The 71,470-nt window shown below is 40.4% G+C and overlaps 4 protein-coding genes across 4 annotated transcripts; 1 reads left to right on the forward strand and 3 right to left on the reverse strand.

Moving 5' to 3' along the window:
• Positions 1-19,536: 19,536 nt before the first annotated feature.
• Positions 19,537-29,967, reverse strand: fem1c (fem-1 homolog c). The gene is made up of 6 exons (XM_014995996.2): positions 28,613-29,967; positions 24,804-24,973; positions 24,505-24,693; positions 23,813-24,324; positions 23,400-23,576; positions 19,537-21,417 (listed from the first exon to the last, which is right to left on the reverse strand). Exons 1-6 carry the CDS (start codon positions 29,154-29,156, stop codon positions 21,153-21,155), a joined length of 1,857 nt encoding a protein of 618 aa, XP_014851482.2. The 5' UTR covers positions 29,157-29,967; the 3' UTR covers positions 19,537-21,152.
• Positions 29,968-31,628: 1,661 nt separating this feature from the next.
• Positions 31,629-36,631, reverse strand: tmed7 (transmembrane p24 trafficking protein 7). Its single transcript, XM_014995995.2, has 4 exons — positions 36,530-36,631; positions 36,028-36,215; positions 34,420-34,665; positions 31,629-33,523 (listed from the first exon to the last, which is right to left on the reverse strand). The coding sequence occupies exons 2-4, from the start codon at positions 36,184-36,186 to the stop codon at positions 33,287-33,289; spliced, it is 642 nt and encodes a 213-aa protein (XP_014851481.1). The 5' UTR covers positions 36,187-36,215; positions 36,530-36,631; the 3' UTR covers positions 31,629-33,286.
• A 1,201-nt stretch (positions 36,632-37,832) lies between these two features.
• Positions 37,833-51,270, forward strand: LOC106923106 (RNA-binding protein MEX3B-like). The gene is made up of 5 exons (XM_014995993.2): positions 37,833-38,779; positions 43,404-43,642; positions 43,763-43,808; positions 45,518-46,254; positions 46,842-51,270. The coding sequence occupies exons 1-5, from the start codon at positions 38,170-38,172 to the stop codon at positions 47,247-47,249; spliced, it is 2,040 nt and encodes a 679-aa protein (XP_014851479.2). The 5' UTR covers positions 37,833-38,169; the 3' UTR covers positions 47,250-51,270.
• A 1,919-nt stretch (positions 51,271-53,189) lies between these two features.
• Positions 53,190-62,716, reverse strand: LOC106923107 (SMAD family member 4-like). Its single transcript, XM_088008812.1, has 10 exons — positions 62,408-62,716; positions 59,968-60,281; positions 59,650-59,824; positions 58,450-58,704; positions 58,254-58,361; positions 58,103-58,153; positions 57,825-58,008; positions 57,255-57,423; positions 57,031-57,169; positions 53,190-56,728 (listed from the first exon to the last, which is right to left on the reverse strand). Exons 2-10 carry the CDS (start codon positions 60,205-60,207, stop codon positions 56,517-56,519), a joined length of 1,533 nt encoding a protein of 510 aa, XP_087864938.1. The 5' UTR covers positions 60,208-60,281; positions 62,408-62,716; the 3' UTR covers positions 53,190-56,516.
• Positions 62,717-71,470: the final 8,754 nt, after the last annotated feature.

Genomic DNA, 71,470 nt, shown 5'->3' on the forward strand with positions numbered 1-71,470 from the left:
GTAATAAAGCAACTGTAAACGAAAATATAATTATTTCTCCTGAGCAGGAATGTTATTTTTTGACTTCTGGTGCAGTGGCAAAAATCCAGCTATTACAGAACCTCACAGCTCACCTGTCAGTTTATTTAGTTAACACTTGACATAAAATGGACAGGTGGCTGCATGGCTTTTGTCACATACAAGCTGTGCAAAAATCTTCACATCCCGAAATCTTTTACGATAATGTTAAAGCTACGCATCTCAATATATTTTAGGGGATTGTGCAAAGTGAACTTTTAGTGTCTGCATAATTGCATTTGTAAATTACTTCTCGGATGCAATATGATGTAATACTTCAGGAGCCGTGCAACAAATCTTTGTGCACCAATAAAATACTTGGTAATTTGGAAGGACTTTAATTGTACTTCATGCCAACAGCTGCTACACAGTTAGTCTTTAAAGTCTTTAAAGATCAAAAGGTTCCAGAAGAGAAATTGGTGTGATGATGGAAAAGACAGCAAGTAGTGAAGATAATGGTAGTTAATATTAATGATTATTGTCATGGCAATATTCAACACACACACACACACACACACACACACAAAAAAAATCACATAAATGATGAAAGAAGTTACAGAGCACGAAGGGAAAACACGCAGGAGTCAGATCATGGGCGTTTCAGAAAAATGCAAGAATTCAGCAGGGAGTGAATGAGATCAAGGTGATGTGATTGTGGCATGGAGACCAGGTGAGTACGTTCAACAGAGTGCAATGGGAGGAGAATCTATGCAGAGGACTGAAGGCAGACTTATTATCAGAGAAAACACATAAGAAATCTATATACAAATTAACAGGGAAAGGTTAAGAATAATGAACACAGAAAAATACACCCAAGAGAACCGCATGGGAAAATAACTAATACAAAAAAAAGGTAAATCTAAAAAGACCTAACCAAACTCAAATGAGAACCAAACCACAAATACCCAAAGAGCGCGACAAAGACAGCCATTTTAAGACTGGATGAGGTGCAGAGGTCAATATCTCTGGTGGAAGAATCTGTGGTACAGTCCACACAACCGGCTTATATAGATGAGTAACCAGAAAAAAAAGCAGAAATTGGGAACAAAGAGGCGAGTCAGATTTAATGGGACCAAAAGATCTGGGACTTGGGCAGAGATTCACCTTCCGAAAGGAGTGCAAGCATCTGTAATTATAAAAATAAAGCAGCATTTTGTATCATGAAAACACATCCACTCACACAAACAAAAATATCCCTAGTGCTAAGGGATAATAAAGGATATTTCTATTCAATTCCAATCTACTCCTATGAATAAAATGTACCTATAGCAATAAGTGAAATACTTTCCAACTTTTTGATACTTTCTTTCAGTGTGTCTTTCACCTCCTGAACCTTCTGCTAAAGTAAAGAAACTTGTCTCACAACTTGTCTCAAACCTAATTTTTCAGTTTGGAAGCGTTGCTCATATGCGACATCCTGAACAATCTCTGAAAAGCCCTGAAGTGGCTGAAAAGGAAGGTGACAGCAGCTAAATGTGAAGGAAGAAAGAAAAAAAAAGCGAGATTATATGGAAGACTCGACCTTTGATCTCCTCTCAGCAGCTAATGGATTGGTTGGAAATGTTATGAGACACGATCCCTGTAAACTGAGAGGTTGGTTTTCCGTGCAGGGATGTCAGGAGCAGAAGCTGGTACATGGTTATTTATGCCACCATGTTTGTGTGCAAGCATGTGAGTTTTTGTGCTCTAAAACCAACAGCAGTCAGATGTGTTTACATGTTCAACTCCTCATCTGTAGCGGCTTCTATCCTGTCCCTAAACGGGAGTCATGTCCGTCAGCATGTTTGTTTAGCATCTGCAAATAAGTAGACGTCCTGCACCGACAAACATATTTAGTGAGTGAAAATTCACACACACTTGACTAATAATCCTTGAACTGAATACTAACTGTTGAATTTAGCCAAGTTCAAATGTTGAGCCTTGAAAACTGTCAGGATGCTAAATGTTGACCATATTTGACTGCTTTACTTTGTAAAAACTTTCAAAATCTATCAGAATGTGAAGTTATGTCTAGTCATCTTCAGGTGATGCTGCAGATTTTCTGTCAGCCTTAGTTTGGTTACATTATTCAAAAGATTTATTTTTCCCGGTCATGAAATCGTTGTTTTGTTATTTTTGACGGATGCTTTGACTCAAAGTGACTTTGAAATCCCTTTTTTGTCTCCTAACAGAGATATGTTGAAGGATGTGGGTCAAAACTGACCGATACTTAGAAACATTTATGAATTTATCCAACTTGAAAAACTAAGTAACTCCATATCATAATCCTGGCATTACATATGCTAGATATGAGTATTATGTGTGTCAAATTTACAGTTTGGGATTATGGCCAAAAGTGTAATTTTGTTTCATCCAATCACAATCCACTTTCCCTCAATGTGTTGAAAGGTAATGTTCACACTTTCACAAGGTTTTTTTTTTTGCAGCAAAAAATACTTTTTTGTTTCAATGTTACCTTTTAGTCCAGACATATGGAGGATCTAAGAGGCTGTTGTCAGATGTAGCACAGAAAGTAGATGGCACAGATTCCTGCAGCGCAGTTCCTCTCAGACCATTGAACCAGTTTTCACATTTTCTTTTTATTAACTCTTCGGAAATACACGGTTGTCACCGTTGTTGCTCTTTGTTACCTCGCTGCAAAGTATAGCTGTAGATAAAGAAAAAAAAATACACAACCTCTAAATAAAGCTAGACTTTATTTACACTCAACTGAAGTTCTCTAACCTGAAACAGGTGAAAATTTAAGATCAAATGCAGGAAAGTTAATCAAAAGATGCTTAAACAAATTTGTCTGGTTATTGCAGCATCTTACTATTAAAGTAGATTGTTCAAAAGATTGTTCATAATATTTTTTTCATTAAAAAAAATCCTGTCGTTTGTGTATTTTTATGCACTGTAGATAAATTTTATATACCATATCATATAATAAATTTGATAATTATCTATGACACCTAGTTTATTTACACCTAGTATGCTTTGATACGTGTTTCTTAGTTTTCATTTCCTGTTTTCAAATTCTGAAAACATTTCCAGTTAATGCTTGATCATTATCTTGAACCAATTTCCCATCAAGTTACGACGCTCTCCCTTATCAGAACTGACCTTTGGTCCCTTTGAGGCCTGCTGGTCCCTCAGCCGTTGGTGACAAGCCTAAAATCTGTCTTCACGAGGCATCAAAAACAAGAATGCACACACACGATGCTCTGAAGGATCAGGAAGACACAAAGTGCAAAAGTGGCTACAAGTTGATTAATCAACAATGAAGTGATAATTTGATTAGATATTTGAGCCACTCAAGTGTATCATTACTGTGGAGAAGCAGCGTGTGATCTGGAGCCTTTCCACCCAGCAAGTTACTTTAATCCCAAGCATGCGAAGTTTAGTTCAGCACAGAAGATTGACTGGGTCAGCTGGTTAAGAACAAACATTTTGCCTTGAGGCTCCTTAACAGGTTAATGAGGCCATGCACACGCATACACACACGCAAACACACGCATGCACAGCTCTCTGTGACACCTGCTGTAATCGTATATGGAACTATAACGCAACATGATCTGACCGCATCCTGCGCAACATGTTGAGCATGTTAAGACTAAGGGGGACTGCTAGCCGGTGGGGACTCATGCATTTTAGGCTGTGTGTGTGTGTGTGTGTGTGTGTGTGTGTGTGTGTAGGTGTGTGTGTGTGTGTGTGTGTGTGTGTGTGTGTGTGTGTGTGTGTGTGTGTGTGTGTGTGTGTGTGTGTGTGTGTGTGTGTGTGTGTGCATATCACTGAATGATTTGGATGCTGAGAAGCTTGGTTTGGAAAACAGGGAAAGTGATCAGGTTAATTGCTTTTCCTGCCGAGCCTCAATCTCTCTGCGACGTGAACGTACGAGCAAAACCGTTAGAGCTGCTTTTAGTTCACTAGAGCGTGGTATTTCATGGACTGACGTATTAATGTGTAGGCTTTCAGTGGTGTCTTTACTCATAATTTCACTGCTTGACACCCAGTTTCCCATATTGCAGACCTACATGTGACCCCGTCACAGCTGAGATTCGTCCGATCGCTTTCTTACATGTGAGAGGGGAGCATGGAAAGCAGTTTAGACTGGTGTGGAGGTTGCCAACACGAGGTTTGGGTCCCGTTTCAGGGATCAGGCGAGACACCTGAGCAGACAGGATACATCCTTGCATTTATTTCCTTATGAAATACTAGACAGTTCTAAATTTGAGTGACTTAAAGTTCGACTTATCACGCTTTGGTGGACTGGTCGAAAGACTTCTGACTTCATTGATGCTTTCCTTTGACCTTTCACTCAACACCATGACCACCCAGTGTCCACATTGCCACATCCGCCCAGCTCAGCATCGCCTGGAAGTGTTGCGAGATTTCTGTCCTCATACTGTCGTGATTAGAAATGGTATTGTTATACATGATCAAATTATACAAATTATACTCTAATTTCTAATCGTGACGATAGTTTTATATATGCTGGCAGTATGAACAATGAAGCATTGGAGCAACTCTTTTTCTATCTATAAAAGTTGGGAAGCACTGAACCCAATTTGACTTTTAAAGTGTTATGACAGTCCTACGCCTCTCTTACTGATGGTGACTCAGACAAAATTGAGTAGAAAAACATGCAATTTGGAAATGTTTAATCTGCAGCAGTGACAGGATCTCATATTTCTGTTTCTGAGGACCGATTAAACTCTGTGTCTGCCATAAGGAACTATCCCCCAGCTATGAACTATAAGCTTGAGACAATCAGAACATATTCAGCTGTAGGTCTCACTCACACCAAGACGTCTTATTATACTGAGCTACAGTGATTTGGGCCAAATCATTTGGCCTAAAATATGAATTTGACAAGAGTTTAGAGGGCCGAAAGAGCTCAGAGGGCTCTGTGTTTTCTTCCCATCACTGCTACATTCAAGCCTTTCTTCCGTGGACCCTCCAACTCCCAGTCAAAGAGAGGCATTGTCTTCCCTCACAAGTTCACAAACAGAATGATAGTTAATGTCATTTCTCTTCTTTGAAATCTTTCAGACGTGCTGTGTGAGGTGGAGCTCCTAGATTCACATTAGAAATAGTCTTGCATGAAGATGAAAAAGGATAAACCTCTCTATTAGTAGTCAAATACATAAAAAAAGACAAGTATCAACTTCAGAAAATGTTGAAATGGTCAGACGACATTAACACTAGCATGAACTTTTGTTTTGTTGAATGTCATTTGGAAAACAACGAGAAGACCATCCATTGAAATAATCGGATTTCACTTATTCAAATTTCAAGTCAAACTTCGGGAGACACTTTAGCTGATTTTTCCATCTTGATGATAAATTTCAGCTTCCAAGAGCTTCCAGAGCCCACTGTCAGTGGTCCTGAGTTTCACTCTGCATAGGGGGAGTAAGACAGAAAGCTGATCACACTTCCAGCCATGTGATGTTTACTCGTCTGATTCGCCTTGAACATTTCCCTGTTTGTACCAGTCGCTGTTAAAGTTATGCTCACAACCAAACAGATTCCCGTGAAAAGACGACGACACGGGTCCTTGTCTCACTGGCAGTGAGGCAACGTGTTTTCCTCACACAACATGTGCAAACTTTGTTTTTGTTTTGCTGCTTTATTTAGATCCAAGGGGCACAGAAATGCTCTCAAAATAAACATTGATATGCTGCACTTTATACCAGCATGAGGACAAAACACAGACCCGTCCAATAGATTTGAATGTTGTTGAAGTCCATTTATTTCAGGAGCACCAAGTGAAACACATTATGTAAATCATTTACACACAGATGAATGTTTGAAAGGCTTTATTATAGTTAATTTTCAATACAATAGCTTTAATGTAAAGAAGTACTCTTAATCTGATAAATAAACCTCACCTGAACGCTTATTCTAATTTATTGAATATCACTGTAGATGTACGCACAGGTTAAAGAGTTGAACTTCTCTAAACTTTTATTCAGATTAGCTCGATAATAATGTGTATGTTTGTCCATGGGTCAGCAGCTACATCCGAGCTTTCTATCTCCAGGCACAATGCAAAGCACCAGAGGAAATGGTGCAAAGCGTTATTATTTGGTCTTTTTAAATAATGTCCGCTAAAATATGTCTTAACTTTTTGCGTCGAGTAAAAACTCTCATGCCTTTACTTTGACACAGCTGTAAAACGAGACATGAAATTGAAAATAAGTGGGTCAGCCTCACCATCAGAAAAGTGAGCAACCTAAAATGATTATTTGCCATCATGGGATTCACAAAATCTGATCAGCAGCGGCGTCACATGCAGTTTATTCCAAAACCTGCTGACCACATTAAAAACTAGCAGTTGAAGAGGCGACTAAATGCTGATAGTTTCATTTTCAAACATGTTCTCAGTAATCCTGCGTCCACTGTCCCACACAGACAGAGGGTGAGGAGAAACAAAGTCAACCCTTGACTTGTTTAGAGCTAGATGGACTTGTTAACTGAGCTGAGGATAATGAGTAGCAACACGGGTCGAAAGCCAGCCAGTCTGCGTCTAAAGGTAAGAAAATCTCCCGTCTGACACCTCTGAGCTCAATAATTAACACATATTCACCTGCATTGAGAGGTGGACGACTGTTTGATCAGATAAACTGCTCTTCACACGCAAATAGTGGAAACATTTTTTCATGTTTTCCTTCGTCTTTTACTCTCTGTTTAAGCTTATTTATCAGCCTTTCTCTGTGTGCCGCAAGTCTGACAGGACAAACTCAGACAGCAAAGCAGCGCCATGTGATCATGATCATCATCATCATCATCATCATCCTCGCTGGCTGTTACAGCCAGTCACATTTCAGCAAAATGTTCTGAGCAGCTGTTGAACAACGAGCAGCAGCTGGCCTGCCCTCCTCTCATCTCTGGGTTTCCTGCGAGTTGATTAGGCTTCAGCTGGAGGAAAGTGAATGGAGGTTCATGTGGAGCCTGGGGGCTGTTTCACAAAGCAGCTAAACTTGTGCTGCTGTTGGTGTTTCCCTCTGAGTGTGTGTGTCGCAGGCAGAAAAGGAGACGAGTGTTAAACCGACAGAGATGGCCTGCTGAGCTTAGACGAATTGGTTGCAGACATGCCACTCAGGGCTCACACTGGACTTGTGTGTGTGTGTGTGTGTGTGTGCGTGTGTGTGTGTGTGGATTTAATGAGCAACCTGGGTGCTTTAAAGTCCAAGGCTGCTGGTGCCGCTTCCCCTCCGGTGTGAGGATCGAGTCAAACCAAGGGTCTTTCTTATGAAGAAAGCAATTATTCAAAGGAACTAAACTTATTTTTTCGATTATGATCTTTATCTTTTATTTTCCATAAGATACTACATTAAAAAAAAAAAAAAACAGATTTAACAGACTCCACAAAAGACTTTTATTCACAGTGAAGTCGTGTGATTGCGGCATTTCAAAGGTCAAACTGTTGGTGCAAACTGTTCTCAGATACTTTTCTTGTTCTCCTCCCCTTTTGCCACACCTTAACTTCCAGATTTTCTAATGAGGAAGCAGCGGACAGCAGACATGATCAAAGAAACGTGCTGCACAGGCGAAGCAGCGCACGTCAGAGGTGCAGTTCAGTTCAGTTCCAGACTTAATTACCTCAACTTCTCAGACACGCCCTGGTTGAGACGGCAAAAGGCAGAGTGTGAGGCAGAGACTCTGACGTCAGCACCGTGGGGCTGGTGAGAGGTGAACAGAATCTTATCCACGTTTTGGAAGACAAGACCCGTTGAATTCCTCTTCTGGACTTTAGGTGTAACCTTTTTATGGGGAACAGTGCATTGCTCTGTGCACACTGTCACCACTGTGAAACTTGGTGGTGGCAGCATCATGCTGTGGGGCAGAGAGAGAGCAGCTGGTCTTTGTTCACTTCAAGATGGGAAGAGCGAATATGAGGCGTGCAATGGAAAATTTTATAATGTGCTCCTCACCCCTCTTCTGCTTTAGGTATAGTCTTATCATGAGATTGGTCAAGCTGCTCTCAAGACTTATGCAGCGTCGTTTAACAGCAGAGGAGAGCTCCTTGATCCTGGAGACTATCTAAGTGTTACTTCCCCATTGTAGAACTCATCTGCCCTCTTTAACATGAAAGAACAACCCCCCTATCCTTAACAATAGACAAATGGCCAGACCACCTGTGTTGGGCTCCACAGAATCCCATGTACATAACAATCAGGGATTCACACCTCTCGTCCAATCAAGTCTCTCTTCTCTGACCAGAACCTGTAAAAGGAAGCCAGACTTGACGGACTCCTTTGACTCTGCATTCTGGTCTCATCTCGCAAGGTTTAAATAAATTTCTTATTTCCTCTCATCCAGACTCTTGTTAAAGTAATTTCTTCCATGACAGCTCCTGAAAAAAAAGAAAAAAAAAATGTAAATGGTGAATTTTCTGCTTCCAGTAGAATCCCAAATATTGTAATGTATAGTAATGGTTTACATCAAAGCGTATTCGTATGTTAGAATAGTTCTGTCCATGTCAAGATCCGTGTTTTTGTGTGTTTATTTTTGAGTTTTCTGTGTTCAGTCCTGTTTCCCTGTGAGTCTCTGTCCTGTCCTCCCCGTTGATTGCTCCCCAGGTGTGTCTCATTCCCTTAATTACCCCGTGTGTATTTAAACCCACCTGTTGTCTGTGTTCTTTGTCGGATCCTCGTCGTATGTGTCGTGTTCAGTGTCTAAGTCACGTCTTGTGTTCGCTCCAGTAGAACTGTGAAGTCCTGGAAAGCGTTAGCTCTCGTTTCAGTCCGGTGTTTCAGTTGCTACCGGTATTTGGCTGTGTGCCTGTTTTTCTGCCGTGCTGCCTGTTTTGGACTGTGAGCATCATCATTAAATTCTTCATCTTCACCATAACCTGGGTCTCAGCGTCTCTCCTCACCACCAACACCCACACCCTATGACAGTCCAAGTCTTAACTCTATAAGTCCTGTTAAAACAAATATGGTCCTTGGGTTTCCTATGTGTCATTTTCCTGTCCTTACACAGTTATTCACTGCTTTATGTTGACGCATCATCATCAAATCCCAACGAAACACATCAATGTTTGTGGTTGTGAGATGACAGAATGTGGAAAAGGTCAACAGCTGTTAATGCTTCTCACATACATTATAAAAAAAAACAGGGAATGGGCAAAAGTTAAGGTTAAAATTGCCTCTACATCACATCAAATATTTGGAAGTCCCTTCTTTGACTAAAAGAAAAGAGATCTGACACAGGACCTGAGAGATGCAGCATCCGTGTTGATGCTACTATTCTATTTTATATGATGGTTTGACAGCTGTTCAACTTTTTTTATTTTAGTGTGTGTTTTACAGACAAGAAAAATAAAATTGTTGGCAACCGGATTAAAAATAAGAAAAAAAAAAATCTGACTGAAACCTGCAGAAAAATTAATCGAAACCAACGTACCGCTCTAAAATCATGACTCTCGCACTGCATTGTTGAACAAAAGGAGACAATAAGGACAAAGTGATAATATGGAATCAGATGTAGAGGTGAAGAGCGGTATCGGTGCGACATGTGATCATGTGACTCCAGGAGGCAGGAGCATCCAGTTCACTGTCTGGACACTGGATCTGTCCCTGCCTGCACCAGAACAAACACTGTTGTCACTCATTGTGTCAATTATCAACTTCTGATAGGTGGCAGGACACACAGAGAGAGAGAGAGAGAGAGAGAGAGAGAGAGAGTGTGTGTGTGTGTGTGTGTGTGTGTGTGTGTGTGTGTGTGTGTGCGTGCGTGCGTGCGTGTGTGCATTTTCACACATGCAAGTATTGTGTGTGCCGACAAGAATAGAGAAGAACAGAAAACAAACAGCAAAACCTGCGCATTCACAGCTGAGGTTGTGATAATGGCAGCTCTTTTATCTGCAGCACATGGCGCCCACATACTCAGGTCTGTGATTGATTCACGGCGCAGCCACACAGAAACACTGGGGAGGGTGCAGTAAGTGGTGATTAGAAAGAGCAGGAGGCACCTTGTGGAAATTATGGATCCTCAAAAGGAGCGTAGGCTGCCCCGATGAGTCACGGCGGCTTTGTGGCAGATGGTTTGGCAACAAATGTGGGCATAGCCGAGCATTTAGGCCAATCAAAGAGGAACTGTCACCGTACAAAGCTCCACTTGAAGAATGAAAGTGAATAGATTCGATATAAAACTGAATAATTTCCTGCAATGCAACTGGAAAGAGAATGGAACTAAATGTTTTGAGATAGAGAAAAGATAAAGGCAGAAGATGATAAAACCAAACTCCCACGCCAATGTTTTCAAACTGTGAGAAACGAAAACAATTCTGAAGAGCTTTCATATGTCGTGTCCTGATTCTGAGCTGTTCTCTCGCCCATAAACAACCAAAAAGCATACGCTCCTTTTATTTTTGATCAAAAAACGGGTGAACAGAACAGCCCATTCATGCCCCGAAGCTCTCCATCATTTGCATTTCATTATCATCTTCATTTAGCTTACTGTGCAGTTAGAAAATGTGTGCCAGGAGCTCAGTAGGTGAAGCACTGGGTTTAAAGTGGTTTGGATGAGTGATAATTACCAAAGTGTGTTGAACAGACATGTTAGAAGTGTGACTCAGTTCAATTATTTGTTGGTGTAGCTTTATCCCCTCATCTTAAATGCTTAACTAAGAGAAAACTGGATTTTTTTTTTTTTCCTTTTGGACTTTGAAGACGTTTTATTCCTCGGCTAAAAAGTTTCTCCAGCTCTGATCATGTTGGAAACAGTTGGAGCTGGTTGAAGGAGCGTACCATTAAGGCCCGTTAAGGCCAGATGAGTCACTGAACAAGGCTCCATCCTGCGAGCGCTTTGGGTGACTCGAGTGACTCGAAGGACGCTTCCTAACATGTCGAGTTTTGGTCACATGCGTGGCTCAAGGTGTGACTGGTTGTGTAAACACCTGGGGAAAAGAATCAAAGCTGCACACAAAGTATTATAAAACTGGAGTTGCCACCCCCTTTGTTTCCTAGGTGTTTTATCTTAAATGAGTCTATCTTGGTTTTTGAAGAATCTGTACATTTGTCTGGATGATTAAAAGTTAATTAAATGAGTTAATATTTTGTGTGTATTATCATGTTAATAATTGGAATTCATAAAAAAAAAGACAGATTGTGTTTAAATAACAAGTGTCTTGTGTCCAAAGAGGACAGGAGGAGGGATTTATTGTTGTTGCCAATTGTTTTAGCACTCCCAGGCTTTTATTATACCTTCCAAAAAAACTCCAAAACTCAGATGGAGAAAAAGTACGTTTAAGAAAACTGGGGAACAAAATACAGTTAAGCACTTTGAATAGTTTTCTTATTAACCTAAGCAATAAGTCCCTATGTGACCCTCAGTGTGGTCATGTGAAAGATGTGTATTTTAAAGGATGTACATTTTTAACAATCTGAAAAACTCTAGTAGAATAACAAACACCAAATTTGAATTCGATGAAATAATTGGGAATATTCTTTCAAAGAATTTACACAAAAATGGAAATTCATCACGGAGGCGACTATAGAGCGCTGACGATGATAAAGCTGTCTGACTAGGTTGTGCCTGCAGAGATGCACAGCTAAGGATTGCAAGAAGACTGAAGTTTAGGACTAAGACAAACTAATTTAAAAAAAAAAAAATGACAAAGCCTCCACACGTCATGTTGCGCTCACAAGCTAGATTTTTTTCATCTGGCAACATTAGGTCCTCAGTTAGGTCACGTTGAATAAGTCTCACCTGGTCTCTATGTCACTGACCACCTTCCCAGTATTTATAAGGATTATTAGTTTCAGTCATTCCTCGTGCAGCAGTCATCCTTCTGAAGAAATCTACCAATAGGGGTCAAACTAATAAGACGGCATGGCCTTTCAGACTTGGTCCTGTAGCTTCAGTTTGCTGATTCTGTGGATGCAATTAAAGACCTGTTAAAAACCGTCTTGTTACATCTCCTCCTTTTATGTTATGGTGTTATTGTTTTTCTTTATATTATGTAAGCTTCAGTGTAAATTATGTTCCACAGAGTTTTATGACTTGGAGTCTGTGAAAGGTGCATTATAAATAAACTTTACCTACTAGATCCCTGTTTTGCCTTCTTCACCCTTCACCACTTGTTCCCTCTAAGGTTTTTCTTGCTTCCTTCATTTGAAAGTGTGAACTTTCGCTGATTAAATATTCACTTATTACCCAACACTGCCCGCCAACCACCTGCCGCCTCAGTGCATTTCACTAATCAAATCATGATACATACATGGTCGGGATCAACTTTTTCACCATCTGGTTGAAACTGCAGTGTACATATCTCTGTCAAAATACGTATAATATGCATATAAAATTTTAATATGCATTAAGTTTTATTTTATAGTGTTGCTTTGCATTTGTGTTCTAGTACAAAAACAGAGAAGAACTCTTTCAATAAGAATTAAGTGCGGCCCTTTGGTTACCACGCTTTGCCTTTTCCTGTTTTTCATGACTAAACATTTCCGAACATCCACACTTGTTCTTGTCTTGGCGAGTTCATTCATCACAGGGCATGACCATGAGGGATTCATGTATAAGTGGCGGTTTTTGATGTGAACCATTTGACCCTCCCCCTGATAGCCCACCTCTGTAAGCAAAAGGTCTCCGATGAAACTTCCACATGGAGAGAGTTTGTTTGTCTGCTGCAGTTTATGTGCCAGTTACTTCTGAAAACGATTCCTCAAGGGCATAATAATATCTTCGAAGACTCATCGCCGCATAGCAATTAGCTCCAGCTGCTGCTGAAGCCTCTGTCAAAAGAGGATATGATTGCATGTGTTGCTCCCCATGTGTGCTGATTGTGTGTATTTGTTGTTTCAGTCACTGCGATGGCAGCTAATTCTCCCTCTATTTTTATGAGTGTTGCTTTGGCAGCTGGCTGGAGGTGGAAAGTCCTGCTGCCAGCGTGCTGGGAGAGCAGACACCACTCTCACACATCGCACACACATGATAATCTTTTACTGTCTCACAAACACACAGTTAGCACAGGCTCCTGCTCCAATCGGTGTGTGTGTGTGTACGTGTGTGTGTGTGCGTGGGGGTGTGTGTGTGTGTGCGTGTGCGTGTGTGTGTGAGACAGAGATAGACAGATCGAGGAGGAGATGAGTGGTTCCAGTGCAGACCAGTATCAGGTTCAGACCAGTGATCCCTGTGCTAATACCCAGCTTTTCTGTTTTAGCTGCAGGGTGTCTTATGTAATCATAGACTTTTTTTTTTTTCCGGACCACTTTCACTGCCACCACCTTTTTTTTTGTTTGTTTTGCCATCAAATTCAAAGTGATAGGCTGTGAGGGCATCAAAGTAAATAAGAACACAAAGTGCAGCACTCACGACACATCTGTCTTTGTTGCACTTTGTGTCAAAGGGGACGGCGATGATAGACGTGCAGCGTTCCAGCTCGAATGTTTAAAAGAGTCAGAGAGAGACGGGCTTTTGAGAGGCTTATCAAACCGATCTGACTCTAAAATATGTTTGAACACACGAGCATGCAAACGGAGAAGCATCCCGACTGGCTTCAGTGTTTACACCTTGAGTATTGGCCAGTTTCTTTGACTTTCCAGTGAACTGACAGTGTTTTGCATAAAAAAGATAAACGTTATACAGTCAACAAAATAAAATACCTGATTTCAGTCATAGAAAGCAGAACATTTCTCTATGTTCATATGCTATACACTGTGTTACACAAGACTCTTACACACTTTTATTTAAAAAATTTTTTTTACATTAATTGTAAACTGTATGTGAAAAATCTAAGTAACTTTAGAGCAGCATAAAACTGAGACATGCCAATGGATGTAGGTACTGGGAAGAGTTTTCTTGCTGGTCACAGTTTGGTTTATTAAAGAACTGAAAGGACTGTGTGAAAGGGTTTATCGCACTTCTGCAGAACAACTGAGTCACTGTCCACACAAAATTCACAAAAAAAAAAAAAAAAAAAGAGAAAAAATTTGTTGCACTCACAAGTCCTAAATGCTAAAGTTCCTGACGTGTTTGTTGATCTCCACATAAAATAGAAACTATGAGAGAAGTATGCTGGGGGGAACGGCACGATTTAAGAAATAAAGACCTAAAAGTGATATTTGTTATTACTTTGTGTGATTTTCATACATCTTGTATAATTCTTCCTACATATTGAAAAAAAGCCCAACAAAGAGAAGTAATGGTTTATGAAACCCACATGACCCGGAGCCAGAAACCCTCACAGTTTCTGAGCAAAGAGACTTTTGGTTTTTCTTTGCCTTTTCACCAACAGTCCCAGTCCAACTATTCCACCTTTTAGCTACTGCTACATTTATGGTGGCTTCTAATATCACTCTTTTAATTTGCTCTCTTACATTTATATTAATACTAATCTACATTATTTATTCTAATCAATTACTTTTCAATCCAGCCTCCATGAAATCTCTCTTCTCGACATCCTCTGTTGTTTGTTGCATTTGCACCTTTTGCAAAAAAAAATTCCAAACAAAAAACACGATTCTTGTTGTCTTAACTTGCAGAAGTGACGTATTTCCTCATCACCTGTCAAATGTTACCTGAGCTGCTCACTACTTCAGAAATATGTGGTTTCAAAAGCTTAAAGGCCCTCTGCATCAAACTAAACAAAAAAAAAAATGTTTCTTTAATGTATACATATGTTCTTAGAGATGCTTTTTTATATGATTAATATCTCATGGAGCCATACGCAAGGAAAATCCAAAAGCACTCCACCAATAGAAACATTAAATGTTGTGTGTCAGCTGTGCCCCTAAGCCTTTTCAGCACGTCTAGTCCAACAGGCTTCCCTATTGTTGTGCTCAGGGTACCTTCTGTCTACTGTAAGCTGCTTATTACAGTAGAGATCCAAGGTACAATGTTGTCTAATTAAAGAGCTATTTCTGTTTCCTCTGGAGTCTGGATGTCATGTGGTAAACTCAATGTTTACCACATAACATATCATAACATATCATAACATATCAATGTTATGATATCCTTTTCATAAAGCAAGAAATATGAAGCTCAGCGTATGCTTATTTTTAGGACACAGAAGGAGTGGATCCTCCATCCACGCAAGATCCAGCTCAGGATATTAGCCATGGAAACAAAGAAGTTAGATATTCTTTAAGTTCATAAGGTATACATTTATCCACGCCAATCAAGGTTAAAACAGCAGAAAAGAGAAAAACGTTTCACTCAAACAATAATAGATTTAATTGGATCAGAGCAGCTTCTGCTGCTTTTGTCGTCTGCCGTTCGGCAAACTGGCTCGCTGACTGACTGAAGCTGACTGAGAGACACGTGAGAGCAGACTGAGACACGGGGAAATCAAAAAGTGTGTCTGGTGTCTGAGGCGTGTTCACCTGCAGGTACAGAGAGACGCCTTATGTAGGACAGCTTTCCAACTGGGCTTTACTCAGACCTAAATATAGACGGGACAGAAGTAGGCCGAGCGGATAGTTCTGCCAAAAGGCCTTAAAAAGGAGCTGTGAATCGAGGTCTTTCACACAGTGAGTAAGAGTCAGGTTTGACATACTTATTTTGTGTTTTGACAACACGAGATGCAGCAGTTGTTTACTCTCGTTCAAACGTTGTTTTGTTCATTTTGCTTCAGTAAAGTCAAACACGTGGAAACGATCTAATTCTTGCTTTTACTGATGAAACAATTAACAAGGCAGCATTTTGTACAACTGAATGAATAAATTAAAAAAAATGTTTTTAGCCTTCCTTGTGGGTGATATACTAAAAACTACTTGAAATGTTTTGCATTTAAACCTTTGGTCACAAATGAAAAAAAAAAAATTAAAGCATTTATTTATAAAAAAAAAAAAAAAAGAATCCTAAACCAGAGTACCTTATTAAAATCCTTTCAACTACTGCAAACTTGAATGCAGTTTAATGAGCTTTTATGTAATGCACAAGCACAGTGTAGTGCAGAATTGTGAAGAGGAATAAAAAACATACCTGATTTTTAAATTCACATTAGAAAGAAATTTGTTTTCACGTCCCACAATCCATTTTGGAGCAAACTAAGTTGCAGATCTTTGGGGTTTCCTTAGATGAGCCGCAGTCACCTAGAGACAGAATCTGTCGCTCATTCTTCTTCTAAAACTAGTTCCAGCTCAGTCAGATTGGCTGGAGAGTGTCTGCGATCACTTAAGTATTTACACAGATTCTGAACGCGATTTAGTGCTGTGCTTTGACTAGGCCATTTTAGCACACTGACAATTATTTTAGCTCTGGTTGTATTTTTAGAGCTCCTGAACCAGTGCATCAGTTTTATCTGTTCTGCAGCTTCTATCAGGTTGTCTATCAGGTTTTCTAACAGGTTTTCTCCCAGGTTCCCCGTTTACCTCCGTCCATCTTCTCATTTGACCAGAACAGTCCCAAAGCCTGATGTTGCAGCTACCGTGTTTCATCATACGGATGCCATGTTCAGGGTGTTCGCATCTAACCTTCTATTACACTTGTGACAAACGAGGACTGTTTTTTCTGACTTTCTTCACTTTTCCATGAATGCCAGTATTGGAATGCTTCTAAAAGGAATGCCTTCCTTGTTCAGTTCGTTTATTTATGTGGATGCTGTTGCCTTGGTAGCATAGCAACTGGATGATGGATTGACCACAGCTCTATTTAAAGTTTGGAAAATTGTTCTATTACCTCAATTATGCTTTAAAAATCTCCACGACCTGTTTCTTATGCTGCTTGTTCACTAACGTTTTCTGGTAAATTCAGTTGATTTAGATCAAGATTAATGTAAGCAAAGGACGAATCTACTCACTAATTAGATTTACTATCAAACTATTTTGGAGTTTGATAGTAAACGAGTGAATGGACTCAATGTGTGTGCATGCAACTGTATACAGATTTTTGTTTTTAAAAAAGGCCGATAACCTTTTCCTTCTGTTACTTTCGGCATTACACGAATTCTCCACAGTAACTCATTTTTACAACAAATCAAATTTAGCCGGTGGCAGGATTTGACTCATGTAGTTAAGGTGTTGAGAACAACTTTATGGATGTCCTTTTGGTTTTGCTTCCTTTCCATAATATTAAACGCCTAAAGTCATGGTAGATGTTTGCTCGCTTTGACAGATTCATGCTTTTACTTAACAGTGATTACGCTTTTATAGCAACGTTGTACAATTTAAAACAAGCTTGACTGAATGTGCATCCCGCAGAGAAGAACAGGCTCAGTGTTTTCCGCCCTAACCCCCTCGCAACCTTTTCAGGACGGAAGCTTCCCATCTGCTCCTCCGTTCCCGGGACTTCATGGGCAACCCGGTGACTCACTACACCCACTCTCTGCCGGAGCTGACAAGTGATTTTCAAGAAAACCCGGCTTTTATGTGTGCACAGTCTTGCTCATTTCAGCTGCACCCCCCTCTTCCTCTGCAGCCCCCCACACCCCTCTCTGTTCCCTCCTCCGGTTTTTGCCACCATCTTGAGGGACGCGGTGCTGACACCGCTATAAATCTCCACGTATATGGAAAGTGGGGCAGGACTGCACGTTGCATGTTGCTGCGACAAGGCTCGACTTGTTCAATCCAGCCACATGCACACAGCATACTTCACAATTACCTTCAAAGAGGGATATTTACAGTACATTCCTGCCAAGGGAGATGTAGGTCAGCTGCAGCTTTTACTCAACTGGAGGTGCAGCTTCTGAAGGGAGAAGATGAAGAGCAGGAGGATTTTTTTTCTCTCGCTGCTCCAAAAGATAATAGGAAGATCTTTTGTATCTTATGCTGTTGACCTGCTGAGTAATGTTTGCGCGAGTCAAGCAGGGTGTGATGTGTGATAAAGCAGTTTACCGACACTTCCCTGAGCAACCGTGCCAGTAAATGACATGGACTTTAAAACGCAGCCAAAACTGCTTACACCTTTTACCTCAATCCCTCCAGCCGCCTGATTTCTTTAGGCCAACCCAAATGATCCGCGTTCAAAATGAGACGTCAAAAAAAAAAAAAAGAAAGAAAAGTAGAAATCCAGATTAAAGAAAAACAAAAGATGAGCTTGTGCTTGAAACATCTCCCCAAACCAGCTTTGTCCTGCCTTGGAAGTCAGCTGCGCGCGCACACACACACACCGGCAGACATGGCCAAACCACATTGTTTGTGACTCATTAAGAAATCCCCACTCTCTGCTTTGTTAGAGATCCTGGCAGTGAGTCATTTCTGAGCGCTCGGGATAGGTGTGACATTCTGGCATCGGCTACTGCTGTCTGTGTGGAGGAAGCAGGAGGACAGAGCTTCAAATGCCAAGACACGAAGGTGGCCTTTGAAAATTGTTAATCTGGAATGGTTTTCAGCTGGTTCACCTTTTTTGCTTGCGAAGCCGTTTCGTGTGGTTGTTGGCTGGCAGCAAATTTTGTATGTTTTTACTACGTTGCATGAAAACGGTTTCAGGGATTGCAGTAAAATAAGCTAATAACCGGCTTCTATAAAAGGTTGTTTTGGGGTGTATTTATGATTAAGATTTTGTTTTTAAATTTACTTAAAACCAAAGGAAGGGCCTAAGCATGTCCCAAATAGATCCCAAATAGAACTGACCAATGAAAACCAGTAATAGAGTCAGTGTTGGGGAGAAGGGAAGCCACAACTAGTCATTAAAAATGTTTAAAAGAAATTTAAAGCTAATAAAGCAAGAGTTTTTTCCCTGAAACCTTTGTCTGTCCACTGTTAACTGAAATCTCAAAACAGTAGCATGAAAACAAGGACAAGTTATTGTTAGAATAGTATTTCAGCTAAGTGCTATATATTTTAAAAAAATGTCAACAGAAGGAAGAGAGGTTTATCAGACTGGAGCTGAATGTGTGGAGTCACATTTATCTTTAGAAACAAAGCACGTCTCTGGTAATGCATTTGTTTTTTACAATTTTGCAGCTCTTTTAGCATTGCTAACCCATAATTTAAGCAATTTATTAAAGATGTTGTGACAAAATTCAGGCGTATAGATGTGGATGCATTCGCATCATCAGGTCAGCAACTCCCTGATTTTAAGCTACTTGGATCAGTGTTGGTCAATCAGCGAGAAATCCATAAGCGAAAACCCACAAAAAAAAAAAAAAACTCAAATTAAACCCATCAACGAAGCTCTATTGCGTCAACACCAACCTGGGAACTTTGCAAGGTCGCTTCACTGTTTTAATTTTACATTACGAACACACACTTAAATTTACAGATAGTTCCTCGTGTGCTCTCTATTTCTGTCTTCATGGGATTCCTTGTTTTCACAAAGCAAATGAAAATTTGTGCAAATCACATCATCTTTTCTGGCATAAAAGAACAAATTGCTTAAAATCGTCCCCTCGGGGGGGGATACTTCGTATCTTTGTTCAGAAAGAACATCGGAACGCCAACGGAAGTATGTTTGTGTTCTGCTCAGGCTTTTTACAAATATGCAACATTTTAAAATCCCTGTTATTAATGCCAACAAATTCTTAAGGATAAAATATTTGAAACAGAAAAACAGTAAAACTCACAAACGGCAAATACTCTGAAAGAAAGAGATTTGGTCAAGACGACAAGTGCAACATGGTTTTATTGTCAAACTGGTAATTAAGATATGAACTTGATTAATGCCATATCAAATCTTAATCTCCGCTGTAGTAAAGTGCCGATCAAATCGAGTTGCCCTGGGTGCCCTAGTACATTTTCTGTCTGGTTTGGAACTGCAATATGAAATCCTACAAATTATGAAAAGCCCTTTTTCCCCCCTCCCTCCATCCTTCCTCTCAACCCACACGTCTAGAGCTGAATGTGCAAACATGATGATCACAAAGCTTTACTATTCTGTGTACTGAGGCATCTTCTTTTCTCCCTCGCTTTTCAGTCCTGGTGCTCGTACAAGACGAACCAGCTGCAGTCTGGTGGGAGTCGTCGTGGGAGGTCTCCCGCGGTGACGGGGCTGCACATGCACAGCGAGGCAAACGTTAGCGAGCTAACCCGGACTTCTCTGCCGCTCGATCGGGTCGGATAAAAATTACAAAAACTAAAACAAACGGTGCCGCTTTAAAGGTCAGCCGCGCGCGAGCGTCGAGAGGTCACTTTTGTGTACGAGCCGGCGCTCTGGAGAGTTCGGCCTCTGTGGTTTCTCAGTGGCTGTCGTGTGCAATGTGGAATCTTCATGAGCGCCACTACATTAAAGGCCTGCTCTCAGTTTGTGTAACTCATCGAGAAAAAAAAAATAAAATACGCATACAACAAACAACGCATGGAAAACGCACACCCGCACGTCAGTCGCTCAAAAATCGTTCACTCTTCTCACAGAGTCAGCATTATGGTTTCACCTCCACCCGACAAGGCGGATTACGAAAGGAAGCAACGAAGAAAATGGGGAAAAAAAAAAAAAAACATGAGATATTGCACAGACAAGTGCCGGCACAGAATACAACAGTCTCTTTCCAACAGCCCAGCCTGTGCATAGGAAAAATAAAGCACTTATGGTGTTCACACACTCCGTCCCCCTGCCCCCCTTTTGTAAAGCTTTGTTACACATCAAAGTGGGAAAGACTAATGACTGTAAAATCTACTCCACTCAGCAGAAAAGAAAAAGAACAAAACCTCTGTGTGTTAAGAGTACAAAAAAAAAAAAAAAAAAACCTGATTATGGCTGAGGAAGAGTCCGGGTCCGTTGGCAACAGTGAGGGGAAAAAGCAAAAACCTAAATAAGAACAGTAGTAGTAGGCTGAAGACTGGAGAGGACAGAAGCAGGTGATGTCGAGACTGGATGGGAGCCAGCATGGAGAAAAATCTCTCAAGTTTCATTCAATAAATAGCATTGTGGAATATGAAAAAAAAAAAAAAAATTCCTCAAGCAAAAATATGTAAATCCCTCTGTTCAAGTTCATTAAGAGAAACAACCGGTTATAATCCATGTTGCACCGTAATTCTAATACATCCCCACCGACCGATGGCGGTCAGCGCTGCGGCTCTATCGGCGAATTCAGTCCATCCTGGTTAAGTTGGGTATTTAGTGTGAGTTTCTTCTAGCAAACCAAACCCAGATAACAGTCCGTTTTGTTTTGTTGTTTTTTTTTTTAAACACCCTGTGGGTTAAGTGTGTGTAAAGCTCCTCGAGGTGTACGGTCAGCTCCCGCTCCGCTTTCTGTCCCTCGCGACCCTGTTACTGTACAATCATTATCTGTGGAGCAAGACGAAGGCTTCCAGCTTCTCGGGAATGTTCCCCCGGTAGTGGAGGCTGTGCTTGATGATGGCCCTGGCAGCGAGGCACTGCAGCGTGGTGTGGTTGATGGGCTGGATGACGTTCCGGGCCAGCTCCTTCTCGTCCAGGAGGTCGCAGGCCGTCTGCTGGAAGGCGTTGGTGCTGTCGAAGTGATTCCCGCAGGAAATCAGCAGGTTCATGATGTCGGGGTGACCGTTGGATGCGGCTATGTGGAGGGGGCTGCGGGGGGAAAAAAAAAAAAAAAAAAAATGAATAAGATTGTGCCACAAATTTATTCCCGACAGGGTAGGTAAGCAACTTGCAACAGTATTTGCAGCTGAAGGCTCAAATTTTAGGGCATTTTAAAAGACGAGCGCAAACAGAAGCGCACAGCTGAAGTTACTGGGGAGGGGGGAAATGTGGCTCACAACATTTTGTTCAGAAATAAAACGTGAACAGTGTGATATGCCAATGCATACAAGTCTGCTTTGGAATTTCTCGACCACCTTCGTACATCTAGACACTGACGTTTTTGCCTGTTGCCATTTACAAAATGCCTCAATATAAATCAGTTTGGATGGAGAGAATCTGAACTCCAGTTTTCAAAATAAATTCTTATCAGAAAATTGTTCCAGACTTTGACTGGAACGACCTGACTCATGAATATGGGGCAGCATTATGTACTTTCCAGGCACATGGTGCCATTTACAGCACTATTAACTATGTTACAGTCAGTTATAAAAACATTGTACATGTCAAACATGACTTGACTTTGCTTGTGGCTCTTTCTGACACGCTGCACGTTACCACAATGTTTCTTCATTGAACCTTTAACAACATAATGAGGAGTTTTAGAATGAGAAGTAGTTCCTGTGATGATCTCAGCAAACTCTCACTTCCATCAGGTGTTTGCCAATTGCTGCTGCCACTAGTCTAGAGGAGCCGAGTGCGGGAGCCATGTTACAGTCCCCCACGACTCCCCCACACGGAGAGTTTCCGCTGCATATTTCAAAATGTGTGGCTAATTAGAAACTGAACTTTTTATTGCTTTCTTTCAACAAAGGACTTCTGCAGGCCACTCTTGTATAAAGATCACATTGTTGGAGAGCAAAACCTGCCAACACATTCGACCACTTCAGCAGCTCCTCCAGAGATCCCATAGGCCTCCTGCAGATTCTGATTGATTCTCAATACAACTTGAAACAATTAAAGAGATGAAATACAGAAATGCATGCTAAATTTCCCCATCCAGTTCACAAATGTGGAGTCCTTACTATTAGTCTATCAGATACTGTAAAGCTCCAGTAACACATTTATACTGCGCTTATAGAGGCGTGAATACTTTTGCAAGGTAGTGCGTCAAGCCTTTTATTTATTTTTATATACATATTAGAGATGTGCCGATCAGTTTTTTTCCTGCCGATTCCGATCACCCATGAGGGCTGATCACCGATACCGATCACATAATTATTATTTTTTTAATCATAAGCACTACCGGTTACATTATGTGGAAAAAAGAACCATGAATTCACCTTAATTTAGACAAAAAACTTGTTTTTAATAACTTTTTCCAAGAAAAAAAAAACAAAAAAAAACAGGCATTGTGCAAATTGTACTGCTATCGGTAATACTATTTAACAGACTGAAAACACATGAAGGCTCTGAAGAGGCTAAATAATGTAAGGAGTCAAAATAAAACCTCTCAACATTGCCAAAGAATTCAAGTATAAAACTTAACATTCAAAGGCAAAAACAGGATCCATTACAATAAACAATCCTGAGTTACTGAATAAAAACTTCCTGATAGCATGGCGGCTAGCTGGTTACTGCTAGTTCTGATTGGCTGTTTCTGACTGAGCGGAGTAATTATGCAGATCAGGGAGGAGATCGATTATTTTTTCAGAGATTATCTGCCTCATGTTAGGACAGCGAAAGTTTTAATACATATGTAAAATTATTTTTTTTAAGTTAGATGCTGCAGCTTTAAGCAGAGGTTTGGTGTGAGAGTCACTACCAGGTGGAGGGTGGAGCAGAAGCAGCTCCGTCTGTGAAATATTAATACCTGTAGCGTAGCAGCGGTTCAACAGCGAGAGCATATATATATATATATATATATATATATATATATATATATATATATATATATATATATATATATATATATATATATATATATATATATACACATAAACAGAGGAACAGTTTTTCGGTAAAAAGCGGACCTGTTGTCGTCTTCGTCCCGGCTGTTGACATCCGCCCCGCACTCGAGGAGGATGGACGCCACCGTCAGGGAGGGAAACTTGCACACAGGGTAACGGCCCACACAGGTGGTGTTGCGGTCCACTGCCAGGTGTAAAGGGGTGAAGCCGTTCTTCCCACATGGCTGGAGCTTCAGGAACCTAAGCGGGTAAAGGTTTTGAAGCGCTGAGTCAAAAATATTCAAACAGCCATGAGTCATTAATCTTATGAAGGCAATCTGGATGTTGAGACTGAATCACAGCTTTTTGGGTGTGAATGACAGAAAAGTTCAAAGACCTTTGATGAGAACAAAGTTACACTGATCCCACTGAGTCATTTTACAATATTAGGTCAGAGAATATCACTTGAAAATGATTTTTCTCATTCTGCCACATACCTGTAGATGGTTTCCTTCTTGAAATGGTCCTGCTCTGCGGTACACGGCACCTTCTCCAGGAGACAAATGAGGTGCAGGATAATCGACAAGGCTTTGCTGAGCTGAGCGGGGTCAGGCGGCATCGGCCCGATCTGTTTGACCGCCCGCTCTATCTCCAACACGCTCTTGGTCAAGATTCCCATCAGGTCCTCGAAGGAGACGGACGTCCCCAGCAGCCCCTTGGCCCTGTCCTGCAGCATGAAGGAGAAGAGCTCGGCGAACGACAGCAGGCTGGAGGTCGTCATGGGGCTCAGCGGGTCCAGGTTGTTCTGCTGCATTTCCAGCGCGTACTTCCACAGGTTGATGCAGCGCTCGAAGTTTCCCGAGTCGGCGTAGACGGCGCCCCGGTAACGGATGTAGTAGGATGTGTCTGGATGCTGGGGGCCCAGGATCCTCTCCCGGATGAGCAGCGCCTGCATCCGCATCTCGTCCGGGTCGGAGATCAACCCGTCCAGCTCCTCCCCGTTTGTGACCTGAAAGGAAGATTTCAAACACTTGAATATATCAGGGAATATCACCCTGGTGAAAGCGCCAAAGATTTTTTTGTTTTATGAAATGAGAAACAATTTCTAATCAAAGAAAAGTTTAAAGCAGTGTCTTTTACTCAGCCTCCACTTTTTTAAAACCCGACAATCAGAAAAAATAATCCTCACCTCTTTAGCATAGTCGTAAGCCATGATAAGCTGCTTGGGTTCCGGTTTGTGGATGATGTTGTTACTGTCTGTGTATCTCAGGTCCATGGCTCTCTTCCAATACTTTAACGCTCCCAGCAAATCCCTCTTCTTGTCGACGAATGTCGCTCCCAAAAGCTCCAAGGCATCAATTCGCTCCGTGTGACTCGTCTACGGGGAGAAAACAATGCGGCTTTTCCAGTAAGTGATTCAAAACACAAACTTTCACGTTCTCATGCTGACAAAAACGCCTCGCACGGCTATCGACGGAAAAGGCTGACCTGCTGGTGCGTCGTCAGGTAGTCTACGATGTTCGTATGGCCGGTGACGCTGGCAGAGAGGAGCGGAGTCATGCCGTAGCCGTCCCGCTCCATGGTTGCGCCGTACTGCAGCAACATCCGCATGATCTCCAGGCTGCCGGACTCTGCGCAGTCATGCAGCGCCGTGTTACCTGAGATCAGAGACGACGCAGGCCTTAAAGTCAGGCTGTAGGCTTATTTACATCCAATCAGAACATTAAAGTCACTACAGGCTGCTAGGAATTAATCCCATCAGGCACAATTAATAAACATCTTTTCATAAGGAGTTCAATAACGCTGGAAATCGTCTTTAGTCTCAAAAGGAAAAATAAAGACTGTACTTAATAGATTCGAGTTTTTATAAAATTGCAGCCACAGAAATGAAGCATGTCTCGCCTTGGTTTTTATTTGTATCATTATTTTCTTGGTATTTTACTGTCAATTTTATTATCAACTTAATTTTATTTCTTATTTTTGATTTATCTACCTATGATTATTTAATTTTTGTGAGGCACTTTGGTCAGCCGAGGTTGTTGTAAATGTGCTACATAAATAAACTTTGACTTGATCTGTGAACTGCATTTTGTTTACGACTCTGCTATCTTGTACCAAAAAAGTTTACTAATGCACCAAAATAAGATTTAGTGTTACACAATTTAAGCTAAATATTTAATTGCAATAATAATACAACACCATAATCGATGTCCCCACCACTAGTTGCAGGTGTCCATTTAACTGGCTAAATGTTTGGTTTGCAGCTCTTCAATGAATGACACCTAAAATGTTAAATCCTGTCACATATTGCAGCCAAGCTGTCCCTTGCAACTGCGATGCTGCAGAAAGATATTGATGACAACTGCATTTGGATGCATTGAGCAGGTCTAATGAAACCCAGAGCAAAACTGCTACCTTCAAAAGTTGCCCACTTAGTAAACAGAGTCCACCTGTGTGTATGTATATATATATATATATATATATATCCCAAGCTTTGAGTTGTCTGTAAGATGTTCAATCTGTACTCAAAATAAGAGCATGGCACAACTGCAAACTTGGCAAAGAGATAAGCTAAAAAAGGAGACCATCAATTAGAGAAGCAGCCAAGACATCCATGGTAGCCCTGCAGAAAACCACAGCAGCGGCTGACAAGACAACCTCTGGTTGTGTTCTCCACAAATCAGGCCTTAATGGAGGCGTGGCAAGAAAATAGCTGGGATGTCGCGTTTGCAGTTCCCCACAAGCTATGAGAGAGAAACCGCAAACATACATCTGGTCAGATGAGACCATCTGGCCCAAATGCCAAAAATAAGCTAAACTAATATTATACATCACCTCAAAAAAAAAACTGAACAGCATGTCTATTAAGGAACACATTTGTGGAAGAATCATGTTGTAGAGATTATTTTCCTCAGAAGGGAGAGGAGAGGTTTTTTTTTTTGCCCCTTCAGTTTTCCATTTGCATTTAATCATAAAACCCTGATGTGTATAAAAACACATCATTAACACAAAAAGCAAAGACACAAGACAAAACAAAAGGGTATGAATACTTCAGACTTACAGACTAGTTTTCAAAACATCTCAATGTATTTTTTGAATATTTTTTAGCTTGCCCATTTCTCTTGAACATTATCAGAGCCACATGCTGTTGTTTGCTAACCCACTGACCTACAAATGAGTCAAGCATAAAAAAGGTAAATAAATCTAAAAGGAATGGACTAGAGCTGTTCACACACACAATGCCATCTTTTAATACTTTTTTACCCCAAGGCAGTCTGTCACATTTTTCCTTCCATTTCTTGGGAGTGCTACAAAATGTCTCTTTACAGTTTCTAAATTGTAACAAAAATAAAAATCCTTGATTAGCTCCACTGATGCTGTCTAAAATATTTTGGTCTTAAAGGGCTGATCTTTGAGAAAAAGGAGCTTTTAACCAGATCAAAAACAAATCTTTTTTAAACCCACTATAATTTCTGCAGAAGATGCATACGTTTTACTTTTATTTTAAAAACTATGCAACAATTTAAATGTACTAAAGAGCCACCTGTATCTTTTTCTACACCTATTATTCACTTTTCAAGCAAACAAAAATCATACAAGTTCAATTTAGTGGTTTATGGATAAACTACACTTGAGGCTCCCACTGGATCAAAACAAACTTTTCACAAAAACTTTGACAGCAGTTTAACATGACCAAGCTACAGGAGGTTAAAATGTCCAACATGTGGGATTGAGAGTTTCACAACTTGATTGCAGAAACATGCTTCGTATATCAACGATATTGCATAAAGAATAAGGTAATATTTTCCCCTTATTTGGCCCTAATCATGCAGCTGCTACACTTTCCACTACATCTAAAAAAGTAAAAATAGTGAAGATATGAAACTCTCATGATTTCAGAGGAACTTTGAAAACAAAGGCTGACTATGGAATATTTTAAAGCAGAAGCTAAGCCTCAACACTAACAAGTTATTGAGACACTAAAAAGGAGGAAAAAGCACTGATTTGATGACAGACTAGAGGTTTGCTTGATCTTAGGTGATTTCTATTATTTGACTCAACCACTTTTGACTAGCTTACTTGCATTAACTAGCACTGAGCCAATCTTTTTTTTTTTTTCCAGAAAGAAGTCGCTCATTAAATGTAATGGGTGAAAAAAATACCAATGATCACAGCTGTATTGGTAAAGGAGCATGCAGCTCCTGTTCAAACTCACTGAACAGAAATGAATGTTGCATCATCCATACACTGCAATTTAATCAGGCGAGCTGAAGGTAAGCTGTATGAGAAGTGTTGTTGTTTTTTTTTTATCAATGATGTGTAGGAGGTGGGAACTAATATATGCCAACCTAATATATGTGCCTGTTTGCAGGTTTGTCACTGTTCTGCAGGATTTACATGAGGATTGCATGATGCAGACAGATTTTGAGAAACACAACTCTCATGTCAAGCCTTCGCCATTCCATATGCACCACTTATATGGTACACACACCGCATGTTACATTACGTTGTACAACAAATAAAGGACTGAGGTTCATGTAATGCTATAATCATATACTATTGTCATGATCTATGAGTAAATGTCCTGTGATCTTTGAGTGTTTCTGGAACTCCAAGTAAAAAACTAAGTTTGATACTTCAGACACACCCAGACAGAGACGGAGCTGACGGAGCTTTCCATTGTGAAACCAGAAGTTCGTGTTGGTATGCTGACTCATTTAGGCCAGAAATACGCAAGTGCATCTCCATTTTTGTGTCATATGACATCGTTTTAGAAACTCTGTGGTGGATCTGGGTCATTCTGATGCATTGATCTGGCTAGTTTTAGTGGCCAATATTGCCATCTTGTTTTCTCTGAGGTCTGACCTCCCAAAATCACAACACAAAGGGAACAGATGTGCTGCTGGTTTTTTGATTGGCATCAACAGTTTGAATCCAGCAGGAAAGGAATTAAAAGATGATCTCCCTTTAACCATTAAGGGATATGATTATGTAGATTATCAACTAACACAAAAACTGTGCATTCAAGTATATACATGTTGTTGGTTGATGGGTTTATAGACTTGAAATTTGGTGACTGTAGTGGTCGGTTCAGTATTCACGGAAAATCCATTAGAAAATTGTTTTTTTTTTTTTTGTCTGTCTTCATAGAGGACATCTAAAATATTCAAAACAAAATAAAGCCTGGGAAGTTGAAGTTCCTAGGAGCAATACTACATTAGACCCTATTGGCTGATGTTCGCAAAGCAGCAAATCCAGAAGCACATTCAGTGTAGTCTGTGTACTTTTGAGCTTACCTTTTACACTTTTCCTGTTGACGTCCGCACCTTTCTCCAGCAGGTACTGCGCTATCTCTTTGTGGCCCTTGTAACAGGAAATCATTAGACACGTGTGTCCGTGTCTGTTGGCCACCTCCAGGTCAGCTTTGTGCTCCACTAGGTATCTGACGATGTCCAGGTGCCCGTCAAAGCAGGCTGCCCTCAGGGGCGTAGAGTTGGTGAGGGTCGTGCTGTTGACAGAAGCTCCGTGCCCCAGCAGGGACTGGACCACCTTCAGGTGACCCGCCGCCGAGGCAGCCCAGAGAGGGGGCGCTCCCTCTATCGTCTCCCCATCAAAGTTCACCGAGCCCCCGACCTCGACCGGAGCGCAGCAGCATTCCAGCAGGTACTCCACCAGGTCCAGGTGGCCGTACCGGGCGGCCATCAGCAACGGGGTGGCTCCGTTTGTCTTCTCGCCCATCAGCTTGGTGACTTCATGTCCATCTTTGTTCTCCAACAGTTTCTGAAGCAAACGGAGTTTGCCGTCTCTGGCCGCGTTATACACCGCCGTCTTTAAATCCATGTCTGACGGCGAGCTTCACGGTTGGGGTCAAAGTGTAAGGATGTCGGTAAAACAAAGGGGGTAAGGGTCACTTGAAGCTGGGAACCCTTTGTTTACAACCTTTCAATTTCAAGCTAACGCTAAGCTAGTTAGCTTCCGTTTTCGTTAGAGCCCAGAAAGGAACGAGGCTGTTAACAGATGAGCCTTAGACCTTTGGCATCAGTACAGTCGGTTATGTGAAACTTTAGGTCTATTAATAACCGAGTCGTTTCAAACGACCCTTGATGATCAGGCGGTACATTTAACTACGAGCTAGCGAGTTAGCTAATAAACTTCCTTGATCGATGAAGCTCGAATACTGCTCTACTTTTCACCTCTTTACTGCTCGCCTGAGCGACTCTCTCCCGCTGGTGTATCTTCCTCTCCTTCGTCAGCTCTGTTCCCTTCGCTCGTCATTGTTCCACGGCATTTCACGGTTTTTATATCCTCCTTCTTAGGGCCGAAGAGAAGAAATTCACCCCCGCCCGTAATCCCGTGCTACTGCTGCGGCTGTTAGCCTAGCCTGGAAAAACGACCGAAAGAGTTGGGGATATCCCCCAGTGTCAGAGCGGAGTGTTTCTTCTCACGGGCGTCAAAAAACAAGCAAAAATCAAAAGGAAATGGATTCTACCCCCTAGAAATGAGGGGTTATACTCTTCCGGTGAAACCACTCAGCGAACTGACTCGGTGGAATATTTCCCAAAGAGGTAAAACGTAAATTAGGGAGCCTAACCGCCCACGAGCAGACCGGATGATCACGACTCAGTTTCTGTCAAATCACAAACTCAACGCAGTCGTTTCTCTCCTTAAAGGGGAATGACTGACGGGTCACTGTCCAATCACAGATCGCATAGCTTGTTACGTTGTCAATCGTAGGAAACTAAAGTTGGGAAGAATACTGAGCAAGACTAAAAAGTGTATTGATCAAACGTTGGTAAAATATGTGGCTTACTAAGACATGAGTTTGGAGGAAGTGAAAATATGTGGATTCTCAGTTGAAATTTAAAAATCAGTTTACCAAAAAATCAGATTAAAATTTGTTTTAAAAAAAATCCGGAATCCAAATAATTCTTCCTGCAACGGGGAGGAAGTAGTTGATTGTATCAACTACTGATACAATCAAATGTATCAGTAGTGTCTTGCAAAAGTATTCACGCTGATTTCATTTTTTTAAATTTGTGATACTACAATACTCGGATTTTCTAGTTCAACACCAAGAAACGCAGAATTGTAAAGTGTAAGGAAAATTATGCATTTTTATTATTACAGGTAAGACCAAAAATGTTACTTTTGGCCTACATGCAAAGTACATTGTAAAATGTAAAACGTTTCTTGAACACACCATGATGAAACATGCAAATATTACCATATGTTTGTGGGAATACTGTTCTTCTGTAGGGACATGGCTCATGCTCCAGGTAGGAAAACATATTGAGCTGCCTATTGAGCAAACATGGAAGAAAAGTTGAAGAGACTACAGAACTTCATGCTGCGGTGGAGGCTACCTCCGACTGGACAACGATCCTAAACATCCAGTAAGAGCAACAGTGGAAGGATTCAGATCTAGGCATATTTGTATGTTAGAATGACCCAGGCAAGGTCCCGGCCTAAATCCAAAGGAGAATTTGTGAAAAGGCTTGACAATTCATTTTTATGGATGAAATCTTTCCCATCTGTCTGAGGATGAAGAATAGGCAAAAAGTTCAGTGTATAGATGTGTAAAATTAGTAGACATATGTCAAAGGATTTGCTGTTGCCACTATAACAACCGGTGGATGTACTAGGCTGAATATTCATGAATACCATACTTTTGAAAGAAAGATATAAATCTATTTGCCTTAAAATCTTCTTTCCACTTCATAATCATGAAGTTTGTCTGTAACAGATGCAATGACTAAAGTTCACCTATATTCAAAAAATAAAGTGAATATAAAGAAAAGTTTATCTCAGTGCAATGAGATAACTTCTTGTAGGCAGCAGCAGAAATAAGAATAGGAAAATAGAGCATAATGAAACATAGTGTGACCTAAACAAGAGAAAGTAAACGGACATCATTTGTCTATTATAAAACCTTGATGTGTAAAAATGTTAATTGGTAAGGACAATATTCCATGGCAGGTTACATCAGCCTTTTAAAAGTGCAACACACTTCAATCCAACTGCGATTTAATATTTTTTGCATGTTTAAACGTAATTGTTGCCTTAGTTGGTCATTTATTTTTTTTGTCCGAGAGGGCAAAGTAGTCTCAATTTAAAGTATAAACGTGTTAATCTTTTTCTACTGTCTTCCAAATGGGCAATGTTATAACATTGTCTGACGACTTTTCCGGTAGCTTTGGTAACGCCGCCCCCTACAGGCTGAAAGAAAGATGACCAGGAGGTACGGCTCTAAACTTAATGTGCCTTTCTTCACAAAATGCTAAAACAAATAAAATAAAATAAAATAAACAGAAATTTTGAACAGAAATTTATTCAAATATCCCGGTAACTTAACATCCAAGAAACACCACAGATATAGTGACCTATCACTACCAGTGCATAAGGTTTTGAGAAATACCAACATTCCACCACACATCAGTATTTAACACAAGGTGACTAGAAAAGATGAAAAAACCAAAATGCAACTGCATATCTAAGATATTATAGTAAGCCATTCAGGTGTTTTTAAATCATCTGTTCGATCCAATTAACACAAATAGAAAGTAAAAAGGAATAAAAAACACTGGTAAAGCAGGTCAATAAATTATCAATAAATTTAAAGCCATTAAAATATAAAAGTAATGTCTTTTAGCTGATCTCATATCATTGTGACTCTGCAACAAACCACTGATAATCCATCGGAAGATTGTGTCTCAGTGGTGTGTGTGAATAAACAAAATAAATAAATCTCATAAAACCAAACCAATTTAATCTAGTGTAACAGGTTTACTCTGGAGTCAAAATCAAACTGAAACTAGAAATACTGGTGCTTACTGTTTATTTTGTAAACAATCCAATTAGCCAGCACAAGATTGATTCAAATTACAATTTTAACCCAATAATAATGAAGATATTTTGTTGGAAAAAAAAACAAAAAACTTTTTAAACAAATTTACAACAGTGTTGCATAAAACTAAAAAGAACACAAGGCTACGGGATAAATATGCCATTACACTTTAAAACAGAAAAAGGCAGGACTACATAAATCACTAAACACAAACTGGAAAAGCTTGTGGAGTTAAAATTGTTGGCCAGACCACCTTCAGACACAAAACGCCCAAATCAAATAAAACAGCACAACTTCTTAATTTAATCTGGGTGATAAATCGAGGCATTAATTTGCTGATAGAACATGGTGTTAATTGAAATGAAATTGCATTACCAATTAATCATTTCATAGACATTTGGTTACTTAAGTGTGACGAGTGTACAAACCAAAGTTTTGAGGAGGGGTGTTAAATTAGTATGAATGTTGGTCTTTCTCTGGCATCATCCTATCAAGTGACTTATTTAAAATGAAAAGCTGACAATAACCAAAACAATTTTCTTTAACTCGCCTAATGGAATAAATGAATCTATTTATTCTATTAGCAAACAGATTTATTTATTAGCAAATAGACTCATTTGGTAAAATAAAATAAAGGTTTTATTTTACCAAATAAAATCTTTGTGGAGAGCCGCCTTTGCGTCAAGTGCGATTCCAGAGATGAAGATATGGAGAAATATCCATAAAATCCCAACATTGAGTAAATTTGTTTTCTACAAACTGCACTTTGAAAAATGCAGCAGATGGTGAAGGGTAAAAGATGGACACAACAAAAACACAAATAAAACAAGAACATAACAACTCAAGGTCTGTTTTAACCACAGGCCAGTTTGACCTGTTTTTAATAACCACATCATCTAGCCCCTCCTGTCACATTACTTAAACCCCCCTCAACACAATTTTTGCCACAAGAGTTATTTGCGTAAAGTTTTTAAGAACCACAGTGCTAATCAAGAAGGAAATATCAGAATGTTTGATATGAGCAAACCTTCACATCAGCACTGTTGTTCTTACTCACTCTATGCTATGCACACCTGCTCAGATATAAACAAAAAGTGATGAACCAGGTCCTGCAGCCCAAACGCTGTTACGATCCAACTCGTGTCATGGTGGTCTTCTTGTCCGAGAAGAAACTTCTAAGCAGGACCACCTGGCTGATGCTGACCACAAGCAGGATAATGGCCTCTCCGATAGACCAGAAGGCAACACGGGTGTTCAGGTCCTCCGCCCGACTGCGCCCCTGGGCCTCACGGAGGCGGAAGTGCGTCTGGTAGTCTATGACGGACTTCAGGGCCTCATGGATAGACACGCAGGCTGATTCCATCTGGTAAAAGTAAAGGAATTGAAGACAGATTGATTTAGGAGATTTAGTTGGAACAGAAATGTTTTTCAATATTCAAAATAAGCTGAAAATGAAACAGGGAAGAGCTTAAAACTCTGGCATAGCTGCTTCCGGGGGTTTGCCCCTTTGACAACAAAAACACATTGTAGGAACATTCGGACACAAATAATTTAGGAAATCCAACCCAAATAATGTGAAGAGGCTGAACGGTGATTGCAAGATTTTTGTTTCCCTCTTTTAGGTTTTCAAGTTCACTGCTAAAGAAGAACTCAGCCGTTACTTTAATATATTTATTTAATTTTAAGAATGTATTATGCGGTTATATGAATATCATAATCATTAACTTTATTTATAAAAGACTTTACACCAACCACTGCTGAAACAATGCTGAACATGAGTGATCAATATGTTATAGAAAGCATAAAGTAAAAAGCTAAGCACACAAAGAATTTAAAACAATAAATTCAAAATACACTGCTCAAAAAAATAAAGGGAATACTCAAATAACACATCCTAGATCTGAATGAATGAAATATTCTCATTGAATACTTTGTTCTGTACAAAGTTGAATGTGCTGACAACAAAATCACACAAAAATCATCAATGGAAATCAAATTTATTAACCAATGGAGGCCTGGATTTGGAGCCACACACAAAATTAAAGTGAAATGTTCCCTTTATTTTTTTGAGCAGTATATAATAAGGATTAAAAAAAACATTCTGACTGTTGTCTTTCTTGTGATAACAGTCTATTCTTCTAAACAGGCTTCTACCAGACAAAGTTTAATGTTAACATGGTGGTTTTGAATTATTATTGTTTGTCAGTGTTATCCAGATAGCTACAATCTGTGCTATACATCATCAAACCTAACACTCACCTGAGTGAGAGCAGTGACTCTGTTCTCATTGGGGAAAAGGGGAGGATCATCACCGACTTGGAAATCAAAGTAAACGGTCTTGTGCGTGAAAGTGGAGAACTCGTTGCTGAAGCAGAACTTGAACGTGCCATTCTTGGCAGCTGTAAAGGTAAAACTGTCGTATTGCTTTTTCATCTCCTTGTAAAGTGTAGTGCCGTCTGGGTCCTCTAGGCGGCAGTCTACGTCATAGTGGCCACCGGTTACAACCTGGGATAACAAAGAGAAGAACAATCTTTTTTTTATTTAAACAAAAGCAACATCCTAGTGCACAATAGTGATTTGATTAGGTATTGTGTTTGATAGATTAACACCAAGGACTCGCTAATGACAGTCCAAAACAAATCTGTTAGATTTATAGAAACTTTAATGTTTTTACATATTCAGCGCAAGTGATAAATCATATACTGACTTCATCATGCCCCAAAGCAATTCTATGACAGAATAGGAGTGTTCAATAACCCATCACACTGATTAAAGGCAAAACTTTGTCAATCCAGAGCATCCCAATTCTGAAAATATTCTGAGACGGAAGTCCTCGCCCTAACTCCAAGGCAGAGTTTAGTAATCCCTACTAAGAAAGTTAATTTCAACCATCTGAATCTGGAATCAAATGTTCTTGCTCTTGATTCATGCCAAAAGGTGAGAGTTTAAACAGACAAACTCATGTTTTCTACATGAGTTTGTCATGTAGAAAACATGACAAACTCATGTTTGTCATGTTTTCTACATGACAAACATGAGTTTGTCATGTTTGTCATGTAGAAAACAGCAGAGCCAACAGCAGAGCTTTTTGGCTCTGCTGTTGCTGCTGCTTCTTTTTTTTTTTAACATGACAGATCAAACTACTGGCCATCTTACTGCAGACTAGACCCCGACCTATTCGCCTCCCACTTCCTCCTATCATCACTCATAAACCACACACTAAAATTCTTAAAATTTTCCACTAGTAGCCCTGAGAGATATGCTACCTTTTCCAGTTGAGAAATTTATCTCATAATTTACTTACATTTTTTGGAATGCGTTTGTCTCATTTTTTTTCTTGCCAACTCTTGAGTTTAATTTTGTGTTTTTTGTTAGGTATAGGTTTTTTTTTTGACTTTTAGAAGATTTAGCACATTTATATGGTGCTTCCTTGTTTATCAATGTGCATTATCACATTTCAATCGATTAAAAATGCAAAATAAATTAACCATGCTTAGCTTCTTCACGTTCCAGGAAGGGGCCATTGGCTTAGTTGTAGCTGCCAACAACTTCATCTATTCTTTATCGATTATATACTTTGCCACGTCTTTCTGTATTTAAACTAATCTCCCTCCTGGATAAAGCCATTAAAGGGGCTGATACTGCCACCAACTATGTGTTTTCGTCCCATCTATGGCATACAGGCTCAGACCTCATCTGTTTAGCTGTGTTTTTACTCCTAGAAAAAACAAAACCACACAGAGATGGAAATTTTCTATGCATTTAGTTAATTCAACCAAATACCATTATTAGATACTAATAAAAACCTTACAGGTGAAATCAATTACAAAGCCGCTATATGACAAACACTTTTATAATTTTGAATACCTGAAACTCTAGCGTGCACTTGGTGCCGGTGATGATGTCCTCGTAGAAACACTGTTTGGCGTTGTCGGGCAGCTCGAAGGTTAGCTCGGAGCCCATTACCCACCCACAGAGCAGCTGGGCCCATAGCACCTGCAGCAGCAACCGAAGCGACCTGAACATCCTGGACACCGAAAGCTAATAGCTATAACCTAAACACCAAAGAAACAACCAAATATAAACATAATATCAAAACCTGTAAAAACGTTGGGAGATACAGGACTTTAACGGTGATTAAAACAGACCCGGACGTTGATATAAGCAGTAAACGCTTAGCTTAAAGCTAACTAGCCACTTTTCTGAGCTACGTAATTTAGAAGCGCAAAGCAGCTTCTAATTTTTACGGACTTTATATTATTGACTAACTCGTAGTTCTATACATATAAATAAATAACAAGTCAAGACAAACTTAATAACGGCATGTTTTTAATTCAGTATTTGGTCTCAGTCTGAATTACCGACTCACCTAAAGTCTTCACCCGGATGTAACTAAAGCTACGAAGACGTATTACAAACGCGAGAGGAGATTGGCTGTCTTCGGTAAAACACCCGCCTGTCTGTCGCTCTCATTGGTCAAAAATGTTAATAGGGCCGTGTCATTGATGTCACATGGGCCACGTCTTCCGACAGGCGAGCGGAACGCATCTTCTTTCTCAACATATTCCAACGTGGCTCTTAACGAGTTGACGGTTGTTACACCATTTCCTTCAGTTGTTTTTAAAAAAGTTTCAGTTATTTTAAGATACTCATAAAACTTTAAATTTAGTTGTGTACATACAAACCTCAGTAGAGTTTGTTTATTTTTGCTCGCTTCAGTTTTGTTTCAATTATATGTTCCTTCAATTAAGTGAAATGCTAATAGGAGACGATTATTTACCATTTACATCTGTTAAATAAAACATGAGAGTGAATAGATATTTAAGTTTGAATTGACAACAAAGGATCTTTAAATTACATTTAATAATTTAAATATTTAGTTTTTTTTTGCTGAAAAACTAACACATTTAATGATGTATGAACATCATTGATGTATGAACACAGCAAAAATACATAAAAATAAATGAATAACACTGATATGCAGTAACATTTTTTGTGAAGACCTAAAAAAAACATCTTAAGCAAATTTGTTGTTTATATAGTTTTTTTTAATCATTAAAATATTATTTTCTAATGAATTACAAATTGTTTCAATGTTTGTCCTGCATTCTATTAAAACTAACGTAAACCATCTGGTTCTAGTTGCCAGCATTTGTATTTCTCCTTCATGGAGTCTAGAAGTCTAAAAGGGAAAACTTGAAGTATTCCAACCATGCTCCCCTCTAATAATCATTGAGGTAGCTAATATTTTTCGTGTCTTCTGGCATTTTAGTGCATAAATATGTTAAAAACTAAAAATAATAATTACCAAAAGTAAGTTATGCATCCTTTTGCATCTAACGCACTTTTACAATTATTATTTTTATTTATTATCATTTGTTTTTCTTTAATCAACCCATCAGGCTCCCCCATGGGTCACTGTGTTCAGACAGACAGATAGGCTGGATTTTTGAAGTGCACAATTAAAATATGTCAACAGTCTTCCGCCGAAGATGTGGAAGACTGAGGTTGAAATAAAACAAATATGAGAAAGTACGTGAGGTTTGAAGACAGCTTAGAACCGTATGTAAATTATTTAATTAGAACAGATATTTAAATACAGAATAATAGTGGTGCATTTTAGAGAAAATAATTAACACGTCGTAGTGCAATAAATACGACTTAAATATATATTACAATGTTGTAAGCTGCAAATGAATTATAAAGTGATATAATGATATAATATAACCTAATCACAAACCACCACCCTGCATGATTCATGCTAAATTAGTCTCGCTGTCAGCATTGACAAGGTTGACCCTAAAACCAACTCTCGCGATACCTAGTACGAGATTACAGTGAAGGGAGGGCTGCATGGAGAACTGAAAAGACAAAACAAAGCCCCCACATTTCATCTAACAGGCGCTGGTCGCTTTTTTATTTTATTATTAGTTTTTTATTCACCAAAAACAGGTTTCACTCGTTTCTTGTATTCTATTCATTTTAACAGCAATATTAAGTAGGTTTTGCATGATGCCAAGTAGCACGTCTTTGTTGGAGGCCGATGAGGGAGAGTCCGAGGTCCCACCGCCGCTCGTGCACGCTTTCGCCGGTATGGGCCTCGACGAGCACCACGGCAGCCAGAGCCAGGCTCCTGAACAACCAGATGAGAGTGTTTCCTTTCACCATCAGCTCCCTGCAGTATCCCATTTCAGCATCCTCGGTACGGTCCTTGACTTGAAGCCTCTCCCGCTGCATCGGCCGCCCTCGGGGGATGAAGCGAACAAAACGGCAGAGGACGAAGAGCTCGAAGGGATAGCGGCCACTTCTTCGGGCGCGTTGCTAGCAAAGGCCCACCGCAATCAGCACCTCCCATCAGGGCAGAGCGGCACAGTGATGGAGCCGCCGCCTGTCGAGACGGTATTGTTGTACAACGGAGACGAGCGGGATGATAGCGGCGTTGGCGGCGGCAGCGCGCTACCCCCGGCGGCCAGCATGGTGATGCTCCCACCCGGCGTGTACGGGGAGTCGGGCTTCGAGGCCGAGCATTCGCTTTTGACCCGGAGAAAGAGCGTCAACACGACCGAATGTGTGGCTGTACCGAGCTCCGAGCATGTCGCTGAGATTGTGGGGAGGCAGGGTAAGGGTTTTTCCCGGTGTTTGGTTTGTTTATGAGCCAACAATAAACTCCTTATGGTATCTCTTCAAAACTTTGTCGGGGGGAGGATTTTACGTGAAATAAAATATATAAAGTTTTAAAAGAAGTTAACCGATTTATTGTTCGACTGTTTTAGCTACAACGACTGTGAAGTTAGCGTCCGGTTCGGAGCCGCCGACTCTCCACTTAAATAACAGAGTATTTCACTGCATTTAACGACTGTACATCATTGTTGGTCCACTGTAGGTCAAATCTGTGAAATCTGTATAATAGTCGAACTTGAGCTAAAGTTAGTTTTATTTTTACGCGGGATTTGCCATTCGGGAATCATGAAGTTTAAAAACTCAAAACAATATTTTAGCTTTTTGGTCTGCTGTATTAAAAGGTGTTGCGGCTTCAGATATGCAGAATTTGAGGCAGGAATATGGACAAGATTATAGTTAAAATCCTGAAACATTTTTTTTTAAGACGGAACAATGCAAATAATTAAAAAAACAAAACATTACATTTTTATGATGGAACTTAAAAGTCACAAGCTGTTTGTTAGGTCAAAACCCATCCCATAAAATACTGTTTTTAAGTTAGACCTGTGTCATGGTCAGAGACACAAAATACATCTAAATGTAAGGGTTTGCATATGTCTTACTATAAAATATGTTGAGTATGTTATCCATTTCAGAATTTACATTTCTAAACTTTGACCTAATGTGGAAAAGGTAATCCAGCAACCCTCCCGACCCCACTAAGGGACAAGGGTGTAAAGAAAATGGATGGATGGATGGTAATTTCTTGAATTCAGTGGAATTACCCTTTAGCCGAAATCCAAATAGGAAGCCTCAAACCACACGCTAACTTCAATGTTGTTTGGCTACTGCGGTTGGCGTTAGCTCCAGCTAACTTAGCTCCCACTGCTAACTGGGTCAACACCACCCTGACCCAACATCCTTTAAAAAAGTTTACATATCAACTTCTTCCGTAAACCTGTTGTCTCCAAACTTCAGTTCTTGTGAATTACTTAATATTCTGAATATTTTTGTGGGCTTTGTGAACTATAAGAACATCCTCGGCCGTATATTGTCGTGCTTCTACCCGGCTTTGCTTTGTCTCGGAGCAGAAAAGAAAGAACAGAACTGGTCACCATTGCTGTGCCACATCAGCTGTTGAAGATTTAGCGTGCTCTTTGCTCATTATTGGGGGTTTACGTCTCACAATTGTAACCTAAGATATGTGTCTAATATAAAAAATGTAATTTTCCTCTATGTAGGGCTTTACATAATCTTCATATAGATTAAACTGGTCGTGTGAGTGTTATGTAGTGTTTTAGATCAGGTGGGGGAGGGTGGTTGGTGTTGACAACAACAGGAAATGGCTCTGGTAATAATGTTGGACTCTCACCCACTGCTAAAAGGAATATTTAATTCATAAGCCCAGCTACTTGGATGTGGAAATAATGACTGGAAAGTAGACTGGACACCACTAAAACAAAGCTCACCCGTAGGCAATTTACCATTCAGAAATCTTGTACATGTAGCCCTAAAACTCTTATGCAGCCTGGAAAAGTAGAGGATTTCATCTGAGTGTTCTCCAGGTCTGAACAAGTATGAAAACATAAAATAGAGGGTTGTAAAATGTTTATATTAAGATACCTTATTCCTTTTCTGCTATTTTCTCTTTTATTTCCTTGCTTTGTTCTTTCCTTATTCCTGTTTTATTTACTTCTTTACTATCTGTCTTTTCTTATTCCTCACATCCTTCCCCTTTTTTTGTCCTGTTTTTTATCCTTCAGTATGTCTTTCACATTCCTTTCTTGTGTCCTTTCTCTCCTTGCCTTTCCTGTATTGTTTCATAACCTTTTGGTTCTTTCCTATTTTGCTTTCTTTGTTTCCCTCTTTTTCTTCCCTTCCTTTCTTCCTTACTAAAAACTGACACAATAACAACCCACCCTGTATTGATGTTCAGTTCTTTTTTAGCCCTTTTAAAGCCAAAATTTCCAATCTTTTTGTCTTTTAGATAAGAAACATGAACAGACATCAGTTTGTGTGCGGCCATTGACTGGTTTTGTTGACTAGAAAATAGTGATGTGCCGATCAGGTTTTTTCCTCCCGATACCAATACCGATCACCCATGAGGGCCGATCACCGATACCGATCACATAATTATATATATATATATTTTTTTAATCATAAACACTACCGGTTACATTATGTGGAAAAAGGAACCATGAATTCACCTTAATTTAGACAAAAACTTGTTTTTAATAACTTTTTTCAAGAAGAAAACTAAACAAAACAGGCATTGTGTAAATTGTACTGCTATTGATAATACTATCTTTAACAGACTGATAACATATGAAGGCTCTGAAGAGGCTAAATAATGCAAAGAGCCAAAATAAAACCTCTCAACATTGCCAAAAAAATTCAAGTATAAAACTTAACATTCAAAGGCAAATACAGGATCCATTACAATAAACAATCCTGAGTTACTGAATGAAAACTTCCTGATAGCATGGCGGCTAGCTGGTTACTGCTAGCTCTGAGTGGCTGTTTCTGACTGAGCGGAGTAATTATGCAGATCAGGGAGGAGATCGATTATTTTTTTAGAGATTATCTGTCTCATGTTAGGACAACTAAAGTTTTAATACGTATGTAAATTTTTTAAGTTAGATACTGCAGCTTTAAGCGGAGGTTCGGTGTGAGAGTCACTACCAGGTGGAGCAGAAGCGAAGCTCCGTCTGTGAAATATTACTACCTGTAGCGTAGCAGCGGTTCAACAGCGAGAGCAGAACCAGCGTCTTACATCGCAGCTCGAAGACTTAAATAATTTTCCAGGTTATTTGTTTAGCTTTCTGACCGTCATGCTAATCCGGGTGTGTGTTTGTAGTAGGGCTGAAACGATTCCTCGAATGGTTCGAGTACCTCGATTACTAAAATTCCTCGAGGAAAATTTACCTGCCTCGAAGCTTCGTTAATTTATGTTTTATTAGTTAGCGCACCGTGTTCCGGCCGGGACTTCATTTGTGTTGCGCGGAGCTCTCACTTCCGCCTCTGAGTTGTTGACAAAAGCTAAGTCTCAGCGGCATAAAGTCCAATCTTCAAGATTGGCCCGTGGGGATTTTATTGATTGATGATAATGCCCGACTTTTTATCGTTTTTGGGGAACCAATAAGCATCCTTAAAATGACTGGGGGAATGCCTGGAGTACGGCAGCATTTCTCCTCCGGGGCTGCTGGTTGAAAGCGAACGGCGGGAAGAGCGCTGAGGTGAGCGGATAGCCTGAGCAGGGCGGGCGGCTGAGTAGCTGATGCTTACCGTGTAAATGTAGCTTTACCGACGAACCGCACAATAAATTTCATATCCCGGTCTGAAGAAACGGGTGGCGGAGCGCATCGTACATGGCTGGTAGATGAGTTTCTGAGTGTGACCAGTGAAGGTGTCGTAAATATCCCGTATTGCTTCCCCCGTGTTCGTCCCCCGGTCTAACGGTTCGTCAGTCCGCTGGTCTATTTCCTCCCCTCCACCCCATGTTCGTTCATTCGCCCTCTCCTCCCACTCCAGGCGGCATTTCCCGTATTTTCAAACCCAAAGCGTGACAGGTTAGGTGGCAAGGTGAGTTTAATTAATCTATTAAACTCACTGAAGATGAATACATAAACTAAAAGCTGGATTGTAGACATTTTTTATAAGCATATTTGTGAGCCTGCCTCTTTGTTATTAAATTCAATATAATTTCAGATTTTTCTATAACTTTTCTTCTGGTTAACTTCGAAAGTGAGCTATTATTGTTACAGGTTAGTTTTCTAAACTACAAAAAAGCAACTGTTAGGGATGCTCAAATATGAAAAATTGGACTGATATTGATATCTGATAGTAACACCGGTATTATGCCAGATTTACCAATATTTCATTTTATAATTTTTTTTTATCCGATTACTCGATTAATCGTAAGAATAATCGATAGATTACTCGATTACTAAAATATTCGTTTACAACAGCCCTAGTTTGTAGCTGTGCGCTGCTTTACCTGCTATCTGATCCTCCGTATGTCTTTTTTACTGCAGTGAGCCTCGATGTAGCCAAACTCCGTCAAGTATGGCATTGTTTTTATGTCGTATTAGATTCGTTGTGTTGATGCATTTTGACGTGGTTCGGTTTTCCGCCGCAACACGCAAACTGCCCCATTCACTCAGTGCGTTATAGTTCCACATCGTTTAGGATTTGTTGCTGCGCGTTTGCGCAGTGAAGGAAAGAGGAGACCAGCTGCACAGGCAGGTTGGAAATGAGATGCATGTGATCGGTATCGGCAACAAGAGCCAATGATCGCCGATCACCAATCATGCACTTTTTCACGAAAATCGGCCCGATTATGATCGGTGACCGATCGATCGGCACACCTCTACTAGAAAATGTCAAACAGAAACTAACACTGCTAGTTTTGATGGTTGATATAAAATCTAGAGGTCTAAACTGGAAAATATATAGAAAAAACTCCCAGAATTAACCCCACAGCGAGCAAGAATTGCCTGACTAAAACTGTCCATAGATCTTTACATCAATATAAGTTTACAAGCTGTATCAGAGTTTTTTTTGTGCTTGTGATGTTCCTCCAGGCTGCAAGATCAAGGCACTTCGAGCCAAAACAAACACCTACATAAAGACGCCAGTGAGGGGAGAGCAACCCGTCTTCGTCGTGACGGGGCGCAAAGAAGATGTAGCCATGGCTAAGAGAGAGATCCTGTCTGCAGCCGAGCACTTTTCCCTGATCCGAGCCTCCCGGAACAAGACGGGCCCTCTGTCTGCTGTGACTGGCTTAGGGGCCCCTGCTCTACCTGGGCAGACAACCATTCAGGTCAGATTGGATTCACCTATTGATGCCGTTGTTCTCTTCCGCTGTCGTTTTAAAAGCTGGTTACACTAAAAAGGTGGTAATGTTTGTGTTGTTTTTTTTTTTCTTTTTTTGCCCCATCAGGTGCGCGTTCCATATCGCGTCGTCGGTCTGGTCGTGGGCCCCAAAGGTGAGCTGCTCCCATAAATGTTTCTGTGCTCCATTTACTTGAGATCATGTTGTAAAAAGAATCAAAGTATAACCAACTGCATCTGTTCTGCTACTTTTTTTGCTTGAGTATTGAAAAACAAGCAAGGTTTTTTTTCCCCCTCAAATAAAAGCTTATCTCAATTCCCTTTCTTCCTGAAAATAACCCGTTTATATGTGCTAGGAAACAGCATGAGATAATCAGTTTATGCAGCTAGTTTCCAAGTATTAGAAAACTCAGTGACCTGCAAGCTCATAGCTATCCTGCCTTTGAAGTTCTTTGATTTCTTCAATTGTCTTTCACTCCCCCAAACATCATTATTCTCAAAATCTCTTGAGTTTATTTCTGAAATTAATCTATAAACCAGTGTTTCCCAATCTTGGTCCTCAAGGCACACTGCCCTGCATGTCCTAGGTGTTTTCTTACTTCAGCCCAGCTGATTTCAATTAATGGCAGATTAACAGGTGTTTTCTGAACTTTATTCAACTGAATCAGATGAATTAAAGCAGAGAAAGATCTAAAACATGCAGGCCAGTTTGCCTTGAGGACCAGGATTGGGAAACTCTGCTCTAAACTATTCTCAGTAAACTAAATATACGAGATAAGAACAGTAAAACGTCCAAAAGTTGCTTATTTTTTCTAGCTTGGGGAATACATAGAAGTGTTCTGGCTATATTTCAAGACATCTGTTCATTTGCCTTTATTTAGTGTTGCCCTTTTAAAAGCCTTCTGTCCTCAGACTGGATTTTAGTGTTTTGCACTTCAGCCAGGTGAGTCATCAGAGCAACTTACAGTTAAAAGCTGTAATTATTTCACAGCTGGGTTTCTTGAAAGCCAGGGGTTGTTATAATCATCACCGCCATCTGAAGGAGAGTAATTACTGAATGTATAGGGCTTTTTGCAGAATTTTGGTGTTGCTTTGCTTGTGGTTTTCCCAGCTTCTCCAGCTGCATTTTATGACACCTCTGTTTTTCGTCCAGACGTCTGCACATCATTAATGCTTCACACTTTTTGTCCTACTAGGCAGATGGTGTTCTTTCGGTAATTTAAAAAAAAATTATGCGGTACATTAATTTTTACCTTTTTAGTTTCAAATCACTTTTGGCTTTTAATTCGTTTTACTTACTTTTAACTTTTTTTAATATTAATCTTAATTTTGGTTTATATGTTTGCATTCAGTAGCAAATGGATAAACCAAACTTTCTTCCTCCAGCTTGAAAAACCTCATTAAAATTAAAATCTAGTTGTTGGAAAAATGCTAATTCCCCTCTGCAGTGGTGTTGGAGGGGAATAAGCAGACTGGTTTGAGATGAGGAAAAGGGAACAGATGCTCAAATGGCCACTCATTACAATCAACGTAAGTGTGAGACCATAGTGACCCATTGAACCTTTTGAGCCTTCTCAGGGAACAGTTTGCACAGTTTCACCAAAAAAATGATGAATTGGAAAAACGTTTCCTCCAATAACGTGGTAGAGTGAGAACTTGGTGTAACCGTGACGGTGACGATCCACCCTGCCTTGGAAACGGTTCCAGCTGGTTGTGGTCACTGAATTACACATTTCTAACCCCAAAGACTCTAAGAATATAAAGTTTTTTTTTCCCCTTGTGCTTTTGAGTTGGGGGTGGCTTCACGGAGTCAAACTTATGCCATCAATTTTTATTTTAATCTGTCCTCTGTAATTTCCCCCAGGAGCGACCATCAAGCGCATCCAGCAGCAGACGCATACCTACATCGTGACGCCAAGTCGGGACAAAGAGCCGGTGTTTGAGGTCACGGGGATGCCAGAGAATGTCGACCGGGCGAGGGAGGAAATCGAGGCGCACATCGCCCTGCGCACTGGCAACTGCGGGGGCGTCGAGCCCCCTGGCGTGGATAACAGCGATTTCCAATTCAACGGGACCGACGTCAGCTTCGACACCTCCCTGAACCCCGTCGGTGTGGGGGAGGCCGGGTGGCTCCACGCAGGCGCTTCGTCGCCAAGCGGTGGAAGCCTGTTGCCGGTCAGCATCAGTGGTTCTCAGCGGGTCAATAGCAATATCAGCAGCACCGTCAGGATGTCTTCCACCTACCGCAACGACAGCTCCAGCTCTCTGGGCAGCGGCTCCAGCTCGGCTGATTCTTTCTACGGCGGCGGGAACGGGAACCGGATGGCGGACTTCAGCCCAACCTTCCCCTTCAACGCCAACGCCAACAACAACAACAACAACAGTACAAGCAGCAGCAGCACAAGTTTCTGGTTTGGCGACGGCCTTCTCAGCGTAGGGTCTGAAGACCTCTTCAGCCTGGGAGGCGGAGGGTCCTCCTCAGGGTTCGAGCCCTTAACCATTTCCACTGCCCATACCTCGCAGTCTGCTGCACCACCGCACATCTGGAGCCCCTTCGTGGACCAGCCGTCACTTCAGGCCTTCGATTCCCTGCAGTCCCAGGTAAATTATTCTGCAGACATCGAGCCGGTCTTCCACCCGAGTTAGATTCTAGGGCTGCCAATGACGATTATTTTACTGATCAGTTGTTCTGTTGATTATTTAGACAATTAATCGGATAAAAAATTTGGCACATTCTGCTGACTTTTCGTTTAATCACATAAGCCTTTTGTGTACATTTATAGAAATGCATAAAACAACAATACAAGTAAACAGATAATTAAATTCCTTTTTTAAACGGCCAAATAAACATTTTACTGCCAAAAAATGCAACAACATAACATTCCTTTAGTATATGCTTCATCATTTGATTAATGTACCTTTTACATTAACCAATTAATTGGATAGCAATAAATTATATACTTAATTTAACCAGCTAAAGCTAAAACTGCAACTTGAGAAGTTCTGTTTTTGAACATATGGTGATTTTATTGATTTATTTTTACTAACTGAAGTCGGTATACTCCAGTTTGCGATTGATTACTAAATTAGCTGATTGTTTCAATAATCGATTAATCAGATTAATCGTTTCAGCTCTATTAGATTCATAGCTGTGGTTGTCTACAGACTGCTTCTGTTGATCTCTGCAGACCAGCCAACCTGGCACCCCGCGCCTCTCTCCAACCTTTTCTGGGACCGAGGCCTTGGAGCACCCTCAGGCCCAGCGTGTTCACCGAAGGCCTTTCGGGTCGGCCGGGACCCTTGACGCCCACAGGATCCCCTCCTACAGCTCGGCCTTCTCCTCCTCCAGCGAAAGCACCACCTCCTCTTCGCCCCCCGACTCCTCCTTCTCCTACCGGCCGGCGCTCGGCTCGTCCGGGAGGGTGCAGGAGATATGCATCCAGTGCATGGAGAACCAGGTGATCGCTGCCTTGGTTCCCTGCGGCCATAACCTGTTCTGTTTCGATTGTGCCACACAAATCTGCCAGGGCCCAGAGGCCATGTGCCCCGTGTGCCTGTCCCCGGCCACGCAGGCCATTCAGCTGCGCAATATGTGATTAGTTTGAATCCATGTTTTTTTTTTTTTCCCCCTTGATGGCTGATTCAGGGGTCAGCCTCCCCCTGACACATTGGCTGATAGCTTAATGTGTGGGACTTTAAAAACAAGAGCCCAAATCAGCGTCTGGGTAATTCCTCGCTCCAGCTTTCTCCAGGCTGGTGTTAATTTGACAAAGGTGCAGAGAGTCGGTGAAGTGGGTAGGAAGGGTGTGTGTTTAGGGCATGGGTTAGGGTGCTGAGCCCGTTCTTGTGCCTGCTTTGTGAAGTCTTCTTGATTGAATAACGGGAGGGTTAGAAGCCCTCTATGTAGCATTGGGAGGGTTGGAACTTTATTTTTCTTTCTCATCCAATTTTTTTTTTCTCTTCCAATTTTATTTTTTTACTTCAAAGAATATTAGAGACATGTTTGCCTTTAGGGCCAACGCTTTATTTTTTCATTTTTGCCATTTCAGACATTTTATCCCAGACGAATCTTTGAAAGAACAAGAAGCGAGCATGTTCACTCGCAGTAAGACTTCATATCAGCCAGCCGTGTAATTACTCGGTGAGTGCAGCAGGAAGGGACGCATCCAGGCAAGTTTCTCACGTTTCCGGCTCCTTTAAAAGGGTACGGTTTACGTCCAAATTGTAAATCAATTCATTTTTCATAGGCCTGAAAACACTCCCAAGGAGGGTTTTTAAAACCAAGTGGGTCAAACCTATAACTGGAAAGTTTTCACACTCCATAAGCAATCATATTTTTGATCCTTAGACCACGAGGACGTTTTGCTTCTTCAGCATCGCCGCTCTGCTTTCCCGTTACACTTCAACCAGTTTACGGTAAACTCGTGCCTAATTCCCAAGCGTGAAGGAAGGAGACGAGTGGTTTCAGCTGACACGGTGTTGCTCTGTTTTCAAACAAACTTGTGGCCTTTTTTTATTTGGAAAGCCTATAATTACCATCACCACACTATCTCCAAAATAAAACCCCAATATCCCGCTTCAAAAAAAAACAACCCACAAGCTGACAGGCGGAAGTGGCATCTCGATGAAACAAAGGTAGAATTGATTGTTTTTATACTTTTTCTTTCCTCTTGTCATAGTTTTTGTTTACATCTTCACATGGGGAAACCATACGTTGGTTTTCACCTAGAAGGCTAGGCACATCTTTGTAACATTCCTCCTCTCTGGTATCGTCGCTTTTATTTTTTTAATTCAGGCTCGTCATTCTTAACAAAAAGTATCACTTGGGATCAAAACTGGCAGATGTTTCCAGCTGTAATCTTGAACAAATCCCAGTGAAGTACAAACTGGCTGCTTTTGTTGTACAAGTTTTTATTTCCTGTTTTTAAAGCCATCTCGAGAATCTTCTCTTTAACTTGAATGTTGATTTTTTTTTTTTTTTTTTTTTTTTTTTTTACTTGGACCGCTCCATCCTGCAGCTGTCCGCTTTATTCCACTGAGATGTGAAACAGAGATGAAGGCCATCCACTGCTTTTTTTTTAATTTTTTTATTTCTTTTTGCACCTCATCTGCCTGGCCTATGCAAAAATCATCTCAGTATTTGAACCAGTTCAGAAGGAGCAGGCAGATACAACTCTATAAAAACAGTGTAAGCACAGAGCTCCGATACAGTCGCCATACAAAAGCGTTCGTAACTATGGAAACTTCTCACATTTTGTCACAATAACATCCACAAATTTAAATTTATTTTATTAAAATTTTGTATTTGTGAAAGACCAACATAAAGTAGCATACAATTGTGAAGATCATAGTTTATACAAAGTATTTTCATTCAGCCCTCTAGAGTCAGCACTTGGAAGACTTTGCAGCTGAAAAGTGACTGAAATTTGCAGCAAAAACAAACTCATTCAATTATCAGCCATTATCCCAGATTCCCAGTTGGATTCTGTGCCTTTCTAACACATGAAGATATATTTTATAATATAATCCCAACCATTGTGGATGTTTCATGTTATTGTCCTGCTGGAAGGTGAACCTGTGCTGCAGTTTCAATATTCAGCAGCTGCTAACGGGTTTTGTTTTTTTTTACTGTTTTTTTTTAGCTTCATGTATTTCAGATCAAATTCTATGTCCCTGTTGAAGAAAAAGCACAACCACATCATGATGCTGTCGTTACCATGGTTCATGGTTGTCTCGAGGTGTTTTTTTCCACCCGTCGTATTTGGGCCAGAAACTTCTTGCTCGTTAGACGGGCTCACCTTGTTCTACCTGCTTCCTGTCTGGTCTGTCTGCCGAACTGAGCTTCTGTTTTACGGTTTTTCACATTTACGTGTTCCCTGGTTTCCAGCAAACATCTGGAGCCTTTGCAGAACAGCTTTGTTTGGGTTAAGATTTAAGTGCAATTCATTTGCTGATTAATTGCCTTCTGGTTGATCACACTGGTTTTTATTTAGGGGTATCTGACCGAAGGGGGCTGGATGCAAATTCCTTCCACTTTACAATTCTGTATGACTTTGTTGGTTTTCCCCTGAGAATCCCAATAAAATATTTTAGGGTTTAATGTGACAAAATGTGACAACTTTTAAGACTTGCTAACACTCAAAAGTGTGTTTTCTGTTGGATTTCAATCGGGGCTAATCTCCATTTACCTCTCTCTGAACATAAAGATTTTCTAGTTTTTTTGTTTTGTTTTTTTTTCTACAATTTTGTGCACTACAAAGCACATACTTGACACACTATTGAGCAGTTAGGACAAAACACCTCATCTCACTTCTTCCATGCATGGATTGATTTCTTGTTTCTCAGAACGGTACATACATGTGGAAATCATCTCAAGTATCAGCTTTAAACACCTGTGTCTATAGATTCCTGTAGGACTGAATCAGTTCAGACATTTTGAAGGCGGGTTGGGGGAGGAGGAGGAGGAGGAGGAGCAGCTGGAACGATTTCACTACATAAGGTCAATCCTGTTGCTTGCTTTTTGTTTTTGTGGACGTTGGACTGCAGTCCCTCCAGCATTCCAGCTGTGATCAGTATTTCGGACCCATCACGTCGTTTCAACCTAAACTCCTCTGCATCCTCTCCTTCGCGGGTGGGTGGACTTCTGTTAGGAAACGGAACCAAACAAGACCCAAAAGTGCAAAAAGGAAAAAGAAGAAAGAAAAAAAAAATCCAACCTCACCTGCGTACGTCTTCTCTTTTATCCGTCCCAGTTATTTTAATTCTCTCATCTCTTCAAAAGGATTGATCTTTTTATTACTGTTTTTCTTTCCGCCTGAGGGAATGCAATACACGACCGGCCCTCGGATTATCGACATGAACCTATTGATGTTTTTTTTTTTTTCTTTGTGTATGTATTATATAAAAATTACTGTTAATGACTGAGAAATATACAGAACTTATTTTTATTTTGTTACATTTCGTATATACATAAATATATCTATATCAAAATGTTTACAATAATATTTTAAATTTGTTTCTATTTTTACTTCTTTTTCCTTTTGAGTGATTTTAAGCGAATGAAGAGCTGGAAATCCAGATGATGTTGCAGAGGAGAGCGTCTCAGTGCTATCTGCTTGTAGTCTAGTTAGTAGTTTACAGTATTGATGATGATTAATAGTATTGATAGCTGCCGTTAAACCTAGTTGAAAGTGGAATGTGCATCACGAGCATGTCTTCATCATTTACCGCCATTGTGGATCTTCACTGCAACTGTAAAAAGGCCAAGGATTCAAGCTGCCTGTCATGTCTGTACACCACCAAAATTAAGAACGGTATACTATTAAGATGTATCTTCGATTATCTATCTCTAATGCATATTGTTCAAAGCTGTACCAACGGTTCAAAGTATTTGCTAATTTTACTACACTTTTGTTATGTATATGTGTAGGAGGAGTCTTAAGGCATATAAATTCTTCAAATTAAGTCAGGAGTTTAAAGCAGACTATATTTTATAATGGCCTTTTAAGTTATTGCGGCCAAAGCACTGATATTATATATTTGCTGTAAAGAGAATTTTAAGAGTTTTATTTTTCTGATATTAAAGTTACGTAATAAAGACGGTTTCATTTTAAGCCACTTCAGATTCCTGTCATCCTTTCTTTCTTTTTTTTTCTTTTTTTCTTGTAGTCATGTTGTGGCTCCGGGTAACTGGAAATCCCAGCGGAGGCTGCGGTTGTGTTTAAATTGTTGGGATTAAACCAGGATTAAACAGAAGATTACCTGCTTCACAGAGTGCAGAAATGTTGAGTCAGATCTTTGACTTTGCGGTCTACCTGAAGAAACTGCATTGTCCATAAAGTTGTTTCCAGACTTTATTCTCTCTCTGAGCTCCAGTTTGAGTTTAATCAATGAGATTCAACAACATCCGTTTTGTTTCTGTTGAAGCGGGTTGTAATTTGGTCGGTTCACACGAGTTTCTGACTACAACTTGCCGACATCCGTCTACGTCTTCATTAGTCTGAATATCCAATTATCCACCAATCATAGAAGAAGAGGAGGACTGGCTCCCTGCTTCTCGTAGGTTGGACCCATGATGTTACAAAATGTCCTTTTTCAAAATGAGAATTTAAATATTTTATTCTACATAACATATTTTTTCTTGTACACATTAGCAGACACACTACAGTGAATGTGAAACGGTGCATCTCAGTAAATCAGAATACACTTTCATTGCAAAGGTGAGCGTTTTGAAATTCACTTCAAAAACTGAAATGCTTATATTTCAGTTTTTATTTACCATTATATAACTGTATATTTGCCATTGCATTGTTATATATTTCACTTTTTTTATTTCTGATCATATTGATGGTGGCTAATGTAACAAAAAATGTGTAGTTTAACTTATAGTTGACCTTTTTTTTTTTTAATTATTGCATTTATTTTATTAGCGCAATAATAAGTTTAAAAAATAGAAGGAAGAAAGTTTGGACCAGGAGACATTTCTCCACGCTTTGCCCCAAAATAGCCATAAAAGCAAATTTCAGATTTTTCATGGTTCATTAACTGCACACAAACTTGACCCATAAAGCTGTTAATCTGATTCTGAAAAAAAAAAATCTTTAAAATTATTACAAATTTGTCATTGATTATTTCAAATATGTAACTGTAATTGATTGAAGTCTGCCTTTTGGATTGAGGTACTAAAACAGATGAACGTTTGTGTTCATTTGTTAAAATGCAACTGCAAAGTTGGACATTACTACAACACAACATTTGAACGATTAAATCCTCAAACAAGCCAAAGTGGAGGCTCTCAGAAACTCGCTTGAATCGAATTCTGCCGTCTGTGTTAATGCTTATGTGTATATATATATATATATATATATATATATATATATATATATATATATATATATATATACACACACACACATTATGTGAGGCGATGAGAGCAAATCTCTCCCTTACTTCATAAGAATTTAATTGCAGAGCTCCAGGAAGTCTTCTGCCACTTTTCTTCGCAGAATATGAATCGAGAACAAAATGGCAGCATTCAGTTAAATCTCTGGGCTTGTTTTAGCAGAGCCTGTTTAGACTTTAACCTTAGTTACTGCAACAAGTCTACATGTATTCTGTTAAGAGCTCATCAAGAATGATGGGATGTTTCTTCATAAATCTGCAGTAACATGGTGATAACAGGGTCTTTCTGACTGAACACACATTCAGGGGGATTTCAGTTCAACCATTCTTTCACACACACACACACACACACACGCGCGAGTGTGTGTCTGGACGGGCTGCTTTTAGTGACATTTCTCCCACTCTCCCACGGTTGTCATAGCAAAACAACCCCCCCTACCCCTCCCTTTTTATATAATTGTCTAAGGAACATAAACACCATAATGTTCACTCAGCAGGCTGTTATGAAATACAGATTGATGCATTCAATTTAATGGGTGTCACTTCAGCTGGAGCTTTAATATAAAATCCACATTCTGATGAAGAATTAGTTTTGGAGCTACTGGCTCAATGACAAAACCCAACAGGACACCAAATGGAGAAAAGCAGTCCGTATTTAATTTCTCACATGAGAAAAACAGGTACAGTTAGATCTGAAATAGTAGTCAACATTTACTCACCCAAGCCGGCTTTCGGCTGCTACAATAACTGCAAATCATGTAAAAAAAAAAAAAAAGCAAAACAAAACAAAAAATATATATATATATACTTTCCACTTTTTAAAAAGCACACTTTTGGATTTAATTCAGCATGAATTTTCAGCAGAAAACACGGCGCTTCCTGCAGTTCCACCGGGTAAACAATCGGGGCTGGACAGCGACGGGCTTTCTGAACGACGCGACCGAAATCACCGCGACCGAAAACGCTGCTGGTCAGAAGGAACACGGCGAATTATGGAAGACATCCAGGACCAAAAGTGCCACTGATCATTTCCACCAAATATTAAATCTGAGCAAATTGTAATCAGTTAAAACTGTAATTTGCCATATGCTAAAATTATATATTTTGTGAAACTATTAATGCGTATTTAAATGAATTATTTCCTCATTTAATTATGCATTGATGACATGTTTATGTAGATTTTTAATCATGATCTAAATGATCAAATATTTACACTTAATGCATCGAATTGCAGCATTTTTGGCCCTTGATAAATGAAAATAAACTGATATTTTGACAATTAACGTTAGACAAAAAAAAAAAGCCTAAAATTCGCCAAAAGGTTTTTAAATGAAATCATTTATCTTCCTTCGAAAAGAAGTAACATCTTGCTCGTCTTTTAAACTGCTAGACCCCAGAACCTGTGTAAAATTTGGATGTTAATCAGCACAGATCAAAGGTGTGTTTGCTTTAATGTGTAATTTAAAGTAAGAAGAAGCCAAACATGGTCTGGATGTGACTTCATGTGCCTCTCCTGCTGAGCGCAACATCACCGATCTACAGCAGACTTTAACTTCGATAACTTAAATGGGAAAAGTGTTTGACCTGGATACATTCATACATGCATTTGAAAACCAAAGATATTTACATGGATTTATGAGGACAACAGAAAAACAAATGAGAAAGTATGAATGCAATCAGGGTTTTTGTTGAAAAAGGTGGCTTAGTGTTCAAATATTGTACGATCTGAATCCAATGTTCCGTTTGTAATCTGTGACTTGCTCTGAACTGACCTATTCGCTCCTTTAGTCACAGGTAAAGTGCTACAAATGAACAACAAAAAAAAAAACATCAGAAAAAGTAGGAAAAAAAAAATATGCAACTCAGGTTGAGCACAGGCTATAAATCCACGTCTTGTTTTTCTGTCAAACTTCACACAGTAAACCTGGATAAAATATGAAGGAGGAGTGCAGCTCGCTTTTGTCAGGACTCCAACCTTCGTGTCAGATATGACTGAAAACAGATTAAGATCAGGACTTCCTGGACTTTCCTCCGTTTAATGTTTACAAAAGACTGTTTTTGTTCTCAGAAATTGTCACTTCTGGTCACCAAAAACACAGATAAACCTCAATCTTTGTACTGAGATCAACATCAGTCTCTTCTCTCCCTGATTGCATCACTTCCACATTGAACAGACGAGCTTCTCTCCCGTTGAGAGGGTAAACAGCCGATTCTCTGCGGTGCCATAAAACAGAAGCTTCTTTAAAAAAAAAAAAATAAAAAATTGCATCCGTGACTAAGAGTCGGCAGGGTGAGAAGTACTGGGTTTACATGTGGTCAGGAGTTCTTTTGAGAGATTTTTACTCAGGAGTGACACAGGCTGCCTGCTGGAAAATTACAGCCCTGCCAAAGTATCGACACCACATTTTTTCCTGCTGCGACCGCAAACTTCAATAAAATTAATCGTGATCACATGTAATGTGGTGCATAATGACTGTGGAAACAGATAAAAATCGGAAGACTGAAAGCATTTGCATTCAAGCCCCTTTTTACTCCAACGCGTTTTAATGAAATCCCCTCAGAAGTCGACCAAGCAACGCAGCAGCAAACGGCTCAGTGATGAAGCTTAAAGCAGGATTAGGTTACAAAACAGCCAAAGATATTCCCATCCAACAGAGCTCAATCCATTTTTTTTTTTTTAATGGAAAGATGACACCTGGAAACCCGGACAAGGCCGACAACGTCATGAGAGAAGCCCTGCAAGGAGAGCAATAATCAGAGAAACTCTTTGGATGATCTGCAGAGATCCACAGTTCAGACAAGTTAATCTGTCTCTTCACAAATCTGGTCGATGAGGAAGAGCAGCAAGAAGAAAGCCATTACTAAGAGAAGGCCTTTTCGCAGTCTGCAGCGAGCCATGTTTGTGAAAGAAGTTGCTTTGTTCAGATGAAACCGAAACCAAACTGAGTCAACAGCCTAAAGGCCGCGAGGTGGGAGAACCTCCATCCCCACTGTGAGGCATGGCGGTGGCATCATCATGCTGTGGGAATGCTCATCTCTAGCAGTGACCGCAAAGCTGATGGGAATCAAAGCGTATTCATGTTTTAAAATGGCCTAGTCAAAGTATCTCATCAAGGGGTCCTAATACAGATGCATTACGAATGTTTAACATTTCCTGTGAATAAAAAAACAAAAAAAAAACAATGTAGAAAACATCGCATTACTCCAAGACATAAAATACCCAGATGAAATAAAAATGTGACCGTAACCTAACGAAAAGTAAAAGAAAAAGAAAAATTTTAAATCAACGATTTTAAATATGAATACTTTTGAGCACAGAGCAGGAGTTCAGCTCTTGGTCACTTATCTTGTTTAACAGAGACGATGGAAACAGAGACTTGTCTTCCCAGCACAGAGAAGTTTATCTTCAAAAAAGACAAAAAAACAAGAACAAAACGTTCGACAACAGCTGACCTGGACATGTTCAGACACGTCTCGGCTCCAGCGGCTGAAACTCTGCATCAGATAACGGCGGCTCTCTTTTGACTGCTGCAGCGATCTCCCACATCCTGTCCCGGACGCTTCCGGCTGCCAGGAAGTGATCGGCGTGACCGTCGCACCTGCAGCTGCGGGTCTGAAGCCGTCCTGGGGTAAAACCCACGCAGCTCCGCGACGGTTCGGTGAGGTCGTAGGTCGTCAGTAGCTGGTGTCCTTTATGTGCGTGTCGGTGTACAGTTTCTACAAAGTCCTACAGTTGAAGCCATGCATTAAACGTGAGCACGTAGTTTTAATAGATGGCTTTGGCTCTTGTTGCCATGAGCAACAGATGGAGCCTTAGTGCAACGCGACGCCTCGAACACACCTGACAACATTTATCTATTTTTTTTCTAATTTTTTTAAATTTTATTTACAGTCTGGAGTTCACTGAGGAAGACTAGTCACTGGCCGTGTGTGTTCAGGTGAGGACCTGCTGCTGGAGGGTCTCAGTCCAGAGGCTGGGGGTCAGCGATGGGCATGGTGTGAAGGACCTCGTCCAGGAGCTGCAGGGCTCGGTGCAGGTGGATTTCGATCCAGCAAGGGGTCTCCTTGATGCTCTGCCGGGGGTAGTCGGGCCCCCAGCCTTTAACAAAGCTCATCCTGAGAATGCAGAGCCGTCGGAGGTCATCGACCCCGATGCCGGCGGCGGCAGAGAGACCTGAAAGGAGAGGAGATGGGAGAGAAGGGCAGGGTGAGGGGCGACATTGAAACACAAAATAGTTTGAGAGAGCGCTGCACTTCTCAGAAAATTTCAAGTCTCTCTGAGAAAGCATATTCAGTCCATTCACAGAAACACCTCAGTCATTCAGAATATCATTTACTTTTAATTAACTTTAATAAAAAATGAAAAAAAAAAACAAAAACATCTAAATTCTGTGGCTCTCCGTTGCTTTCAACTTGACCGTTTTGGCCCACAAAACGGTCGTAGAAAAGCCTAAATGTGCAGTTACTGTCTCTTACTGATAGCCGGAGCGATTCCTCCGACTGATCCAGGACCAGGTATGTTCCCCGCCACGGCGGCCGCTTGAGCGGCGGCCGCCGCCTGAGCCGTGGCGGCCTGCTGCTGCATCTGTCTGTGGCACTGACGGAGATCGAACACCTGGAGGGACGGGCGGCGCTCTGAGTGCTCGTGTTGCAGACTCAAAAAGTTCGGCATGGCGACGGAGGAAAGCCGGCGACCTCACCTTGATGTACGCGCTGGGGTAGATCTTGTGAACGGCGTCTCCCGGGGCTCGGCCCGCCTCTCGGTCCAGGTAGTAACTCTGGACAAAAACCGCGTGGTCGCTGAGGCATCGCACCCACACGTCTCCCTCTCCTTTGCACTCCAGCTGGACTCCTTTACCGATGTGAAGCCTGAGGGGGGGAAAAAAAAGAAGAGGGAAAACGAGGCGTAAAAGAAACTAAATAAACTATTTAAGATGCTTCCTGCTGGGACTGAAGATAGAGATTATTTTACTGTAGTAATAGATTATTCTGACAACTAATCGGATTATAGACAGATGAAGGAAATACAAGGATGCAAAGAATGACACAAGGAAGAAAGGAAAGAATGAACGACAAGAGGGACGGAGGGAAGGAAACGAGACACAAGACAGACCAGAAGGAGAAAGGAAGCAAAGGAGAAATAAGATTCGAATTAAAGTTCGACACTGACGCAGTACAATAGGGGATAAATACATTTGCCTTAATACCATTTTGTTTTTTTAGTGCCAGTAAAAACCTGGAAAGTTCTGAAACCACCTTGAGTGTCTCACCTTGCTCTCTCAATGGCCTCAGTACGATGGACGTTACTGAGCTGGCCCAGACAGAACCGGTCCCCTCCTGAGGGGTCCACGTAGCCGTCCACCGTCACAACGGGGCAGGAAGACGGCACCTTAAACGTCTCCCCGACCTGGACGTCCATCTCGAAATAAGCAATGGAGCACCAGTAGTCAGGCGCTGGAGGGCAGGACAGAGCGGTCAGCTCATCAAAACACAAACAAGAAAATAAAAACCATGTTTTCACACTGAACCGGACAGGATTTATTCACACCTGGATGATTGGATATTGGAGGCTGAAAGGCGAGCTCATTGTGCACCGGCCCTGAAAGGAAAAAAAAAAAAAACACATCGCCGTTTTACAAAGCAAAGGCAAATTATGGCACAAATCGACTGACGAAGGTAAAGCTTCAGCTTAAAGTTACAGTAGTGTGTTGGATGTGGCATTGGAGGGTGGTGCTGCAGATGACCGTTGGTGTGGTGAGGTATGCTCGGGGGGAAGCCACTGTTCCTGGACCAGTTGGAGCTGGCACCTGTGGGGGGGGGGGAATACAGATGGAAAGGTAAGAAAAATCTACACTTCCAAGCAGACCAAGGGGAACAGCTTGCGACCGCCTTTACTGCCTGATCCTGCTGGGATGGCAGGGAAGGACTGCGCGGAGACCGACATGGACGCCTCGGCGGGCGGAAGCAGGCTCGGGGTCGGGTACGGCTCCGCCTGAGGCGGGCGGCTGCCGGACGGGGGGTGCTGGATGGTCTGGAGAGAGTGTCCACCGTCGACAGCGGGGAGAGTCGGAGGCGCGTCGAAGTCGTACTCGTCTTTTACGATCAGCGAGGAGCTGGGTCCGGAGCCGGTCAGCGTGAGGCCCGAGAGGTCTGCGGAGCGACAGAACGGGATATGAGCTGCTGAAATGAAAAGAAAGTCTGAAGGACTGACCGGAGGCAGGAAGGCGAGCTGGATTGAAGTGATAACAAAGTGGATTTCCTCCTTTTAAAACACTTTTTGCCTCCAAACACAGAACTCCTCTGAAGTTTACCCATTGTTGGCATGAATGTCGTTAATTTTGGGATGTCATTGATTTATTTGAACTGTTTTTGTCGAGAGGTGAAATGATGGCTCAAAAACAAACTTAATGTTTTTTTTTTTTTAAGAAAACAATATCTGGGTGCACTAGTTTAAATTTAACCCACAAAGAGATGGAGTTTTGGTTGAGGTCAGAGGTAGGCGATACGGACTGGATATTTTGTGGTACCGTTTGATAATGATAAAAAAAAATTATGATAGAAAAGTATTTATTACTTCTTTTTTTTTTTTAATAAAACCCTAACCCAGCATTCATAACGCCACAAACAATTATCCTGTTCTTGAAAACCGTTTGAAACTGACTTCTTCAGGACGCCGCTTACTTAAAGACGTGTGATTAAAATGCACACAGTAGCTGCACTTAATCACATACTCAGAGTTTCATATTTACTAATATTTATTGATGCCGTCATGGAACAAACAATGGAGAAAATAGTAAAAAATAAAAATTGAATAAACCCGTCATATTTTCTTTTTTTACATAATTATTCTAAATTTATTAAGACAATGACAAATGAAGATATCGCTTACGAATGCACTCTCCACAGCTCTCACTTCGAAAGCCAGAGCCGTGGCCGGAAACAAACCAGTTTGAATGAGTTTCCAATTCTGCTGGGAAGAGTCGACGTTCATTTGACCTTCATGACCAGAACGAGTCGACGAAAACCCGACCATCACTTTAAAGTGATGCTTCGTTGAAGTGAATTAAACTCAATCTAAAAGCTAGCGTGGCTCACCTATGCCAGGAGACACCACTCGTTCATAGTGGTAGGGATTGACGCACACGCTGTCGCACTTCAGGTCAAAGGCAAACTGGCAGTACTTCACATGCTTCAGCTCATTCTTGTGCAGGTCCGGCCATCGCCACAGCCGAGCGTAGATTACATGAGGGAACCCTTTACGCCCCGCAACCTGAAGAACCATCAGAGAAGCTTGGAATTAGATAATGGTTGACAACCTCGTTTTGTTTCACAAACTGAAGCGGGAGCCAACTACGTCCAAACGCCCTGCACAACTGGAGTGCGCTAGCTATTACTCAGTTTGGGGTCTATCACCTGCAGTCGTCCATCCAGAGTCCTCTGGATGGTCACACACTTGCTCGGGTGGGCGCCGTTTGTAGTGATGGCCGTGATGAGGGAGTCCAGCTCGTCTTTCTTCTCCTTCAGCTTCTTCACCAGGCTCTCGATGGCCCGTTTGGCGAACGTCTCACTCTCGCCGCCCTGCCGGTGGCACATCAGGCTGTGCACGATGCTCAGGCACGCGTCGTTGCTGGTGGGTGTGCTGGCGATGGACATCTTAGCTGGGAGGTTGTGCCGCGACTTCCTGAGAAAAACAACTGGGCCGCGCGTCGAGCGCTTCACATCGTCATCTGGACTTTTCACAAACAGGGCGAAAAAAAATGACGCAATTGATGAGAGACTGTAGATGCGAATTAGCTTGTGCTATAATCTGGTGCAGAGCGTGAAATGGTGACATTTACGTTCGGGAAGTAAACCGTTCCTTTTTAAATAAAGTTTGTTATTAGTTGTGTGACCTCGGGTCTCTCATGCTCCAAGGAGAGACGTGGCAGGATCTATGAGGAGGAGACGTGTAACTAAACATATGTATTCACAGTCATTTCAGAGCAGTTATTAGGCTGTAGTTTACCATACTTTTATTACACTCAGGTTTTTGTGTTGCTATATTACTTACATTCAACATATGTGTCTACAGTCTTTCACATTGTTTTGATTGCACAAATGTAAAAATACATTTTAAATAGGCAAATTTTATTATAGATAATTTGTACAACAAAAGATATATTTTCCATAAATTACACCACTGAATAAATTGTTCCGTTTTACAATTTTAGATGGTCAGATATGTTCCATCTGACCATCTCTTTCCTGCTGGAATCCTGAATTTCTTACTACATCCTCCAATTCTTTAATGTAATCAGTCTAAATAAAACTACTAGTTTTTTGGGGGTTTTTTTTAGGGAAAATTATATTTAGAAATCCTCATTTTTATCTTTAGGAATACTGAACACATCGTAAAGTCTGAAAACACAAATGCCTTTCCACACTTTCCATGCTTCATACAAGAAAATGTAAAGCATCTAATTTCAGCAACAAAGCGGGTTAACTAGGGTCAAAAGTCCTACTTTGATTCAACACTAATGTTATCACATTAACACATAAGTCGCTCATACAGAACATAGAAAAGGATAACAGCGATTCCTCAAATAAATCATAATTTTGTCGAGTCTGAGTGGCGTGCAGAAGGCATGAGCGCTTTTCTGCAACTCTTTAATTTTCATTTATAAGATAAACTCGGATAACACTGGCTCACCGTCAAATAAATGAGGACGACGGGGAAATCTGCAGGTAAGGGCGACGTTTAAAAAAACCTAATATGCCTTCGGTAAAAGAAAAGTTTAGGCTTTCTCGCTCGTTTGCTTACTAGCGGCGCCAGTCTGGCTGGCGTTTGTTCGAGGGAGGAGGACAAAGCTACTGCAAACAGCAGATCCGTAGCGGAAGTAAGGATATGTTCCCTTCAAAATAAAAGATGAAACACTACGATAGTAGTATACTGAAGGTCCTTTCAAAAAAAAGAAAACCTTAAGTGGCGTTTTTGTTAAAGAGATATGACTTTCTACCCAGGGTACCACATGATGAGGGAAATCCATAGATAATTTCAAAATGGAATGCTTCATTTATTTATTTTTTAATCCAAAGATTAGTTGAAACTGACATCTAAGCTATTTTAAATATTTTTATCTTTCAAGATGCATTAAAAGTTCAATGTGGTAGGTCAAAATATATTTTTAAGTTAAATAAAAGTATTTTTGCCAAATGGTCTTTGTCTGGGAAGTGTGTTTGGTTGAGATCTCCCAGGTCTTTACTATTAAAGCAGTTCATTACTGACAATTTTTAATTACTTTTGTATATGTGAAACCCCCATAACACAACATAGATGTACGCAAACTTTATAAAAGCTGTCTGCATTTCTAAAAGAGGTGTAATGCAAAATTTACTTCTCTTTGTTTATAAGAAACTCCACACAACACAAAATAAATATAACAACTACTATTATAATATTATAGTAACTACTATGGTAAATTTATGTAAATATTCAAATAATTTCTGTTTTAACATTTGCTTGTTAAAAACTTTGATCATTGATTCAGCTATGGCTGATTGACGTTTGTCACGTCAACTTGATTTTATTTTGAAAGGTACGACAGGAAGTAGCCCCGCATTAAAACTACCAGCTTAACGGCGCAACTACCTGCTACGAAAACATCAGCTAGCACATCTGAATGTTGGTAGCAGAGTAGCTAAGCATTAGCAGACATGTTTTTTTTTTTACAAATCAGTTCAACTCTGGGGAGCCTACCTTCAAAAAGTAACTACCTTTTAGAAAAGTCAGTTGGTAAATACTCTAATGCAACTGTCACGCACATTCCAGGCAAAATATTTTATTTAATAAAAATAAACAAACTGATTAAAGTACCTGAATCTCCTGGAGCGGTGGCTAGCAGGTGAAAACTGCCTCTGTCCCAAGTTGCCCTCCCAGCGGTGAAACTGCGCCAATCTAGTGCACACTCTGGGTTATCTCCCTAAATTCCTCCAATACCTTACCAAAACAGGAGGGGGAACTTCATTTGGAGAAAATTTTATCTCAACATCCCATGAAGCAAAAAAAAAAGGGCAGGATGAAATCTCTGATTTTTTTCTTTTTGTAAACTCCCACTTCAATTCTCATATCATTTCCTCCAATGGCGCGTTGCGCATGCGTCAAGCGAGCCACAGGTTTGCGAAGCAGTTCTTGAGAGTGATGGGAGAGACGGGTCCGTTCTGGGATCCGAATCTTTGGGTTACCCTGCAAAATAAGAGCCGGTGTTCTTTCAGATCACAAACAATGCATTACTTTATGCTGCTTTATGCCATTGACTTTTCGTTTTGTGTAAGTGAATACCCATTTAGAATAACCATATCAAACATATTTTTAAGCCGTGTGCTTCCTATTAATTTGTGATAAATTGAAAAGACGACTTCTTACCAGAATTTGTGCAGAAAAAGAAAATTTTACTTGTTCTATCTTGTTGACTTTGCTCTCATCTCTAATGAGAGCAAAGTCTCTAATGAGACTTTGCTCTCATTAGAGATATTTAAATACAAATATATGAAAAAGGATAAAATAATCTCCCCCTTTCCCTCCCTCTCTGTCTCTCTTGCTCTCCCTCGAGTTACTCTATCAATTAGGAGGGCACCCTGTTAACCTGAATTTATTTATGGGTTTCAGGGTGAAGGGGCACTTATCCACAGCATGAACCTGGTGTGACCTATATGTAAAAATTACACGTGGTTGACCAAAACAAGCAGATTTATTTAGTTTTATAGTTTTAGGTAAGCTTTAAATTCTAATATTACATAGTAGAACGAGAATATTAAATTCGTCTTCCGATTTGGCGGAACATGACAGTTTTATTAAACCTGCTCCGCCACAGATGCTAATTTCACAGATTATTTCCCCTCTGTGGATAATGAGGCGCTAATTACAGAGTTCAAATCAGATGCTGCAATGTTTGCTTTGGAAGAAAGGGAGGCATGTGTTTATCCTTTATTTTATCCTCTCCACATTAATGAGAACACTAGAAGCTTTTTTAAGCGCGTTCACGCACACACACACGCGCGCGCACACACACACACACACACACACATTGAAGTTTAAATGCCCCACTGATTACCAATTTGTACCAATTACAGATGTGCCGATTACCCACTGTCAAGGCTCACAGTGATGATTTATTATCAGCTTCAGCAGCTAATATTGATGCTGTGGCCCCATAATTTGACTTTAATTGTCTATAATTTTTCTCTTTGTTTCTATTTCCCATCACTCCCTCGTTCAGCTCACTTTTCTTGGGTCTTTCCATCATAAATATCCTTCAATGAGGGATAGAAAGGACCAAAAAAATGCATACTTGTAATCTCCTTCATTTCCATATCAATAGTCCTTCATTCCTAATTAGCATTCCCAAATTTATTGCTCCATACCTTTTTTCTGTCTTAATTAACTATACTGTACTTTGCAATATCTATCTATCTATCTATCTATCTATCTATCTATCTATCTATCTATCTATCTATCTATCTATCTATCTATCTATCTATCTATCTATCTATCTATCTATCTATGTGTATATATTCTTCTCCTCCAGATCTCCTCTGAACTAAAACACGGTTTTTAATTTTGATTCAATGAAAATCTGAAAATACAGGAATTCAAACGTTTTCTTTTTTTTTGTGTTACTATTATTTTTTTGTATATATATATATATATATATATATAGATAGATAGATAGATAGATAGATAGATAGATAGATAGATAGATATTTCAGATTAGCTTTGAATCATCAGATGTTGACAAAAACTGCAAGCAGAAATTGAACTTAGAATCTTATAAGGATATTTTATTTTGTCACATTGTATAAATTTAGATATTAACAAGATACAGGGTGTAATGATATGGAAATGTGAACTGAATGGACAGTAATGGAGTATTTTCTATACCGACCACCAGAGAGCAGTAAGAACTAGGACTAAAGAGCTCGTTTTGCATTGGCTGACTTCAGCGTAAGATACAAAAACAGAGAGATATCTGGACCTGGCAGAAATATCAACAGAGTAGTTTCTGTTTGAAGGAAGAAAAGAAGGAAAGAAGTCTCCTAAAGATACTAAAATAACTATACAACTCCAGAAAAAAATAAAAGGATTTAATTTATAAAACATTTTTTGCAGAATGTTCTCCGACGTTTTCTGTTCAAGTAATGCTCTTGAACAGAAAAAAGTGTTAGTTCCCACACCGAGCCTTCACCTCAGGGCTGCCAACATTTATCTGTGAACATTTACTGAATGAATGGATGGATGGATGGATGGATGGATGGATGGATGGATGGATGGATGGATGGATGGATGGATGGATGGATGGATGGATGGATGGATGGATGGATTTATGTTGTAATCAGTCACAAAGAAAGAGGGATGAATTTTATTCTGGTTTATTCTTTTCTACACTGCAAAAACACAAAATCTTCCCAAGTAATTTTGATGTAGTTTCTAGTGCAAATATCTTGCTACACTTGTAATAAGACAAAACTAACTTATAAGTAACTTTTCAGCAAGATATAGGAGGTTGTTTTAAGGCAATAATTCCTTAACATTGATGAAAAAGTTGGCAGATTATTTCACTTATAACAAAACATTTTGCCATGTTTCCTATGTCTTTTTGTTGGCTTCTGTGGTCTAATTGTGACTGTCCACAATTAGACAATTGGATTGTGTTTACAACTCACCCAGCAGAGGAACACCGTGTATTTGACATAAGTTTGTGGTATTCTTGCAGGGTTTTGATTTGGTGTCACTTGTAGTAAACATGAGTCGCTCCAGTAATCTGAATTAGAGAGACGAAAGCAAAAAAAAAAAAAAAAAAAAAAAAAACAGAAACAAAAGGTTAGAACCCTACCCAGTGTCCCTAACAATATTATTGAAAACAAGTCATACATGGTAAGTAATCCAGAGCTACAAAGGAATAGTTTAGATGACATTTGCTTGTTAGAACGGTCTAAACATAACAGATATGTTTATGCAAGACTTGAAAAAATATTCAGAGCTATTTTGCAAAGAAAAAATGTCAGTCACAAAGAAACAAGCCTGTAGGTGTGCAAAGCTGGTAGACATGCAGCTGTATTTCCAGTGGTAGGTGGTTCTGTAAAGTATTGACTCTATGGGACTGAATACAAATATAGGCCATACTTTTCAGATTTACTTTGGAAAACCATGTGTCATTTTACTTCCACGTGTTTGTTTTACCGCACAAACTCCCATTAAAAAGAGTTTTGTTATTAAATAGTGAAAAGGTTCAAGGGTTGTGCATATGTTTGCAATGCAGCATAGTTTTGAACATAATTCATATGTGAATGTCCAAACCTTTGTAACTTTTTGATGAAAATCTATATAACTGTTCAGAGGGAGTTGACAATGGTTTTGTGGTGGGAATCTTTTAAGTGACACTTCACTGACCGTCCAGATGTCCTCCCTCTAAGGTGGGCTGCTTGCTTCACTGTAACATGATGCATGCACTTGCAGATTACGGACCAGCTTTAAATTCTGCTGTCTGATGAAAAATGTTGGGAATAAATGAATGTGTGGTTTCTAAAAATATGAAACAGCGGTGGTCTCCTCTCTCAACTGGATTGTGTTTTCCGTCCGCCCACCTATTCATCCTAAAATGGTGCCCGCGCTTTCTGCTTCCCGTCGTTCCCTCGCCACCTTTAAACTCCCCACTCCTTCCTTTGAGTCTTGAACACATCACATAAATGGATGATGGATTAAATCTGAAATCTTTCCACCCTGCTGGTATTCAGGAAATTGTCCTCCCCGCGGGAAGTGGATGCAGATGGAGGGATGAATTGATGTAAATGGAGAGATAAAAATGGGAGCCAGAGAAGGTTGGTCTTGAGAGATGGGAGGTGTTTAGAAGATGGATGGATGGCTGGTGAGCATGAGAGAGACAGAGAAGGGAAGAGATGGAAAACAGGACGGAGCGCGAGAGGAGCCGAGTGAGCTGTCGGTTTGGAGATAAATCAGGGAGGCAGCGCGCTGAGGGGGGTACATGTCCACGAACGCACGTACAAACAGATGTGTGTTTTGCGATCACGCCTGAACTCACACAAGTGCAAACACAAACACGCACACTTACCCACTCGAGCACACTCTGCCCCACGGCAAAGTGGTAAAAGGCCACGGCTGATTGGGCGCTGCAGGCCAATTTCGCCCCGAGTGGCAGAGCGGTGCATGTTGGGATGTTGGGATACAAACGCATTTATCCATGAAGGCATGAGGTAGGTCACCTCTTTTCGCGCCGTCTCTCTCATCCCTCACGTCCTTCTCAACCTTTTCTTCCGTACATCCTCCTCCCTTCTTATTTGTCTTATTTTATTTTATGCCTGCAGGGCTTCTTACCTCTGCACCTCCAGAGCTCCCTTTACCTCCGTTCCTATCAATCCATCTCTCACATAGAGAGCATATTCTCCCCAGATGAAAACGGCAGCTCTTAGTTCCCCTCTCTTTCTGGCTCAATTCGTTTCCATCTGTCATCCATTCCTCTAAAATCTTTCTTTTCCAGCTTTATTCGCCTCAGTCTTTTCCCCGGCAAGCCCTCTCTTATGCTAACACACACAAATGCCCAACGCAACAACACAGACGCACACACTTTGGATCCCTGCAGTGTCGTGTGCTAACAGAATAATTAGTCCCGCTTGATGTCTCTGACAGCTCTAATCCTTCTAAATGGCCACCACATGCCTCCCCTCATCAGCCCATGGCTAGACACACAAACTGTGCACGTTCAAACTTGACTGTGCACAACATGCTTACAACTTTGGTGAAAAATGTGGTGGACACATGTGTTTACAATAGCTTTGGACACTCGCATTAAGTGGTGCTTAATAAATAAATCGATTTGAGTTGCTTAGTGCCATGTAGGATATGACATGAAAACAACATATGATTTCCATGGCATGATAACCTTGAATCAAGATGCAGAGTCATGTGACAAAATTAGGACTCCTCATTCAGTTGGTAAGTTTGGACAGATTTCCAAACTTAAAAGATTTCCACTTTAAATGTTCTGCTCAGTGACATGAAATAAGAGTTTGAAGCAAATTACCATCCATCCATCCATCCATCCATCATTTTTTAACCATTTTCTCAGCAAAGGTTTTGTGTCAAGAACCTAGACAGGTGTACTGTGTCCTGAAAAAGCACCTTTTATGTCTCGCTTGCATGTAACAGTTCATTAAACAGATCTTAATGTCAGTCAAAGATAGCCAGAGTAAATATAGTTTTCAAAAAAGGATTGGATTCATCAATTGAAAAGAGCAATTGAGTTAAAAAAAACAAAACAAAACAACTATTGCCTAATAAACCTTTAAAATGTGTATTTGTATTTTTGGCAGCAACATCAAGTTACTTTTTGAAATCCCTTAGATCCATTTTTGTATTGTAAAAGATGCACCATTTAAATGATTTCATGACCTGGCAGTAACTAGGCTTGAAAGTGGCTTGTAAAATTAATGCACTTTCTTCATGATTTAACAAGGAGGTAATTACTTTTCCATATAAGGCTATGTTGATTTAGATAGCTTTTTTATACCGTACCGTACCCTACCTTACTGTGCCATCATTTTATTTCAAAAGCACTCTCACAACAACTTAGCTGCTGACTAAGTAAGGCTACATAAGTAGCCCTTCAGGCTTACTTATATATAGCCTGAAGAGCTATATACGTAAGGGCAATTGTCCAGAGTGCGAATAGAGAGAGGGGTGCAGAAGAACCAGACAAAACTATACCTGTCAGTTCTTCCCTGAAGACTATTCTATGCTATGACACATGTGCTGTCAGTGGGGGAGTTGGCAGTACATGTGCTTCTGTTAGGAATGGGGAAATGTGCTTTGTGTGGACCTTAACCCCATTTGAGCCTGGCCCAGAATCTGCACTCTTATTGGTGGGGTGGGGTGTGGAAGTAAGGGCTCACCGCGGACACCTCTCATGTGAGAACCATCCATAAAGGTTTGTGTATATAAATTGGTTTGTCTGTGTACGCCTGAATTCAGTGTATGCCTGTATGAGTACACTTATTTGTTCCGGTGGGACGTGACAGCATCATTACAGCCCTGAAAAGAATCACTTTCAAATAAATACAAATTGAGAGCTACGCCTGCTCTCTCTCTCTCTCTCTCTATCTCTCTTTCTCTCTCTCTCTTTTTTTCTTCTATTAAACACGTACACTAAAGTGTGTGTCGTATTCACACCACTGCATGTTTGCACGGCTCTTTGGTGTGTCCTTTCATTGTACTGTAAATCCTGGATGCGTGTGATAGGAAACGGAGACAGAGCCGTGGGAGGTGTGCAGCTTTGTGTTGTTCCTGTGGGAGATTTCCCTCGAGAAATGGCTATCAGCACAAGAGAAGCACCATGAGAACCAAGCAGGGGTGAAAGAGAGACTGGGGCTGAGCAATGTCTCAGGAGGCAGACAGGAAGGAAAAGAATGGCTGCAACAAGGAGCACGGCAAGAAGCTCGTAAGAGAGAGAGCAAGACAGAGATGATGCACGAACTGAGGATAAGTGAAAAGAAAAAGTTGAAGTGCAGACAGCTCAGAGAGAAAGTTGGCAGACTGCACTGTTTGCGTCAACGTCTGTGTTCAACTCATCAAAATAACATTTTTCTGATTTAGTTTTTAGCCAGAAATATTTCTGCATCTTCTTTTCTATATACTTTGAACAAGTAACTTTGAAAACATAGTTGAACCGTTGTTCAATTTTAAACAAAATTTAAATAGGTAACTCCATTAATGTTTGACAACCCAAACTGATTTATTGTTGTCAAAACATATGACTGATGTAAACCGAGACAAAAGTGAGGCATTAAGGTTTTAGGGACACCGGAGGAGTTTGCTACTAGATTTTATTTGAAAACGCTCTGTGTTTGAGTATTTAAAACAAGGTTTCCATGGCTTTTGGAAGAAAGTTTGGGCCATAAAAAGCGCTATGGTTCATGGAGAGCAGCCAACAGATACATATGATACATACAGGATAAGAGGGCAAAATAACTCTGAAGGCATTGGATGCATCATGGAACACACCAAAGACAGTCTTCCTCATTTAGGGAAAATATGGTCCCTTCAAAACCATTGAGAAGACAAGAGAAAACTGGTGAAGGACGCTGACATTAGGACAGCAGTAGTAGAGGAGTTGCAAGAATCTCTGGCAAATGCTGACTGTGACTAGACTATGGGGTACTGTGAAGAAATGAAAGCACAGCTGTGTTTGCAAAGCACATTTCCAGTTCCCTAAATCTATTTGAGAAAAATGTCTAACGGTCTGTTGAATCAAGGTTGAATTTTCCGTCAATAACTCCAAAAAGGTATATTTGGCACAAAAACAAAATTGCACAACTCTAAAAAAAAAACAAAAAAAACTAAAAGAACACAATATTGACCCTCAGGCTTGGTGATGGCAGCATCATGCTTTCGGCCTGTTTGTGGCCTTTGTCAAGCTGAAGGGAATTCACTTCAGTCAGTCAACGTTGATGCAAATCTTTGAAAACTTTTTACACACTTGCACTGCAGGTGCTACAAAACATGAAGACAGCATTGTTTTGTCTGTGACAGAACATACATGTCGCCATGTTTTTGCTTTTCTTTGACTTTACCCGTTTCGCCAGTAGATTCTCTGTTTCAGTAACTTAAAATGGATGAGACGAAGTACAGCTTGACCATTTGGACATGACACAGAGTTTTACTTTGACCCAATCTGTGTTTTTATTTTATCAACAACGCTGCAGGCGGATCGTTCTTTGACTGGCACTACTTTTGCTTGAACATGCGTCTTCACTTTGCAGTGGCCCCTTGTTTTCCGCCCCCTCCTGTGCGTGGGTGACCGTTAACCCATCACATGTGGGAAGTGAATGTGTGACCACACACACCGTGAGTCTGTCTGAGTCTCAGAGGGCTCACGGAGATCAAACGTCGGTGTCGTCATGTGGTCCGAATTAGGTACAGGCTTCATGTTTCGTCATAAAACTTCAATAAGGAAAGACTCGTGCAACGCACACAAACATTCACATGATCGCAGACTCTCACCTCCTTGGGGTGTTTGGTTTATGGGAAAAAAGTTTACTATGATGTGTGTCACACTTTCATGATGTGTTTTCCTACCTCTTGTGTGTGTTTTTGTGTATGCGGTTTGTTACGATTGTGTGGTGGTGTGTGTTGTGGTTTGTGTGAGTGTGTCTGTGTATGAATGTGATTTGGAACATTTTTTCTTTCCTAAACCACTGACCCATACGCTACGAAAGGTTGTAGGCTAATGGGCCCACCCACAATCAGGAAACAAACACACACGCACGCACACACGCACACCGACAGACCTGCATTAACACACACATCTGAAAATGCTTAAAAAAGAAGATATTGTTATTTTTATACCAATGATTGGATCTTAGTTTGAACATTTTTCATTTGCAGCTTCTTTACAGGACACACATGGACTCCTTCACCACATGAAACTGATCTTTATTAGCACAACCCAGAAAGAAAAAAAAGACACCCATTTATGGTGTCTTGCAAAAGTTTATATACTTCCTGAACTTTTCTAGGCTTGGTTGCAGTACGATCACAAACTTCAACGTTATTTATTAGGATTTTATGTTGGTAAACCAACACAAACTCTGAAGTGGAAGGAAAGTGTTCTGTGGTTTTAACCAGTAGGAATCTGAATAGTGTGGAGTGTAATTGTATTCATCACCATTTACTCTGGTATCCCTAATTCAGGCTGTAATCCTTTATAAATACAGATGTTCTGTTATGTTGCCACATGTTTGTTAGAAAACACTGGGGATAAAGACTTGGAGAAATTAAAGCACCCTTCAATCCATCAAATGAAAACTGCTGTGTGGCGAAGAACTAAAAATGAACATCAGTCTGAACATACAATTTCCACTGTAGAAT

This window comes from Poecilia mexicana, unplaced genomic scaffold (assembly GCF_051168715.1).
Source record: "Poecilia mexicana isolate PSO_F unplaced genomic scaffold, ASM5116871v1 scaffold_9, whole genome shotgun sequence".
NCBI lineage: Eukaryota > Metazoa > Chordata > Actinopteri > Cyprinodontiformes > Poeciliidae > Poecilia > Poecilia mexicana.

Coding starts and splice junctions, on each gene's coding strand:
- fem1c (XM_014995996.2), bottom strand. CDS start 29,156: ATGGATTTAAAGACGGCGGTGTATAACGCGGCCAGAGACGGCAAACTC. Junction 24,694..24,803: donor ACCTGACGACGCACCAGCAG/GTCAGCCTTTTC, acceptor TTCTCCCCGTAG/ACGAGTCACACGGAGCGAAT. Junction 23,577..23,812: donor AAGAAGGAAACCATCTACAG/GTATGTGGCAGA, acceptor TTACCCGCTTAG/GTTCCTGAAGCTCCAGCCAT.
- tmed7 (XM_014995995.2), bottom strand. CDS start 36,186: ATGTTCAGGTCGCTTCGGTTGCTGCTGCAGGTGCTATGGGCCCAGCTG. Junction 34,666..36,027: donor AGTGCACGCTAGAGTTTCAG/GTATTCAAAATT, acceptor TTGTTATCCCAG/GTTGTAACCGGTGGCCACTA. Junction 33,524..34,419: donor GAGTCACTGCTCTCACTCAG/GTGAGTGTTAGG, acceptor TACTTTTACCAG/ATGGAATCAGCCTGCGTGTC.
- LOC106923106 (XM_014995993.2), top strand. CDS start 38,170: ATGATGCCAAGTAGCACGTCTTTGTTGGAGGCCGATGAGGGAGAGTCC. Junction 43,643..43,762: donor CTGGGCAGACAACCATTCAG/GTCAGATTGGAT, acceptor TTGCCCCATCAG/GTGCGCGTTCCATATCGCGT. Junction 46,255..46,841: donor TCGATTCCCTGCAGTCCCAG/GTAAATTATTCT, acceptor TGATCTCTGCAG/ACCAGCCAACCTGGCACCCC.
- LOC106923107 (XM_088008812.1), bottom strand. CDS start 60,207: ATGTCCATCGCCAGCACACCCACCAGCAACGACGCGTGCCTGAGCATC. Junction 58,362..58,449: donor CATCCCAGCAGGATCAGGCA/GTAAAGGCGGTC, acceptor CCCCCCCCACAG/GTGCCAGCTCCAACTGGTCC. Junction 56,729..57,030: donor AGGAATCGCTCCGGCTATCA/GTAAGAGACAGT, acceptor CTCTCCTTTCAG/GTCTCTCTGCCGCCGCCGGC.